This window comes from Caretta caretta, chromosome 9 (assembly GCF_965140235.1).
Source record: "Caretta caretta isolate rCarCar2 chromosome 9, rCarCar1.hap1, whole genome shotgun sequence".
NCBI lineage: Eukaryota > Metazoa > Chordata > Testudines > Cheloniidae > Caretta > Caretta caretta.
Window position 1 is genome coordinate 38892464 of NC_134214.1, and position 72089 is coordinate 38964552.

Sequence of the window (72089 nt, forward strand, 5' to 3'; positions counted from 1 at the left end):
CCAGGGCCCACAAAAAGTCAGAAACGCTGTCAGAGTGCCTTATGAGAGTTGTAATTCAGGTGCCCTATGCCCCTATTCTCCTCAATAGGCCAGGCTACCTGTCTGCACTACATCTCCCATGATGCTCCATAGTCTCCCCTGTTGCAGAGCCACTGCACTGCATCATGGAAGTCCCTGGCTACAGTGCATAATACAAAATGTACTGTAGTTGGAGAACCTGGGAGGAGAATGGCAATACAAGACACCTAAAATATAACTCCCATGAGGTACCTCAGCAACATCTTCCAATCAAAAATTTTCAGGTTTTGGACATTTGATTTTTTTTTTTGCCCCCACAAAAGGTCAATATTTCCATGGAAAGCAGACAACAATTTTATAGTTATACCACCAAATGACCTTCTCAGTCATCTGACCCCTCTAGGACAATAACTCAGCTCTTGTCCTTAAAGGGCCAGAACTCAGAACAGTGATGAGCTGGACATAGGCTTTCTTTTAAAAAGGACAGCACACACTGTTACAGAGACCAAATAAAAATTTGTTTGAGGAAGAAAATTAAGTAGTTTATAAAGGGTAGGTCTTCCAGTCAGAGACCAGTAACTGCCAGGGCTCATAATTCCAGATGGCTGTACATTAGGAAGAAGTGAGGTAATAATTTGCAGGCAATAACATTTTACTGGCCAAGTTTAATCTCATTCTGCTATTGATTTCTCAATTTTTCTAAATTACTCAAATTTATTTCTATCTTGGGTATTTATATGGTACTCATTACCATAGTAATTGAACACCTCAGAATCTTTAATGTGTTTATTCTTACAACATTTTTGTGAGGTAGGGCAGTGCTATGGCCTTTAGTTTACTGATAGGAAACTGAGGCACAGAGTGACTACCTCACTTGCCCAAGATTACACAGGAAATCTGTGAAAGAACAGGAACCTGATCCCACATAACCAAAGTACTAGGCAGTGCCGTAAACACAGGGCTATCCTATCTCTTCCTTTATTTATCATTGCAATTAACATATTTTTTACAATTTTTTAGTTTTAACTTATGGATTGTTTTCAGAAAATATGCTAAAAGTATTCTAGTCTCAATATTCCAAATTCAGTCTCTAATGCTTAGCTATGATTGGCTATATAAGTCACATGATAGTTACAGTCTCTGATCGGCTAACTTTTATAATCAGAGATTTCAAGAAACAACCTGAGCTTTGTGTCTCTCAGAGATACATGATAGTGTAAAGAAAGATAAGCAGGGGAATTTCAGATGTCATTATCCTTTCCCTGCTCCACCACCTTTTAGGGCTACAAAGGCGTCACTCTTAGAAAAATTAGACTCGTATAACTTTTACTGGCATTCAGTGCCTTTACTCGGTACAAAGTTTAAATATATTTTTCTCTTATTTGTGCATAAAGAAAATGCTTGGGCATGTTGTTACAATCATGGGTGAGTTCCCCCTCATGGATGTTCACCAGGTTGCTATACTTAGCTTCAGTGAGTAGTGAGGACATCATAGAAGTGCAGATTGTGGGAAACAACCTTGGTTCAAGTGATCAAGAGTTGATGCATCTAGGAGTACTGGAACAATTTGTATAGTGGGCGTGCTGAGAGCAATTGAACCAAACTGTAAACCCTGTTACTGATAGAAACTACTTCAAACCAGGTGATAGAAACTACTTCAAACCGGCAGCACCTCCAGCACCCCTAGTTCCAGCACCTATGGATGCATCTTAAATTAAATAGAAAGATAATCAAAACCAAGTTGTTAATTATTTTTTTTATTTCAAAGGGGCAGACACTGGGAAATTAAGGGAATTAGTTAGCAAAGCAAACTGGACTGAAGAGCTTAAGGACTTAAAAACAGAGGAATTTCTTTAAGCCCTGGTCTACACTACGGGGTTAGGTCAAATTTAGCCGTGTTAGGTTGATTTTAAAATGGATGCGCCCACACAACCAACCCCATTCTGTTAACTTAAAGGGCTCTTAAAATTGACTTCTGTACTCCTCCCCAGCGAAGGGAGTAGCGCTAAAAACAACCTTGCTGGGTTGAATTTGGGATAGTGTGGACCCAAATTGACAGTATTGGCCTCCGGGAGCTATCCCAGAGTGCTCCTATGTGACCGCTCTGGACAGCACTTTCAACTCCGATGCACTAGCCAGGTATACAGGAAAAGTCCCAGGAACTTTTGAATTTCATTTCCTGTTTGATCAGCATGGCGAACTCAGCAGCACAGGTGACCATGCAGTCCCCCCAGAATTGCAAACAAGCTCCAGCATGGACCAAAAGGGAAACACTGGATCTCTGGGTCAGACCCCCATACATGCAACTTCTTTGATGAGCTGCATGGCATTCTATGGGGGGACCCTACCTCTACCCTGCCACTGTCCGTGGACACCTGCAGGGGGGGAGTCTCACACAACAGGGAGGAAGATTTAGTGTATGAGGAGGAGAAGGAGGAGAAGAATGCGCAGCAGGCAAGCTGTGAATCCGTTCTCTCCGGCAGCCACGACCTTTTCATCACCCTGGACCCAATACCCTCCGAAGGCGGGATCCCAGACCCTAAAGCCAGAGAAGGCAGCTCTGGTGAGTGCACATTTGTAACTACAGTACAGGGTTTAAAAGCAATAGTGTTTAATGTTTGATTTGCCCTGAAGAATTGGGATGCATTTGTGGCCAGTACAGCTACTGGAAAAGTCTGTTCACATGTCTGGGGATGGCGTGGGAATCCTCCAGGGACGTCTCCATGAAGCTCTCCTGGAAGTACTCTGAAAGCCTTTGCAGAAGGTTTCTGGGGAAGGCTGCCTTATTTTGTCCTCCATGGTAGGACACTTTACCACGGCAAGCCAGTAGCAAGTATTCTGGAATAATTGCAGCACAAAGCATGGCAGCGAATGGTCCTGGGTTTTGGTCGCATTCAAGCAACATTCAGTCTATATCTTTCTGTGTTAGCCTCAGGAGAGCGATATCATTCACGGTCACCTGGTTGAAATAGGGGAATTTTTGTAAGGGAACAGTAAAAGGACTCTGTTCATGCTGGGCTGTTTGTGCTTGTCTAAAAGGGATAATCCTGGAGAATAGTCATGCGGTGGGGGGACGGGTGAAGGGATCATCCAAGAGAATAGTCATGCGGTGAGGTCGGGGGAGGTGTGTGCTGCAGCCCCTCCTTTTAAATATGAAACCCAACCGGCATTGCTTGCTATGGGAAAGGAGGGTGCTGCAGTTTGAAACCATTCCCACATGTTATGCGTAAGATGCCAACCCCGCGTACCCTGTGCCTTACCATGGCTGCCTGGAAACCGAATTCTGTTGCCCAGCCATGTGTGACGTGTCACCATACCGGCAGGTGCTCAATATAAAAGGCAAAATGCGACCTTGTACCTAAAGCACATGTGCGGTCTGCTGTGAATTGCTTAATTCACTGTGAAAGAGTCTCCCTTTTGTTCTCAGAAATGTATCATCTTAAATTTTACTCTCCCTTTTTATCTCCCCCCCAGGTGCAAATGTTTCTACACTCCCCCTATCATCTCCAACCCTGAGGTTATGACAGATTAGAAGGCGAAGAAAACGCACTCGTGATGACATGTCTTCCGAGCTCATGAAGTCCTCCCACCCTGATAGAGCACAGCTTAATGCATGGAGGTATTTAGTGTTAGAGGCCAGGAAAGCATTCAGTGAGCAGGAAGAGCAGAAGGCGGAGCACAAAGAGCGGAGGCAGGAGCGTGAAGAGCGAAGGCAGGAGGCAATGCTGAGGCTAATGGGGGAGCAAACGGACAGGATGAAGCATCTGGTGGAGCTGCAAGAAAGCCAACAGGAGCACAGACCCCCACTGCATCCATTGTATAACCGCCTGCCCTCCTCCCCAAGTTCTATATCCTCCTCACCCAGGCGCCAAAGAACACGGGGGTGGGGAGGCACCGGGCACCCAGCCACTGCACTCCAGAGGATGGCCCAAGCAACAGAAGGCTGTCATTCAAACAGTTTGATTTGTAGCGTGGCTACAAAAAGCAATGTGACCTTGTCCTTCCCTCCTCCCCCACCCCACCCCACCTGGGCTACCTTGTCAGTTATCTCACTTTTTTTTTAGTTAATAAAGAAAGAATGCATGGTTTCAAAACAATTGTTACTTTATTTCGAAGGGGGGAAGGAGGGTGATTTGGTTACAGGGAATTAAAATCATCCAAAGGGGATGGGTTTGCATCAAGGAGAAACACACACAACCATCACACCGTAGCCTGGCCAGTCATGAAACCGGTTTTCAAAGCCTCTCTGATGTGTAGTACGCTTAGCTGTGCTCTTCTAATTGCCCGGGTGTCTGGCTGCTCAAAATTGGACACCAGGCAATTTGCCTCAACCTCCCACCCTGCCATAAACATCTCCCCCTTACTCTCACAGATATTATAGAGCGCACAGCAAGCAGCAATAACAATGGGAATGTTGGCTTCATAAGCCATGGGAGCAAGGGATAGATTGGTTCCCCAAGGATAACTATTGACATTTGCAACATCCCCAATGGTAATTTTGTAGTCTGCGAAGTAAGTCCCTTCTTGCAGCTTCTCGAACAGCCTGGAGTTCCTAAATATGCGAGCATCATGCACCTTTCCCGGCCATCCCATGTTGATGTCGGTGAAATGTCCCTTGTGATCCACCAGTGCTTGCAGCACCATTGAGAAGTACCACTTGCGGTTTATGTACTGGTTGGCAAGGTGGGAATATGCATTCCATCTATCGCCCCACCACAGTTAGGGAACCCCATTGCAGCAAAGCCATCCACTATGACCTGCACATTTCCCAGAGTCACTACCCTTGATAACAGAATGTCAATGATTGCATTGGCTACTTAGATCACAGGAGCCCCCACAGTAGACTTGCCGACTCCAAATTGATTCCGAACTGACCGGTAGCAGTCAGGCGTTTCAAATTTCCACAGGACTATCGCCACTCACTTCTCAACTGTCAGGGCAGCTCTCATCTTGGTATTCCTGCGCTTCAGGGTGGGGGAAAGCAAGTCACAGAGTTCCAGGAAAGTGGCCTTATGCATGCGAAAGTTTCACAGCCACTGGGAATCAGCCCATACCTGCAACACTATGTGGTCCCACCAGTCTGTGCTTGTTTGCCTGGCTCAGAATCGGCATTCCACTGTATCAACAAGCCCCACTGCCGCCATGATGTCCCAATTGACACAGCCCATGGTTTCAGAAATGTCTGTGTCCATGTCCTCATCAAAATCCTCCTCGTGCTGGCATCTCTTAGCCCGGTTCTACATATACTCTGGGATAACGCATGGGGTGTTTACAATGCTCACAACAGCAGCAGTGACAGTGAACTGAGCAGGCTCCATGCTTGCCATGGTATGGCATCTCCAGGAGAGCAGAGTTGCAGCGGAAGTGGTGGATGACAACGGTTAGCAGTCCTACTGCACTGTCTGCTGACAGCAACACCCAGGACACAACAGCCATGATGATGGTGAGCTGAGCTGAGCTGAGCGGGCTCGATGCTTGCCATGGTATGACATCTGCATGGAAAAAAGGCATGAAACGATTGTCTGCTGTTACTTTCACGGAGGGAGGGGCGACTAATGATATGTACCCAAAACAACCTGCGACAATATTTTTGCCCCATCAGGCATTGGGAGCTTAACCCAGAATTCCAATGGGGGGTGGAGACTGTGGGATAGCTACCCACAGTGCACCACTCCGTAAGTCGATGCTAGCCATGGTAGTGAGGACGCACTCCGCCGACTTAATGCACTTAGTGTGGACATACGCAATCGACTTTATAAAATTGATTTCTAAAAATCGACTTCTATAGAATTGACCTAATTTCATAGCGTAGACATACCCTGAGTTATATGTTCAAAAACTAACATCAATTTGCATCCAAAGCAAGGGGAAAAAACTTGTAGGAAAAGGCTCCTGATGCAGCCAGATGAATAACAACCTCAAAAATCTTAGTAAGAGCAGAAGTAGGCAGAGAGCCTATAGGGAATGAAAAAAGGGATTCTTCTGCAAAGAAAGCTACATCTTGGGGGTCAGAAAATGCAGGAATAAAATGAGAGTTTTGAACAGTGAAGCTGAGTTAGACCTTGCCAAGGAAATTAAAATAAACAAGAGGTTATTTTAGTTATATCAATTTAAAAAAGAACAAGGAAGAATGAAGCTGGGCTGCTGTGAAGTGTAGAAAGATGATGTAGGTATGGCCCAAAATTTAAATATTTTTGTGATTTTCAATAAGTATGATATTATAGAACATGGGCATAAAGACAGGAAATGACCACATCTGAAACAAAAGAAAAACTTAAAGAGATTAATGTACTCACACAGGGGGAACGGGATAATTTCCATCCCAGAATACTGAAAGAACTGGCACATGAGATTGTTAGTCCAGGAGCAAGGATTTTTAATAACTATCTATTTGGGGGAGGTACCATGTGACTAGAGAATATCTAACATCATACCTATATTTTAAAAATGGAAATAAAAAATGATGCAGGCAACGACAGACCAGTTAGTCTAACTATGGATTATATGCAAGGTTTCAGAACAAATTTTGAATGAATAATTCAATTCATGGAGGTTAATAGAAAGAGGATGTAATGCTACATGGGTTTGCCAAAGGTTGTCCATGCCAGACTAACCTGATTTCCCCTTTTTAAGAAAATCACTGATATTTTAGATAAGGGACAAACAGTAGATCTAATATACTGGGACTTCAGTAAAGCATTGACATGGACCATAGACGGAACTAGCTAAAAGGGAGAAGGCAAAGTATTGTGCTGAAAGGTGGACTTTTGGACTGGCGAAACATTACTACTGGAGTTCTTCAAGTATTGGTCTTGGGACTGATCTTATTTAATATTTTTATTAATGACCTTGGCACAAAAAGTAGGAGTGAGCTCATGAAAACTGATGATAAAATGTTCGGAGGCATTGTCAGTACACAGGAGGATTGGAATATTATACAGGAAAATCTGGATGACCTTGAAGACTAGAGTGAGAGAAATGGAATGAAATTTAATAGTACAAAGTCAGTCACTTACAGTCTAATAATAAGAATTTCTGCAATAGACGAAGGAATTATCATTTAGAACCAACAGAGGAGGAGAGAGACCTGAGTGTATTGGCTATCACAGGATGCTGTGAGCCATCTATGGGATACAGCTGTAAAAAAAGTAAATATAATCCTAGGGTATATCAAGCGAGGCACTTCCAGTAGAGACAGAAAGTATTAATACCATTGTGCAAGGCACTGGTAAGACCTCTTCTGGAATACTGTATACAATTTTGTCATCCATGTTCAAGAAAGATACATTTAAACCAGAACAGGTGAGGAGAAGGGCTATTAGGATAATTGGGAATAGAAGCCTGTCTTAAGAGAGGAAACTAAAGGAGTTTGGCTTGTTTAGCTTAGCGGAATGAAGGATGAGAGGGGCTATGATTACTCTCTATAAATATATCAGGGGTGTAAAGACCAGGGAGGTTGAAGACCTAGTTAAACTAAAGGACAATGTTGGGAGCAGAACAAATGGATATGCCATGAACAAATTCAGATTTTTTTAGAAAAAGGTTTCTAATCATCAGAGGAATAAGATTCTGGAACCACCTCCCAATAGGAGTTGTGGGAGCAAACAACTAAATTAGTTTTAAGAGTGAGCTGGACCAATTTATGAGTGGGATTGTATGACAGGCTTGCTTGTGATAGTAGGGCTTCACATCCCTGAGGGTCCCTTTGGTTTGAGTTTGATGTTCCTAAAATCTCATGCTTCATGGCTTCAGATTGTCATGTGCAGAGGTTAGGAACTGATTTTTCCTCCAGTGTATTCTACTATTTTTGTTGACTTCCTCAGAAGTATCACAGCTGGAGACAGGACACTGAATGGGATGGGCCAGTTCTCTGAGGTGGCGCTGAGCATTTTGCTCTTAGGTGAGTGGCTGTCAGATTCTATCTGACAAGCTCAGCGTCTAACCTATCACCATATTTGGAGTTGGGAAGGAATTCCCCCCCTCCCCAGTCAGATAGGCAGGGACCTTCTTGGTTTTCTGCCTTCATCTTCAGTATGGGGTGCGGGTCACGTGGCAAGTTCATCTGTGTATATCTCACTTAATCAATTTCCTGCCATTGCAGGGGCCTCAGGCATTGGTGTACTTGGGTCCCTTCTATTCTCTGCCTGTGGCACAATAGTTTAGTTTCTTAAGGTTATAATACCTTGGTCTAATGCCAGTTGTTGGGTTTTGTTTGGGGGTGCTGGGTGGTGTCGCTGGCCTGTGATACACACGTCAGACTAGATGATCTGGTGGTCCTTACTGGTCTTAAATTCTATTACTTTAATATAACCACTGGATCCCATGTGCTAGTAAGGTTGGCTGGGGCTGGATACAGTACGCAGACTGTCTCTGGGTTTCTTGGCACTCTCTTCGGGTTGTAGATATTATGTCTAGTGCCCTTTCTCTGCAGACATACTGTCTAGATCTGAAATTAGTGCCAGCTTTTCCAGGCCTCCCTAGTAATTCTTGCATGCTCCAAGAGTTCCGCCAATGCTATGGACCCTCTGAATTACTGCTTTCCCCTTCAGGGACCATGCGACACAGACTTTGCGAAGAAATTTCTAAGCCACTCACACTTTACTCATAGAAAAGAGCCACAAGGAATTAAGAGACCTATGGAAAACAACAAAACACAAAAATCCCTCCCTCTTGTGTCCCAACCACTCCAAGAGCCCTCTGGGTTTTGGTCTGTCCTTTCGGGGTGCCAGGACCCATCTTTCCTCTTTCTCCTCCTGAGCAGTCTTGCTGCCTTATTCTGCCCTCTTCACTCAAAAGGCCAATGAGAAAGCCTTCCTTTTATAACATTCCAGTCCTCTCCCTCGCATGTCAGGTGACTCTCCTGACCTCCTCTCCTCTTCAAATTCCAGTCCAAGATAGAGGTAAAATGGCAGCAAATGAGGCAACAGTGCAGTTTACAGTGGCATTCACAAAACGAAATTGGGTTTATACTTTGCTGTAGACACACACTAATGTGTGACACATGCATGCTCCTGATTCCAAATGGTCAGTTAATTCATTGACCAGGTCAGTTCAGTGACTGTTCCAGGATACTGGCCAGAAATTTTAGAATCCCTGTGCTCCTGCTGTGATAAGCTGTCTTCCATCCCATGTAGAACATACCATTACTGATGCAAATGCTGAAGTATGAAAGCTTCAGATCCATTTTCCATGAGTATTTGTGCAAGCAAAACAACAGCATGCGTGTTTACAGAAAGTGAACACAAAAAGAGAATAAGCATTGACAAAATAAATTAATTTTTAAATGTGAACAAATATATACAGAATATATTTAATCGCCGAGTTGTAGTTATAGCTGCCCCATGACTAGCCACTAAGCCCTTGAATTCAGTGTCTGTTGAACTCTGTAGAATGGACACTAGGTCAGGCACTAACAGGAATTTTCCTTTCGTTCAAGTGACATGAGTCTTGTCCTTCTGGACCATGAGGATCTGAATCTTATCCCTCCTGTAACTGTGAAATGCCAAGTGTCCATACTATGCAGCATAGTGAGAAATGTGTTAAAACAAAACAAAATGAAACAAAAACCAGATCACCTTCCTCCTAACCCTGAGAAATCCTGTATTTACAGCCTGAGTCTTTTAAACAAATGCAGATTCTAGAAGTCAATACATCACATCAATTAAAAAGTCACATATCAAATAGTAAAAAACGAATCTAGACCTCTGAATAAGCCTGCTCTGCCCCAGTTTACATTAATGTTTTTCATATAATAAAACTCTCTTTGAGCAAATAACAGATAAAGTAGTAAACCTGTCAAATGCATAAATTGACTGTTCATGAAGGCTATCTGGCAGTTTGTTCATACAGGGACAGATGCTCTATTATACCACACTTGCTGCAGGAAATGTTTGTCTGTTATACGATAAGAAGGGAAAATAGTGAGCAAAGATTAACTTTGACTTTACAGCAAGCGAAATATTCATAGGAGAAGAAAAGAAAATGTCCTTTAAATTTATCTATATGATGTCTGAAAAAAATGTATACACTAAATTATTTTCATTAGATTTCTACATTATATCCAAATGTTAAGGGGTGTGATTTGACTACATGAATAGCAGTTATTAAAATTGGAATAATAATACTTTGCACTTATTTTATCTACAACATTTCACATTGGTGAAGTCACTTAATGCACTGCTAGAAGGTGCTCATATACTTAGGCGACAAGGGCAGAATAAGAACCTATATAGAACAGAATGTTAAGTGCTCTAAAATATTAAAGAACTACAGTAAGCCCCACAATATCCTTGTTAGATTGGAAAATATTATTGTACCCATTTTACAAATAGTTAAACTCAGGCACAGAAAAGTTAGATGACTTATTAAAAAAATATCACACAGGTCCCAGTCCTGCAAACTCTTCCACACTGGGGGCAGGGGGGGTCTTACACCTGTGTGGAGCCCTACTCAAATCAATGGTGCTTCATACTGTCACAGGCCCTGCATGGAACTGTTCACAGGATCAGCACTTTTGTCAGAGACAGGAACAGAACTAAAAAGTCCTAATGCCTTTTCATCTATGGATGAAAAAATGCTATATAAGAGCTAGGTAGTATAATTATTAACTCCCAGTCCACTGCTCTATTGGAGAGCCCTATATCTCCAAAAAGCCTGTTATATGGCTCACTAAAAGTGCCTTTTAAAAAGTTAGGGTTCATATTTTAAAGAGGCTCCAAATATTAAGAAACATATATGTTATTACATTGGATCTGTTTTACCAAATAACCCTTACAAAAATCAAAAGAAAGAAATCAGAGAGCACTTGCAATCAACTATTTTTTCCACAAAACCCACAGCTATATGTAGCACACAATTGATACAATAATGGAAAAAGTATTGATTGCTTGTGCAGGATATTAAATCACCAGGACAAAAATGTTATTCATTTTGATATTTAATTTCCAGCTATATTCTTCTCCTTGAAATATGTCCTATATTAACTCTTGTGCAGTGAAACTAATCTGGAGAATGATTGTCAGAATGCAGGGTTTGAGAGGAGATTTGATCAAATGAGAAATAATGCAGGCTTTTGGAAGTTTCTCTTATCCCCTCCTCTTTTATATAAAATAGAGGACTATATTAAATCAAAAACCATTAAAAGAAAAGCCAGCACTGAAACAGAGACTAAATTTCTGAGGGCATTTGGATTTCTTAAACCTGAAATGGTGGTTGTAAATTTAGAGACCATTAGGAGTATGGCACCAAAATAAAGAAGGCAGATCTCCACTTTTCAAACTTTAGGGAAGTGAGATTTTTCAAGGGTTTTGAAGTGATAATTCCCGTGGATGACACCAACTATTTGTATAGTTTTGTCCATTTGGAAAAGTCTATTTTCAGCATGGCTGCTCCTGATGTACTATGGATGAATGGGCATCGGAAACACAAAAGGCAAGGCTTTATGAGAGTATGATCCTGATGGAAGATTGTATCCTTAAACATAAGGATCTGTCAGAGAGTCAACAGGAAATAGTTGTGTTGTCAGCAAAAATTAGCAGCGCTGAAATTGATCTTGTGCTGAGTATATGCGTCTTAGATTCTCCCACTCAGAGCTTAGTTCAATGTTTATAAAAAAAGTGTATTTTGCAGGAATTCATGCTGCTAGTCATACACACGCACACCGGTTATACTAATATGTATTATCTTTCACATTAACTGTACCATTTTATATTATTGGAAGTTAAACCCAAAGCAATAATTTCACATGTATTTCTGTAATTTGTCACTTCTAGCTGTAATGAAAAAAAAAAAGAGTCTTACGGATCTTAGGAGTGTCTCAAGTTGTGTTGATGCATGTAAGTGCAGGTTTAAGCTGCCTCTACTATTTCAGCACAATGCTAATAGGTAAATTTGCTAATATTATCTAATTTCTTCTAGTCATTTTGCTTTGGATTCCCACCATATTTCAGTGCAGCTCTTTTAAGCTCTGTCTCTAAGTGATAAGGTCAGCTAGGGATAAAACAACCACTACCCACTAGGCCATTGAGCGAGGCATCAAACTGTTCCAGGCATGATAGCACCAGTTCAGGTGTCAGCCGTAAACAAATGGAGAGCCTGCTACAGCTGCGAGGTCTCCATCACTGCTTGCACCCATGAGAAATGCTGCTAGCATGGTCAAAACACGGGATGAGGGCTCACAATCTGAGTTTTATATGGCTCCTGCTTTGTGCCAGGCTCTCATAGGTTTGGATGAGAGGTGTTACCCTCTTTAAATATCTGTGTCCAATAATGGATGCATAGCTGTTCCTCTCATAGCACTCACAGCAAATAACCTAGATACCCTGTGTCCAATTTTTGCTGGATACAGCAGTGAGAGATGCCAATCAGGGAAATGGTTACAACCCAACACACACGCACGCACGCACACACGAATGGCCCTACTGGGTCAGACCAAAGGTCCATCTAGCCCAGTATCCTGTCTTCCAACAGTGATCAGTGCCAGGTGTCACAGAGGGAAAGAAAAGAACAGGTAATCATCAAGTGATCCATCCCCTGTCGCTCATTCCCAGCTTCTGGCAAACAGAGGTTAGGGACACAATTCCTGCCCATCCTGGCTAATAGCAGCAGAGCAGTATCCACAGGTGTAGGTTTGGGGTCAAAGAGTCTGTTCTTTTTGTGATGTCTGAGTTGAACAAAGGGAGTGGGATGAGGTACAGAATCTGCCCCAATACATCTAATGCATGTTTGGGCAAGTCTGTGACCTCAACTCTCTGGCTTACACAGCAGAAAGAAGATTCACTCAAAATACAAAACATCTGCTATATTTGAAGATCTTATTGGCTCATAACCTGTGTGACGTTGCACCCCATTATGGAAATATGCTTATGAATGTATATATTACATAACTGGAATATGTTTTATGCTACATATGCCATGTAACATATCTCTGTAAAGGTTATGATCTACTGAATACATTCCTCCTATTTGTATGCATGTATCATTTTTGTACTTGAAGTTATGAATATTGGCTGTATACTTGCTTGATTTCTAAGTAAGCTTTGTAAAGCATTTGGTCAGCTTCTTGAGAAAAGAATGTGCAAATTAAGTGCCCAATCAAGAATCACTTAAGAGACAATGGATCTTGGAAAGCTCCAATCCACATAAGAAGTCTACATGAGGACCTTCAAGGTAGCAGGTAAGCAATGGCTGCTGCCTGTAAAAACTGAGTCATGCATGGACATATGACTTGCCCATGTGACTCCAAAACTCCAGCTTGGAGCTGGACTTTGCATAGGAGAGAGAAGGGGGTCTCCACCCACAAGAGAAAGTCTATTTAAGCCCTTGAGAGACCCCTCCATTTTGTCTTCAGCTGGCTAAAGAGATAGCCTCTCCACCCCCAAGGATACCTGAAAGACACTGGAACAAAGGACAGTAACTACAGGAGGTGTGAGTGATTGCTGGACCCAGACTAGAAGGAGACTAGTCTGTAAAAGGAAGCTTACTGGAATTCCTCTAAGGGTGAGGTTTTTATCTGTATTCAGTTTTCTTAGACATAGACTTGCAAGTTCTATTTTATTTTGCTTGGTAATTCACTTTGTTCTGTCAGTTACTACTTGGAACCACTTAAGTCCTACTTTCTGTGTTTAATAAAATCACTTTTTATTTATTAATTAACCCAGAGTATGTATTAATACCTGGGGGGGAGGGGCAAACAGTTGTGAATATCTCTCTATCAGCGTTATAGAGGGCAAACAATTTATGAGTTTACCCTGTATAAGCTTTATACAAGGTAAAATGGATTTATTTGGGGTTTGGACCCCATTGGGAGTTGGGCATCTGAGTGTTAAAGACAGGAACACTTCTTAAGTTGCTTTCAATTAAGTCTGCAGCTCTGGGGCACGTGGTTCAGACCCTGGGTCAGTGATGGAGCAGACTGGAGTGTCTGGCTCAGCAAGACAGGGTGCTGGAGGCCCAAGCTGGCACGGAAAGTAGGGGCAGAAGTAGTCTTGGCACATCAGTTGGCAGCCCCAAGGGGGTATCCATGATCCAACCCGTCACAACCTGTATCCAGATACAGCTATCTCACACAGAAACACTCACCTGCTAAGGGCAGTGGACATACCATAACACTGAAAATAGGTATTCACTGTATTTCATATACAGGAAAAAAACACACAGGGACAGTTTCTCATTTTAGTTACACCAGTGTAAATCAGGAATAACTCCAATCAAGATAATGGAGTTACATGGCATAAAACTATTATTTGAGAGATCAACCCACGGTCTGATTCTTTAGGGGCTTAAAATGTAAGGAGCTGATCCTGAAAACACTGACCTCAATGGTACTACTTATGTGAGTATAGCTAAGCATATGCATAAGTTTTTGCAGAACTGGGGCCTGCATAAGTATGTTGAAATGGTGGGGATGGAAAAAGAAACAACAAGGCTATGACAATATTTTAAACTCAGTAAATAATACCCATCCCATTGATGATGTTGTGATGGGCATGCAAACATGACTAAGGGTTTTCAAGACTGGGCATTGGCTTAGCTATGACATGAGAAGACTCCTGAACAGATGTGAGACAAGACAGAGGAAGGTCTGGAAGAATGCATAAAATAAGGTCTTGAGGTTGCTTATGTTTGCGCTGTATGCACATTTATCATAAATTGTTATTATTGTCTTATGTAATTAGTTTAGAAGGTAAGTGAATTATTTTGATCCAGTTCTTGTTTGAATCATGAATTCTTGATTTCAATGGTCGCAGCACTATCAATATTTCAGACAAAGTGCCCCCATCTTGGTACTTCATAGGTATCAATATCCTGAAGCTCAGGAATTCTGCTTTCTGTAGAATTCTGAATTCTGTAGAATACATCTTCATAATCAATGAACATACAACTGCCTTCTACACCTTAAAAAGGGTTCATGTGACAATTATATTTTAATTGTCCTTCCACATATTTACTTATTTATTTAACTGTTACTATTCTCGCTCTTCTGAGACAAAAATCAGGATTTGGCAGCTACTTATGGAGTATGAGCTCATTCAGAAATACAAAAGTGTTCCTGATTGTGTCCTCCCTTGTTGTTTCTGTATTTTTTGGCTTATAGTACTGTCACCTAGTTTATGATAGTTGGACATGCTTCAGACAGGATTCCATACCTGGTTAGACTGTGAGCCAATAAACACAGATGGGTGACTAAGGGTTGGGAGAGGAATGGTTTCAATTTCCATCTCTCCAATACTAGCCAGGTGTTTTTTCTCCCTGGTGGAACAGAGAATTCTAGTGTTCACTCTCATAGCTAGTGTAAGCCAGTAGATGAATTATTACAATTTGATTACAATGTTTAAAATTATAAACCCCTTTTTCTTTTGAAAGAATCTGAGGCTAAGCAAATATTTATGTAATCTTCAGTGAACACAGTATGAAAGAGCTGTTCCTGACAAATTATTTTAAGAGTTGGGACACAGAAGGGATACATCCAGAACTTATGCATCAACATTCTCCTCTTAATTAATTTTAAGGTCCCAGTTTAGCAGCATGTGAGGAGTCCCATTAACTTCAATGGTACTACTTAATGTGAGCAAAGCTAAGCACGTACATAATTATTTTTCAGGACTGGGGCCCGCATGACTATGTTAAAATTGTGGGGATGGAAAAAGGCTATGGCAGTATTTTATAGATATTGCAACATTCTCTGGCCTTTTTATAAGTCCAATACAAAGTCTGACTTCTGGGTAGCAAAATGTAGTGAAAGTGGAGATGATCACAGTACCTAGAAAATGAATGGCATAAAGGATGTGTTATGCCAGAAATGTAGTAATTATTTTTTCTTGAGGGACCTTTTCTAAAGAGCTAGGGTGAAATCCTGGCTCCATAGAAGTAAACAGAAGTTTTGCCACTGATTTCATCTCTAGTGTATACATACATAGAGTAAAGACACAAGCAAAGCTATATGTTTCTCTTGATCGGAAGCCTCTACATTAAAGAAAACCAGAAACCAGAAAGGAACTTGACAAAAACAAAAACACATATACCTACCCACGGCCCTCAAAAAAGGCAAACTTTGCTGGTTCCAAACCAATCATAAGACTTCAGTATCAAAGGTTTGTATCCCTGAAGCGAGTACAAAGACTCATGTCGCTAAGCTCTCTTGTCTCCCATGGTGTCTCATGTGTCTAGGAATATTGTATCTTAACCGCTGGCATTTCAGCAATGGCTCTCTGCAGGATCGTTTAGGGAACAAACAGAATTCACACAGACGTCTACAGTGACACTATCATTTTAGCTACTTCCATATTTAAATTTTCTCTGAATCAAAGGAAGTACTTGTGTAATCTCACATCATCAGACTGGTCCAGTAAATTGTTAGGCTTTAGCTGTTCCACTGAAATACCTATTGCTTTTTTGTTACTGACTGTGGAACTTGTGCTAAGGTGTCTAACATGTAATGAAAGGGAGTTGAAATGAAGAGAAATTAAACTGATGAGAAAAACAATAATAAAATGAATGGGGTAAATTGAAGTCAATGAAGCTACACTGATTATCATCAGCTGAGGATCTTGTCCCAAAACGTTAATGGTCTATGATCGATTCTTCAAAATATATGACAAAGCTTTAGATAAAAGAGCAGTTTGCCAGTAGAATAGTTAAGTATTGCAACTTCTCCTAATCAGCAAAACAAGACATCAAACAGCTTGCAATTTATAGCATCACAAGCAGTCAACACTTCAAGTCTGTTGTTCTTCACAACCAAATACTCCAAGAATCATCTCTGTAGAGAAGAATTTGCTTTGTTTCACACAGGGCCTGTATTTTATTTAAGGTCTCCAGTTTGACACATAGCAAATAATAATAAATTGCAGGGTATATATTTCCTTTAGATACATTTCACTTTTTTAAGACAACATATAATCAGTGCTTTCATCCTTAACTTAATATTCCATTTCTTTTTAACTGAACCAAGTGGTGATGTCATTAAGGTTATCAATTTACATCAAAATACTGGATGAAGAAATCTATTAATGATGACTGAATAAATAGTTGGAAAAAAATCTCTGTAAAAGAAATAAAATACATAGAGAATATATTCTCCCACAACCACCAAATCTAATAAACAATACCTAGTTTAAGATGGGAAACAAAGCCATGACCATCTACTGTAGAGACTTGATACATTAAAATGGAATACCACAAACCCTCTTCCCTTGCAGCTGCTTCAAGTGCACATCCCATTGTCTGTATCTCAATTAGGAGCTCATCCTTTGTAATTCCATTTCCATCTCTCTGGGAGAATGATTTGATCAAATAACCCATTGTTTAAGAAAAACATTGTTTTACCAAATCAGCCACCCTATTGTTTTGCATTCGTCACTCATTACATTATTATTCATCAATGTGTATGATCCTAATATCGCCAAATGGGAATAGAACCTCAGACAAAGCATTTCAAATTCACTCAGCTAGGAATAGGCTGTATGCAAATGGTGAAAATTTAAAATATATATCTAAAAAGAAAGTGTTGCAGTATTGTGTAGTTAATGACAATGCTGAACAGATGTAAATTAATGTTATTAAACTGATCTGTCTTATTATTGGAGCATTGACAAAAGCTTCCCCCTATCCCTCCATCAGCTATATATCATTATCCTTCTGTGCAGTCCATTCATGTTCTTCTGGTCTGGCCCAAATTTGAGACACATTGGGTAGCAGGATGCCCAGAATAAATTAAGGTGATGAATCAGAATAGGTCCTATGGAATATGAATGGGCTTCACATCACAACTTCATGGAGAATTTCATTGTGAAAAACAGCACAGACTAAAAAAAGTATGTGTCACACAAAGGCCCACTGGCTATTCACTACTCTGTGTCAGCTACTGTTGTCAGGCCTGATATACTCACTACACCTAAAACATTTATCATCATGTATTCCCAAAAGGTGTCATGTAATGTGTCACTGGAAAACTAGTAACTCACTGATCATTAATATTCTTGTGTGATATATGTGCAGTCAACACACAAAAGATTATACAGATGTGCTGGATTACACAGATGTGCCTAAAATGTATTTAAATCAGGCAAGTCATGGGGATTTGATTAACTAGTTTCTTCCAGATAAGGGAAAATTGTTTCCACTTTCTTGAATGTGACCAAAGACAAAGAAAAGCACATTTGCATGCCAGGCAAATAAAGCCATAAGGAGAGCAAGTGGGAAAAAAAATGCTCACTTAACAATCTCAATGGGAGATGGAGAGTGGACTCCCAGGAAGCCTTCCTGCCTTTTGAAGATGAGCTTTGTGAGAGACTGGACTGTAAAGAGAGGGTCAGAGAACCCATAGGTGATCTTTCACCTGAGGAGACAAGGAAAACCATCACCTTGGTCTCTGTGGGGACCCTGACTAAGAGTTAGTCACCCATTGCTGGAAAAGGAAGATTCGTGTGGAGACTATGTTGAAGAACGACTGACGCTTGTTAAGTTAGGACTTAGCCATTAGATGGTGTATTTTTACTTGTTTGTTTGTAATCCTTTATTTTTATTCCTTATACTTGAACTCACTTAAAAACTTCTGACAGAATACATTTATTTTATTTTTAATCTAAACTTCAGTGCTTTGATTGAAATAAAGTGATCGTTAAGTCCAGTCAAGATAACAAATTGCTATTTCTGTCTCTTTAAAGGAGCAGCAAACTTAACTTCTGTGAGTGTTCCAGGAGACAGCTGGGCACTACAAGGAGACAGTTTGGGGAAGTTTGAGACTGGCTGGGTGCTGGGGTCACTCTGCAAACAGTAACTGGTGGTGGAAACCATGGGGTGACCCGCATGCTTGTATGTAGGCTGTGGTGAGCCACAGCAGCATAGCATTGAAGGCACCCGGAGTTGCAGGGCAGGTGGTGACACAATCCCACATTGGTCTGGGTCAAACCCCAAAAGTCACAGTATGAAATCTCATCTAGGTACAATAATATAAAACAAACTATGCCTAACATTTTCAGATGCTCTTTGAGATGAGGTGCCAGCAAAGACTCTTCTGCATCTCCTGGACAGAAAAGAAGATGAACGCATATGTGAGAAATGTTACTGGAGAGAAGTGGACTTTGTTGTTGGAAATCAACAGACACAAAGTTATATACTTTGGTCATATCAAATATAGAGATGGAAATAACACTGAGAAAATTATCGTGAAAGGAATGGTGGCTGGTCATCATAGTAGGTGATGACAAATGAGAAGTTGGATAGACAGTGTGTGGCAGATAACTGGGAGGTCAGCTTCTAAGTGTGAAAAGTTGTCAATGGATAAAGAAGGCTTCCAAAAATTCTGCTATGATGTTATCAGTATTTAGACATGAATAAATGGATGACATGTTACAATATTTTGAGAAATGATTAGTGATTTTGGGTGCTCATCTTAAAATGTCCTGATCATCAGAGGGTGGGTGCTGATCACTTTCTGAAAAATCAGGATCCTTTAAGACATCTCAGGTTGGGCAATCAAAAACTGAGGTACCCAAAATCACTAGTCACTTTTGAAAACCTTGCTCCATATCTTTCATTGTACTTACTATGATCCTGTTCCTGCAACGGGATTCATGTGAGCAGGTACTTTCAGAATTGCCTACATAGAGTCTCAGTAAATTCAGTGAGATTCTGTGTGGGCACAAGGTCCTATCCATGCAGATCCCATTGCAGACTGAGCCAGCGTTTGAGAGAAGAAGTTATAACAGAGTTAGCAAGAATGCGTATGGACGCTCCTTGCACACTCATTTCAATAAAGGAATGTTTGCATTATTTTTAAACATCTATATAAACAGTAGTTTTTGAAAAATACACAGATCTTCTTGTGTTCTGATAATAAGTTTCTAAGGCAATAAGATAGCACAGTGATGGGCAGTGATGAGATAGAGAAAATGTCTGGCTACATAAAACTGAGTGATTCCCATTGTACAGTATGGAGATAACCTTTATTGTTAATTACAGGTCCCATTACTTCAATGCTTTTACAGTTTACATTTTGAACTTGTCAATTACTTCTTTGTTAATTGGTCTTGATTAAGGACTGTCTTGTAATTCTGAAACTGACAGAACTGAAGTACAGATCAGATGCTGAATTTTTCTCTATCAATCCTTCAAACCCACTGTCTTCACATTGTATTCACATCCATGTAACAATAGGGTTGCAAGGGAATAGCAGAGGGCATTATTTTCCAGACAGAATCTTTGTTACTAGTGATGAGGCAAGAGATGAAAAACATGCAGCTTTACAGGAAGAATTCAGAGTGAGCTTGCTGGGGTGACTGTTATCCAATTTTACTTACAAACTGAGCAAATTTGATATGTAAATCAGTGAGGTACAATGAATATAGAACCCCACAATGCAATTTTTTACCAAATTACTTGTTAGGATAGTACCATAAGATAAGGAGTACTTGTGGCACCTTAGAGACTAACCAATTTATTTGAGCATGAGCTTTCGTGAGCCACAGCTCACTTCATCAGATGTGTAGGAACAGCCGTGTTAGTCTGTATTCGCAAAAAGAAAAGGAGTACTTGTGGCACCTTAGAGACTAACCAATTTATTTGAGTGTAGGAACAGCCGTGTTAGTCTGTATTCGCAAAAAGAAAAGGAGTACTTGTGGCACCAACACGGCTGTTCCTACACTCAAATAAATTGGTTAGTCTCTAAGGTGCCACAAGTACTCCTTTTCTTTTTGCGAATACAGACTAACACGGCTGTTCCTACACTCAAATAAATTGGTTAGTCTCTAAGGTGCCACAAGTACTCCTTTTCTTTTTGCGAATACAGACTAACACGGCTGTTCCTACACTCAAATAAATTGGTTAGTCTCTAAGGTGCCACAAGTACTCCTTTTCTTTTTGTGAATACAGACTAACACGGCTGTTCCTACACTCAAATAAATTGGTTAGTCTCTAAGGTGCCACAAGTACTCCTTTTCTTTTTGCGAATACAGACTAACACGGCTGTTCCTACACTCAAATGAATTGGTTAGTCTCTAAGGTGCCACAAGTACTCCTTTTCTTTTTGCGAATACAGACTAACACGGCTGTTCCTACACTCAAATAAATTGGTTAGTCTCTAAGGTGCCACAAGTACTCCTTTTCTTTTTGCGAATACAGACTAACACGGCTGTTCCTACACATCTGATGAAGTGAGCTGTGGCTCACAAAAGCTCATGCTCAAATAAATTGGTTAGTCTCTAAGGTGCCACAAGTACTCCTTTTCTTTTTGCGAATACAGACTAACACGGCTGTTCCTCTGAAACCTACCATAAGATAGACAGTTTGTATATAGATATATAGAGGCTATGAACATCATAGTATCTGATGGGAGGCTAGAAAAAGTAATCAGTAAAAATCAGTAAAAAATTAATCTAATCAGCAGACTGTCACACACTTTAAGATTCGAGTCTGTGGCTGCCATGGTCCCATAAAGACTTTAAGCCTTGTCTGATGTTTGCAATATATTGCTCCTTAAGAGAAACATGAAACAAACACCACACGGAGCATTTGCACTTGGAATAGGTACTCAGTGTCAGCATCTCACACTGCCAACTTGCCTTTCAATATGAGGAAATAGACACTGGCAGCATAAACAGTGATAAAATAGCTGAGGAGAAAGAGGCAAGGCACTCTATGTATGTTAAAGGGTATTTATACATCCAAGGCTGTGCCATGAACCAAAATGGGAAGCATTTCAATGAAAACTGTCAGGATAGGACATTAAATTAATAAAGCCACATTACACCAGTTTGATTAGTTTATCCAGGCAAGGGAATCTGATATTTCCTGTTCTTCACTGCTGAAGCATGTGACTGTCTGACTGTATTCAAGCCATTACTTTCAACCGTGGAATTCAAACCACAATCAAAGTAGGAAAAATCAGCTTCGCATCCTGATCGAGCAGGCAGAGTAATTTCTTTCCCCTCCTCCCCCCCCATTTGCAAATTTAAACTGAAGCCAGGCTAAACAGGTTTGGGAAATGTTGAGGACTTTCAGATTCAGGAGTGAGGATTGTAAGTGGCTTGGAACCAGCTCTTCAGTGGTTAGAACAGGGCGCCTGCAGTTGAGGCTCTTGAATCCTATCCCAAAATTCCATTTTTCATCCTCTCACCGGACACAAAGAGGCTATTCCTTCCAGTATTCTGATCAACTCCAGTGCCTTCAAGTAATGCCATATTCACTGTACAAGCCAGCCACAATGCCTACAGACAGCATAATTCCCCTGCAGAATCTCTGTTGCTGATGATAAGGTCCAAGATGGAAAGGACTGTCCTGTCAGATCCCAGGGTGAGTGTGAAGGGCTGGCAGTGAGAAATACAAAACAAAAAACACTGCTGCATTTGGAAGCTGCATTTGGAAACCATGGAACCACAATGACTATGAAACCCCACAATGCCATATTTACAAACTTATTGTTCAGTGTAGAACCACACTTGAGACCCTGTGCCATAATTTCTAGAGGTATGAGAGCCTTGTAATATTTTATTTTACACAGAATTTAAACAGACCAGGATATATTCTCCCCTATTGGCAAAAGCGTATGTGTGAGACCAGCGCAAAGCATTTTTGGTGCAATGCTGACTGGCTGCAGGTCCCCCCAGGAAAGCAGGGGTGTGGGTCTATGCCCAGTCATAACAACTTTCTGGTAGGTGTTTTGCCACTTGGGCTCCTCCCCACTGGGTTATGCCACCAGAAGGAGGCATAGCCTAGGAATGAACTGAACCCCCTAACTGGAATTTTAAAATCATACAGGGAAAGCAGTGTGTGCAATCCCAGTATTTGTACATAATAGATCTGTTCATTCATAACTGAAGGCAGCAGGAAAGGTGGCATTTTTTATGGAGCATTTGCGCTATAGGTGTTTGGAAAATGCCTAGTTTGGAGATCATTAGACAACCTCATTCTCCACTTTCTATGACTGCTAGCACCTTCACTCAGCAAGAAAGATGACTCGTTGACAGGCAAGGCCTTTCAATATACAGCTTTCTGGTACTTTGTGCTCCCCACCCTGTTTGTCTACTGTAGCCACCTGTTGTCTCCTGTCTCATGCTTAGATTCCAAGTTCTGGGGGGTAGGGACCATCTCTCTGTTATGTGTGCAATGCTTAAGAGAACAAGGTCCCGAATCTCTAACTGGGCCCCCTTGGTGCTACCCAAAATACAAATAAATATTAACAATGAGAATATTTGTGGTATGTTGTCATTGCACCACTAATGCAACATCTGCCATGCTGAGCATTATTTACATTAGAATGTAAGGATTCTGAATGTGTGAACTTTTATATACAAATGCCATTTAGGGAAAATATTTTTCGATGACACATGGCATAGCTTTCATGTCCTATTAGTCTAGGAGGCAATAAATTCTGAGATGTGACCTATGGTGTCCTTGATGAACATTAGTACAGCTGGCTGAATTTTTTTAAAAAGCCAATGAATAAAATATTTGATGAATTTTGTTACTATTCATGCATTTGACAAATAGTATTGGACCAGCTCTAGTCATTAATTATACTCCTTCAAAAAGTCATTTCCGAGTTAGTTTTAAGAACAGAAAAATTTAACACTGATTTCTGAATTTTAAAGAAACTCATTAGGGTTTAGTGCACCAGTTCCCATACAGATATGCTCCCAGTGCTGTGATACTGTGGAGTCTCATTAAGCAGAATACAGGCCAGCTCAGTACTTGGATAGGAGAACTACAAGGATAATGATACAATTGGCATCACTTTCCCCTATCATTAAGTACACAGCCAATGGGCATGGTGCTGCTGGAAGTGCCATGCTTCAAAAAAAAAAAAAATACAAAACCAACATCTCCCAAATGATTGAGGTCATTAGGTATCCCATTTTATTTTTTCTAAGAGTAGAGGTGTGTTAACTCTGGGGTCCAGACCAAGTTCCAATAAGGGTAATATATTCTAGAGACCAAAATTTCCCATGCAGTTTCAAGTGGAAAAGATATTTGTCTTCACTTCTGCCACTAAATTGCTGAGGCTAGATAGTCCTTGCAGCATGCCAGAAGGTCAACAAATTTGAGTTTTCCCTGAGCCAGGGTGGAACAAATTCTAAAGTCAAAAGCCTTCCACTAAACACCTGGACACTAGCTCTCTGACATTTAAATGTAGGGGGCAAGGTGTGTGAGTTAACTTCTTTCATTAGACCAACTTCTGTTGGTGAGAGAGAGAGAAGCTTTGGAGTGACACGGAGCTCTTCTCCAGGTCTGGGAAAGGTACTCACTCTTAGTATCTTTCCCAGACCTGGAGAAGAGCTCTGTGTCATTCAAAAGCTTCTCTCTCTCACCCACAGAAGTTGGTCCAATAAAAAGTATTGCCTCACCTACGTTGTCTCTCTAATATTCTACAACACTACTGTAATTTATTTAAATGAGCATTCCAGCCGATCTTCACTATCAATGTAAAGCACTTTCTTTAAGGGTATATCTGTACTGCAGCTGGAGGTGTGTAATTTCTAGCTTGCATAGACTTACATATGCAAGCTTTGACTGAGCTAGTGAGCTAAAAATAGAAGGGTAGCTACACCGGCACAAGCAGCAGCTTGGTCTAGCCACCTCAAATCTCAAACAAGATTGTACTCAGGCACCTAGTCCAAGCCACCACCCCTGCCACAGTCACACTGCTGTTTTTAAGTGTACTAGCTCGATCAAAGTTAGCATGTGTATGTCTACATGAGCGAGAAATTATACCTCCAGCTGCAGTGTAGACATATTCTAAGATACACAGGATCTGAACCATAAAGGGAGTTAGAGGTCATACCCAACTTCCTGAATAGCTCCCAGAAATTAAAAGGAAGTCAGTGAAATCTCCAGAACATGAGTAAAATATGTTCCCTGAATAAAAATAAACAAGCAGTGTCAATATGGTTTTTTGGGATAGGGCCAAAACAATTGTACTAGCTGAATTTCCTGAACAGTTTTTCACATAGGGTCTGCATTGTTATAATCCAAGCCGGAGATGGCAAAAGCATGCTGAGCAGAGCTAGTCAAAATGTATTTTAAAAAATGACAGGTTATTTTGAAATTTCAAAGTTGTTTCAGTTTCACAGGGTTTGAAATGCATTTTTATTTTTTTTTCTTTTGAAATTGTTTTTAATCAACTTTTTTATTGAATATAATAGAAACCATTACTGAAACAGTTATCAAAATGGTTCATTTACTGAAAAAGGGGCTTTGGTAAACAAAAAAAATAAACAATTTTAAATAATGTTTTAACAACATTTTTGGTCAATGTGTCAATAAATGTAATGAAACTTTACATTAAAAAAAGTAGAGAAGTAAGTTTTCCCAACATTTTAAATTAAAAAAGTCATTTTCTGACTATTTTCAGAGGAACAGCCGTGTTAGTCTGTATTCGCAAAAAGAAAAGGAGTACTTGTGGCACCTTAGAGACTAACCAATTTATTTGAGCATGAGCTTTCGTGAGCTATCTGATGAAGTGAGCTGTAGCTCACGAAAGCTCATGCTCAAATAAATTGGTTAGTCTCTAAGGTGCCACAAGTACTCCTTTTATTTTCTGACTATAAAAGTGAGGTTCTCATGAGCCAGGAACGGTAGTAAGTACAGCTGCATGGGAAGCATTTTTTCCATCCTAGGAAAAAAGTTTTGAGATTTGGAAAGAATTTTCTATCTTCTATTCAGACAACAGCATGAAACCATTAAAATTTCCATAAATTGAAAATCTGGAAAAAAAATCACCAGTTTGGCTTAATCATTGTTTTAGTAATTTCAAAAGGTTTCATTTATATTTTTATACAATAAAATAACTTACATTTCTAAACAAAATATCATTTCCATCAAAAAAATTGAACTTTTTCATTTCAAAAATGAAAACATGGGATGTCCAACAATTTCAAAACTTTTTTCAAAGTTTTGTTTAACACAGGAAAATAATCTAAATCAGTGCGTTCTCACAAAGACCTTTGGTCTTGGTGAATTAGCATTTTTTAACAAGAAAGTGTTTTATTGAAAAATTCCCAAACAGCTCTAGTAATAATCTCTTCACCAAGAGAAGAAGATGGGAAAAATCTCTGCCAGCTATTGTTACTCTTAGAATATGGAGGAGCAGCTCAAAGTACAATTAAGACTGTAGGGGCCGATTCTGTTCCCCAACCCCAGGTCCTGTACAGGGCCCACAAAGGAGCTACAAGGAATTAGGGTGGTATTCCTGTACAGCATGAACAGCTGGAGCTAATGCAAGGTAAGGAAGATGGGAGACAGAAGGTGAGGGAGGCCCACTCAGTGAAGTGCAGCCCATAGACAGCCATGGAAAAGCTGCCATTTTGCCTTCCCCAGTAACCCAAAATCTGAGAGACATAAAGGTGGTTTAAAGCAACCCTTGACATCTTCCATCCTCTGAACTGCGCTTCTTGAGCTCCATCTTACAGGAGTTCACAGCTCAGAATCTGCCCTTAGGCTTTTATAATTCTATATGCACAACTCATTTTCTCTTATGTTTTTGTTTCATGTCCATAAAGGTACCACAGGACTTTAAAACTACCACAATATTCAAACACAATATTAAAAGTCATCTTTAAAGTTTAGCCACTAAATCAGTCACACTACCAATATACTTCCATGGTAAACTACTGATCTGAGAGTATTCACTCATACCATTAATCTGAAATACAGCAACACATTGCAATAAGATTCCCTACCCCAACTAGATAGGTTACAGATGTGTGGGGTTACAGACAAGGTGGGTGAATAGAAAGTGACTGTGACTGTGTTCTTGGGTCTGGCGCTGCTATGGCCAGCTAAAGCAGTGGCTCTCAAACTTTCCAGACTACTGTACCCCCCCGCACCCTCCCTTCAGGACTCTGATTTATCTTGTGTACTCCCAAGTTCCACCTCACTTAAAATCTACTTACAAAATCAGAAATAAAAATACAAAAGTGACACAGCACACTATTAGTGAAAAATTGCTTACTTTCTCATTGTTACCATATAATTATAAAATAAATCAATTGGAATATTAATATTGTACTTGCATTTCAGTATATAGGGTAGTGTAAACAAGTCATTGAATGAAATTTTAGCTTCTACTGACTTCACTAGTATGTAGCCTGTTTTAAAAGTAGGCAACTATCTGGATGAGTTGATGTACCCCCGGAAGACCTCCATGTTTCCCCGGGGTACACACACCTGGTTGAGAACCACCGAGTTAAAGGAAAAGCACGCCCCTCTCTGTGAAGGTCAGATAAAGTGGGATCGCTTTTTTCATTCAGATATTTCCGATAAGGCACTCTCTAGTTTTACCTCACTATACTTTCACTGGTTTGATACAGTGGCTGATAACTTTCCATGCATCTGACAGACAACTGAGGAAGGCGAAGTGGGAACAGAATCAATTTCAGTTGTTGACTGTTGAGCAAAGAACATAATAGAAGCTATGAGATCAATTAAACTGTTTCTTGAATGAGTGTTTAAAATATTCCGCCTCCAGAGACAAAGCAGCTCAGAAAATTGATTATGGGATGTGGAGCTTTTTGTCTTTTGGTTATTGGTTATAAACCCTACCAGGTTAGTAGTATATGTAATTCATTTCCATGCTGATCTGTAGTATATGTGAAATGAATAAGGGGTCTTGGTCCAGTTTCTGGAGAAGAAGTGTCCACACATCAAAAAAATCGTCAGAGTTGATGAGTTTATTGACTTAGTGGGAAGACCAAGACTGAACATGGAAGCTGAACAAAGCTCTCACAACTAGCTATGGCCCAGCCAAGTCAGAACACATTGATAGCACAACACATTTATTTAGCATGTGCATAGTCATCTAGCCAAGCGATGGTATCTTCAGTGGCGTGATGCAGTCCTTCTAGGCCACTGCTGAACCTAGTCAACAGGCATTCATCGACAATGTGTGTCATCGTCTGTGTTGCACCGCAGCTGCACAACGGGCTGTCATGAAGGGCCCAGCGATACTGGCTAGCTGCACAGAGACCTTGCACAGATTGGAACCTGTTCAACAGGGACCATTGGTGACAGAGCAGGTCAAACCCAGGCAGGCAAATTATAGGGGGCAATGGATCAGTGTCCTTGTCGTGCCACCCACCAGTACCTGACAGCAGTCAGGGAAGTGAATGATCCAACTAGCAAGCCGAATTCCATGAGCACTAGCTCAACAAACCCCAGCACTGCAGGCCAGTGCAGGCCAACATGCAGGCCCATGACTTTATGTCATAGGTCCAGCTCTACTCATGTTAGAACTCAACATAGAGGGTTTGTTGGCTGCTGAGTGTGATTTACTCGGTGTTACTGTACAACACAAGGAAGCCACCTCTGTTCTGGGCATAGAGGATTGCAATCTCCAGTGCTGTCTGTTTGATACTTTTCCAGGGACACTAAAAAGACACTTAAACCCCCTCACAGATATTGGAAATGGCGGGAAAACACTTATTCAACCGTCCAGTCCCATTCCCAATGAATGCAGGTTTGTTCCTTACTCTACATTTTCTGCTGATTTGTTGACAGAGAATATACAAACTTTCTTCCTCACCTAATATATAGAAATTGTGTTTTAAAATGTTAATCCCTAACTTGAGGTGCTTTCTGAGATTTTAAAAAAGAGCTGTAGAAAGTTACACATCAGAATTTCCTTATCTGACTCCATTGCATGTGCCAGAGGTGGGGAACCTTTTTTCTATCAGGGGCCACTGACCCACAGAAAAAAAAATCAGTCACAGGCCACACACAGCCCTGCAGGGGTGTGTGTGGGGGGGAAAAGAGGCTCAGGGTTTCTCCTAGGCTATGGGGTGGGGCCAGAAATGAGGGGTTCGGGGTGCTGGAGGGGGCTCCAGGCTGGGGCAGAGGATTGGGGTGTGAGAGGAGGTGAGGACCCCAGCTCGGGTGCAGGCTCTGGTGTGGGGGGCTTGGGGTGAAGGAGAGGGCTCCTGGCTGGGGCAAAGGGGTTTGGAGTGCGGGAGTTGGCTCAGGGCTGGGGCATGGGGTTGGGGTGTGTGGGAGGAGGTTCGGGGTACGAGGGGAGGTTCAGGGTATGAGCTCCGGGAGGGAGTTTGGGTGCGGGAGGGGGGCTCAGTACTGGGGCAGAGGGTTGAGGTGTGAGAGAGAAGGTTCGGGATGTGGGCTCTGACTGCTTACCTCAGGCAGCTCCCAGTTGATGGCAGAGAGAGGCTAAGGCAGGGTCACTGGTTGCCGGGACTCCACGCTGCTCCCAGAAGCAGTCACTATGTCTGGCCGCTACCAGGGGCCAGGGAGCTCTGAACTGTGCATGCTGCCCACGCTTGCAGGCTGTCATAAATATAAAGGGAAGGGTAAACCCCTTTGAAATCCCTCCTGGCCAGGGGAAAGCTCCTCTCACCTGTAAAGGGTTAAGAAGCTAAAGGTAACCTCGCTGGCACCTGACCAAAATGACCAATGAGGAGACAAGATACTTTCAAAAGCTGGGAGGAGGGAGAGAAACAAAGGGTCTGTGTCTGTCTATATGCTGGTCTTTACCGGGGATAGACCAGGAATGGAGTCTTAGAACTTTTAGTAAGTAATCTAGCTAGGTATGTGTTAGATTATGATTTCTTTAAATGGCTGAGAAAAGAATTGTGCTGAATAGAATAACTATTTCTGTCTGTGTATCTTTTTTGTAACTTAAGGTTTTGCCTAGAGGGGTTCTCTATGTTTTTTTGAATCTAATTACCCTGTAAGATATCTACCATCCTGATTTTACAGGGGGGATTTCTTTATTTCTATTTACTTCTATTTTTATTAAAAGTCTTCTTGTAAGAAAACTGAATGCTTTTTCATTGTTCTCAGATCCAAGGGTTTGGGTCTGTGGTCACCTATGCAAATTGGTGAGGCTTTTTATCCAACATTTCCCAGGAAAGGGGGGGGTGCAAGTGTTGGGAGGATTGTTCATTGTTCTTAAGATCCAAGGGTCTGGGTCTGTAGTCACCTAGGCAAATTGGTGAGGCTTTTTACCAAACCTTGTCCAGGAAGTGGGGTGCAAGGTTTTGGGAAGTATTTTGGGGGGAAAGACGCGTCCAAACAGCTCTTCCCCAGTAACCAGTATTAGTTTGGTGGTGGTAGTGGCCAGTCCAAGGACAACGGGTGGAATATTTTGTACCTTGGGGAAATTTTGACCTAAGCTGGTAAAGATAAGCTTAGGAGGTTTTTCATGCAGGTCCCCACATCTGTACCCTAGAGTTCAGAGTGGGGGAGGAACCTTGACACAGGCGCTGCCCCGAAGCTCCCATTGGCCATGGTTCCTGGCCAACGGGAGCTGCAGAGCCGGTGCTGGGGGCAAGGGCAGCACACTGAGCTTCTCTGATCGCCCCAGCGCATAGGGGCCAGACATGCCGGTCACTGGTGGGATCTGTGCAGAGCCAGCCGTTCTTCTGGCAACCCGGTGAGCTGGCGATCATGGCTCCAGACCCATGGTGGGGAGCCAAGGCTCGGGACGTCTGGCCAGCAGAGTGTAGACTTGCCACGGGCCAGATGAAATGAAGCAGTGGCTGTAGGTTCCCCACCCCTGGAATATGCCAATATGTTAAAACAAAGAGGGAACAGGAGACTATTCTTTTTCATGCTAGAGTGCAACTTAACCTTATTTCAGATAACTAATGTCCCTCGACATTTATTATTACACTGAATCCTCCCTTGATTATCCAAACATACCATATTCAGCATCCCTCCTGACATTCAGAGAATCAAGACTTTGTTGTGTTTCATAGTGGAAAAAAATTGAGTTTGTCATCTTATTACTAATTAGAAACTGCTCTTACTAGTAAATCCTACTTGCTCAAGTAATCACCTTAATCAGAGCTGACCTGAAAGAAGGCAGGAGGGATTCAGAAGTCTGGATCCCACTTCTGAAAACTACAGGGCCTCTGAAATATCCATTGTTCTGGTGGGTCCATTAGTACATTGTGGCCCCCATTCAGGAAAACACTTAAGCACATGCTAAAGTCCCATTTTTTGAATAAGGATGGGCACAAGCATGTGCTTGTGCTTTCCTGAATTGGCACCCTGGTGCAGAAGGCACGTGGCTTGAATGTTGTGTGAAGGTGCATCTGGAAAATGGAGATGTGAAAGTGCAGGCTAGGGATGCAAATAGAGACAATCCAAGGAGAATGACAGGGCAGTGTACAGGTGGGAAGGGGAAAGATAATTGAAGGGGCTGACTGACAAAAGAGGAAGGGGAGGGTGGAGTGACAACGTCGAAGGAAATGAGTCGTAGGGAGAAGAAAAACAGAAGGAACAAAAGAACAAAATAGGAGCGAAAACCCAAACCAAAACAAAAACAGGAATAAAAGAGAAGAGAGACGTAGAGCAAAAATCCATCCCACCAGGAGCAGTATCTCTCCTTAGGCAAAAAGAGAAAGACCAGATTCTAAAAACACTGACTCAGAGGGATGGAAATAGAAGGTGAAGTAATGAAAAAAGTCCCTCTTTCCTGAGTGTGATAAATAAATAAATAAGAGTGTGAAAAGCAAACTGAAAATAAAAGGACAAGTGGAAGGAGAGAGGGCAGGCTGCCATGTTCTTTTTGTCATTAAAATACTTACAAGCTTCTACTTACTTTCAAAAGGGTCTGGCAGGAGGAATTCTCTAGACCTGCCTGACCATTTGTGAGTCAAAGCCCTCAGCAAATCCAGTTTCTCTCTCTCTTCTCACACTCTGTTTCAATCAGCTGGGGGATTAATATCTAATTTCTGTCTGCCTGTGAAAACCTGCCCTAAATTCACTCACTTTCAGAAGGTTCTGTGCAGTTTGTACTGGAATTCATAAATTTGGATCATTTCAGAATTCCCCTATTCGTTATGCTCGCCCTAAGATTATCTTGTTCAGCCTTCTGGCCATGGTCTAAGTATAGAATAGAATATGCATTAATTAGCTGCAATTCTCAGGCTGAGGAGGCAAACCTCAGTCAAGTGACCTATAAATATTCCTACAGTCCAGTTAGTAGAAAACTAAGTCCAGCCAACACATCACACATATTGTTAGTTTTACTGAGTTACCAGGTGTAGCTCCATGAACTTAGCTAAGGTTATTCTTTTGTCCTCATCCTTTTCTCAATAATCATCCCATGCACCCTGATTGAAAGCCTAGCATATTTTTGTTGCTCTGATTTATAGGCATGTCATACATTAACAACAAAAGAAAAAAAAGAAAGAAAGAATTACTGATCCACTGAAACCATCCAAAAGATCTTTTTTTGGAAGGAGGGATGCAGTCACTCTAGGTCTCAAGGCTGCTTTGACCCTTGTTTGATTGAAAGCAACATCTGTTTTTCTGGTTTCCAGCTGGTTTTCTGCTATCTAGAGGTAGCCAATTGCAGACAGATGTGACATTTCCTCAGTATATTGTGCTGACATCATTGAAATATACCTTATTAGAACAATGGGCAACAAAGCTTCTCAACACCCTTAAATCTCAAGTAGTTCCATCCTAGGAAAGCTGAAGACATATCTGTTGTTTCTCTTCCCTTGGAGGTGTGCTGAACTCATACAAAGTAATCACGTATTAGCCACTGTTTCAGAACTCCAGATGCAGAGGCCCAGATTGACAAAAGCTGGAACATGGACATGTAAATTACACCACCCTGTACCAGTGATGGACGCACTATACAGCTTAGAATGGAATTCACCATTGTGTAAGGCAGCCTACCCACAGTCACGTCCAATTAGGTTCTCTTCCTGGGGACAGTTAATATCCAGTACAACAGGAATAAAAAAGAAAACACAAATTCAATGAGACGGCAAACGTCCCATATATTCCCAGTCCCTGGGAGATTCCACAGGAGCAGCACACTGATTCATAGTTGTGAATCCACAGAATTTGGAACAATAAAGAGTTAAAAGATTAGTACAATACAATCAGCTGTGTGGTTCCTTATAATAAATTATTTTAAAATCAATGCAGTACTTTGTTTTACAGACCACCAACAGAGCTGTTTCTAAACAGGAGAAATGTGAAAGTCTCCTTTTCTTAAGCAGCCTCATCACAGCCCCATTCATGATGCGAGATCTTACCAGGCAGGCCAGCAAATAAAGAATGACAATAGCTTGTAATTTTGTAGTGAAAAAATGTGTTATTTTAAGATTAGTGATGAGTGAATCTCAGACATCTGGTTCTCCCTATCCTGTCCATCTACAGCTGCAGCCTCTAAAGTCACCACTAGCTAGCTGGCTCTCTCCCAGGATCACAATAGTTGAATAGCAGCAGCATGCACTTGCCATTATTAACAATGGCCACTATCACATTAACATAGTGTGTGAAATTCACCCCTCCTGCAGAAGCCCAATTATTTGGGCTTTGTATGGAGTACTACTCATGGGCCAGGAGGATGAATTTCACCTATCCCTGGGTTTAATTCCTTTACTATACATATATGTATTCTCTGGTTTAAGAGGTATACCTCACTGCATTCCCCCTCCAGGCAGAAAAGATACCAGCCCAGCCCACCCCAAAAGAAAGGAGAAAGAAAGGAGAAAACCTGGCAAAATAACTATCAGGCCACATTTAAGAAACTTGGTTGAAAAACCTTAGCAAAATGAAAATGTAACAAAAACAAGAGAGTTCTGAATTGATAATATTCATCTCACTCTCCTGGACAGGCAAATACAACAACTATCTGATCAGATTCTAGCAGTTCATCCAATGTTTGGAAAGAAACATATAATCTAGGCACAACCTGCAGTGAGGAGGAAACATGAAACTAATATGCAAAAACCAGCTCTATTAGAGAGACTTGTTCAGCCAGAAGGAACATGTGTGCTTCACGCCAATGTAAATCCTTCATCTACACTATACTACAGTGAGTCATAATGCCAGAATCTTTAGGTCAGATTGTCAGCTGGGGTAAAACAGCCTTGTTCCATTAAAGTCACGGGAGGCATGCTGATTTTTTCCAGCTGAGGATCTGGCTCAATATTTCCTTCAGTCGCTAAGGAATATCTGCTGGCAAAGCAAAACCCTCCTTTTATTTTCCACCCACAATACACTATATTTCTCCTGGTTGATAATGGACCAAAAATTTCTGGATAAAGATCCATTATATGGAATGATGTGGCAAAAGTCCTAACCCCAAACTCTCAAGCTTAGTTTAGGGTAAACCACAAAGATTTGTGGTTGTGGAACAAATGTTTGTGGAGTGCCCAGGCAAGCATGTACTAATATGTTAGTTAACTTGAGTTAATTGGAAATGAAATTTAAAATAACTTTAATGTGGTCATAGTATGACTTTAGTATGAGGCTTTAAGTGCCTCAACCCATCCATTTAGATAATCAGATACTTCTGAGATTGCAGAACAGCCAGGCAGGAATAATGGAAGATATCTGATTTTTAAAAATAAGCATGTAAAGCACTGGGAATTCAGTTTACTCATGTGTATCTCATTCTTCACCCTGAAAAGGGCTCCTTCTTGTGTACTTGATTCATACCTTTCCACTGATTTCACTGGTGTAGCACCAGCAAAGATTTTATCCCCATCTCTTTACTAATGGAGATAAATATCTATATAGCCTGCTACTAAGTGTTGAATCACTATCAATAATACAAAAAGCCTGGTCTGTATTAAAACATTGATAGGTCACCATGATTTAGCCCTATCAAATGCTCTGGACTGGTTTAAAACCAAATCAGAGCTAGATCAGGAGGTGGCATCCCTTACCTAGCTCTGAGGTCTGAATAATAAATAATCAAAGAGGGCAACTAAAACTGTGCATAGAAATTAAAAAAATGGAATTGAATAAAGTAATGGAATAAATATGACCCTCTAAGCCATTTGAATTGTACAGATGTGTTAAATTTTGGGCTGCTATTCCCAACAACAAAGTCATGATTTTCACAACGCTCACGTTATCTGTTAGCTTTACACCTTGCATCCAATTTTTAGCCTCCAAATAGTTCCCATCTTCCCAAATAATTTATTATAGTGCTTCATAGTAAGTTGTCCAAGCTCTAAAGTGTGTCTAAGTTTCTGAGACATGTAGCAATAGAGTGCTGGTATTTGGAAAGTCAGAACTTCCTTTAGCTGTGCATATGCCTATCAGAGCATCCAAGTGCATAATTCAGATTTCTTATTAAGACCTACATGTTTGAAAGTTGGGCCATGTATATCTCATTTTCTTTTTCCACTTATATTCATTTCTTAACTTTCCATCACTTACCTCCATTTAACCCTCACAATGGATCACCTGAGTCACACAACCAGGTCCAAATGCCAAACAAGCAGAACTCTGTATTCACTCTTTTCATTTGGAGAGAAGCTTTAAAACATTATTTGTACTTATCTCCACAGTACAAACTAATCAAAGATTTCCTGCCATTTATCAGCCCCTAAAATCCCAAATGATCATTATTCCAACGTGTTGGTAGGTAAAATTTGACAGTTTCTATGAGGACTAGATGTTGATAGGCCAGGAATACACTCCTGAAAGATATTCCTACTTATTACATTATTGTTACCTAGGGTATATTCCAGAATTTAAACTCCCAAAAACTGCTTTTTGATTTTTTTTTCCTGGTGAAATTTCCAGTCACCCTTTTAGGACCATAGGTCTCACTGAAGGAGAAATACTTCAGTCAATCTTCTAGCATTTTCAAAGTCTGCATTAAAATTAAACAGCATGCCCAGCCGCACACTCTGCAGTCCCAACTGATGCACTTACGTCTTTCACCCATCAGTTCAGAGAGTGAAGCCTGTGTCTTCAATTTGAAATACTATATTTATGATACTTTAAAGTATTTAGTAAAATATATATACAGGCACATTTTTCACTTATATTGGAAATGTATTGCTCTTGGGTTGTAAAAGTAGCTTGTGGCGTTCGGTATTATATACTACAGTTGGTCGATTTCTCAACCTGCCAGGCAATACCTTTATATCATAAACTTCAAAATATTGTGCCTTTCTACTCAGAAACCTGTTTCCTTGTCTTTAATTTTTTTTTTTTTTAAGATGCTAAAATAGGAATGAGATCAATGTAATCTCAGCCAGGTACAGTTAAAATAAAATATTGAAATCATGACTTTTTTTAAAATGTTGTAAATATTTTTGGTTGGAGGAATATTTTTTATAAAGCATAGTGACTATTTAAAAGATCAAGCTTTGCTTGGGCAGCTTTTGATTTCAGTAGGGCTCTATGTTGGTATAAAGGTTTCCTTGCTTGGAGCTGCTTGCAGGATCAAGGTCTTAGACTTCATTTAGGGGAAATCACAAGGGAACAAACAATCAGAAGAAACACTTACCTGAGGAAAATGCCAAACTTGCTAGTGTTCTTTGCTGCTTGCAGAGAAGTCAGTTATCTGAATTGTGGTTAGCTGAAACTCTTTAGTTAGCCATAGTTCACAAGAGTTGCTACTTATGCCAACTAACAAAAGAGGAAGCAAGGAAGTGCTACAGTGGCCGGCTTTCTCAAAGCAGGCCAGTTTTGAAGAGGGGAGAGAAGACAGAAGTCTTGATATACAGCAATGCCTCTACTAGATAAACCCATGATTAGCCAAAGTTGTTTGTTGTCCAGAAGACTTTTGGGTAATCAAAGTTCTTTTGTTTTATCTATTAAAAGTTGGTTCAATAATAAAAAATACAAATTCCAAATAATTTATTCTTTGAGATGTATAGCCATGCTTAATTCACTAGACCACAGTGCCTTCAAGGCAAGCTCTTAATCTCACTGTCTTTTTCTCCCCATTGGTAAAACAGATACTAATATTTAGTTAATTTATGTGAGTACTCACCATGTGGTTCTCTTGCTCAGTGGAAAACTGGCACTTGATTTAACATGATTTCCATTTAAATTGGGGAGATATTGGGAAAACTAGTTCAACACACCTTTGATTTGTGGAAGAGTTGTATGCAGTGTTGTAGCCATGTCGGTCCCAAGATATTAGAGAGACAACATGGGTAAGGTAATATCTTTTATTGGACTGACTTCCACTGGTGAGAGAGACAAGCTTCTGAGCTACACAGAGCTCTTTCCCAGGCCTGGGAAAAGTACTGAGAGCATCACAGCTCTGAGCTGGAAGGGGTTTTAATTCTTTATTGGAGCAGGTTCTCTCAGGGTATTTGCGTGGTCCATTCCGTGATACACACTACTTCTCTGGAGTGTCCTTTGATGGTGGTTTTGAGTGTGTTAAGGTATATATCCCAGACTTTCTCCTTGGAGTGTATCCTATGGTATTTGAGTTCCTGGCTGAAGATAACAGATTTCTTGGTGTATTTGGGGTGGTTACGAGATCTATGAAAATAGGTGTGGTGATCCTGCTTCAATACAGAAATTGACCTCTGACCCCACACCCCTCATTGTCACCTACTGCCCCATACTAGAATCCATGTGGGGCATCATCAAATTTTAACTCATACTCAAAGGGGACCCCATCCTGAAAAAAAATCTTTCCTGAACCCCCTCTTCTGTCCTTCAAACAACCCTCCAACCTCATAATCAGAAACAAGCTCCCCACAGACCAGGGCACACCAGCTGAAAGTGGCACCAGACCCTGCCAGAATAACAGATGCAAAACGTGCAGACTTATCTCCATTGCTACAGTGATCAACACCCTACACTACACACCTTCCAAAATCCATGGCCTACCATGGTTATCAAAACACAGGGTGTACCTCATCCAGTGCATTAAATGCCCCAATATCAACTATGTGGATGAAACCAGACAATCACTGTGCCTTCATAGGAAAATGATAAAAGACAAAAAACACCGGATCACAAAGCAATCACACTCTATCAGTCCTCATCTCAAAGGAAACCTGAAGTACACTTCCAAAAGACAAGCCTGAGAGTTTATATTCATAACTTTGCTAGATGCTAAAAATCATGGTTTTAATAAAGACAGTGGATTTATGGTTTATTACAACAATCTGTAGCCTGCTAATCTCCCTCTTTTGTCCTATGACTACAGGGATGTTAATGGCCCCTTAGAATATGTGCTAACTACCTATACTAAACTATCCGTTCCATCTTGTATTTGACACTCTAAGAGCTTAGATTAGAGATTAAAACTGAGCAAGAGCTCTGTGTAGTTCTAAATTTGTCCCTCTCATCAACAGAAGTTGGTCCAGAAAAAAAAATATTACCTCACCAACCTTGTAGAAGAGTGTCAGACCACTGACACTATGGGCCAAATTTTGCCTTAATTTACACTGTGTAAACTTCTCTGCAGGGAGAATTTGGCTCTTCGTGTGGGTCACTTTTCATGGAGGAAACTTGTGCAGAAAAAGGTGTTTCTGTCCTCCAGTCGCATGTAGCATTCAGAATATGCAATTTCCATAAGTACTGCATACTTCATAATCTGTTGCTTAGTCTGAGTGATGGGGTAGGGGGATAGATGATCAGCTTCTCTACCTGGATTTTCTGCCTCAGATACTTGTGCCCATGTGTGGTGTAGTGTTACCTCCTTTTGGGCAGTCAAAAACTGAGTAAATTCTATCCTTTACGCATTTTATAGACCTGATCAAACTTCCTAAAACAAAGATTTTCACTGAAATTGGCCTTTAAAAAAATGAAAATTTCCTGACATCAAAATCTTTTGGGGTTTTTTTTTTTCATAAAAAAAGTGCTTTTTTTAAAAAAAAAATGAAAACATTTCCAGAGAGACTAGCTAAATGGTTCCTGAAATTTCTCATTTACCAAAAAACAGGTTTTTCGGAACTGAATGTTTTTGATAACATTTTTATACAAATTTTTAAACATCAGGAAAAATATCACAAAAATATATTTGTTTTAAACATTTCAAAATGAAAACATCAACAATTCAAAACTTTTTCTGAATTTAGGTGTTTATTTCGCAATCAGCTCTACATCAGAGTCTTTCCTATTAATAGTTGTACACCTTTGTCGAGCCAGGTCATTTTTTATGGCCTGGGCTTAATACCCTACTGATTTTTCTGTGGAAGGCAGGTGAGTTAGGATATGAAAAGGGTGTGGCAGAATGAAGGATGTTGGCTGTCCTCTGTGCAATGTTACTCTCTAGCTTCTCTAAAACGTAGGGGACATCTAGTTGTTTTAATAACATATGTGGAGCTTTATGCTTTCAAAGCCCTGTACAAACCTTCCTTCAACCTCACAGCCACTCTCAGTTTACTCGTCTGTAAAATGGACAAAGGGTTGATCAACATTTTCAAACCTGGTGGTCCAAAGTTAGTTACCTAACTCTTTATTTAGGCTCCTAAATAAAAATGATCTGATTTTCAGAGGTGTTAAGAACACAAAACTCCCACTGAATTAAATAGTATTTATTTTAAGCACCAAAGTTGGTCAATCACTTTAAGTGATTTGCTAGGGGGCAGAAGTTACTGTGATCTGGTAAATTATTAAACATGGTGTAATAGGGTGCTCACATCACACTGGAGTAGAACAGGTTAATGGAGACCTCATGGGCCTGCCACACCCCCTCCCAAAAAGGAGCAGTGGAGGTGAGTCCTCAAAGCAAACTAGAGAGCCTGCACACAAAGCAGCCAATCAGGGCCCAGTGGACTGGTACAAAAGGAGCTGAAGGGCAGAGTATGGTCTGTTGCTGCAGAGAGTTCAAGGAGTGAATTGTGTTACTAGCAGGTGGCAGGCAAGGGTAGCACCTTGGACAGAACAGTTGCTGGCAGGGACCAGGGGAGCAAGAGGGAGCTGCTGGCTGGCTGCTGGGACTTGATGGCTGAATGCCTTGAGAAGACGGTGAGGAAGGTGTTTGGGCGGCAGGGAAGTGGCCCAGGGAACTGAAGCAGCATTGAAGGAAGTTAAGGAGATGCAGAAGGCTGTTATCTACAGGGTCCCTGGATCGGGACCTGGAGTAATGGATGCGCTGGGTCTTCCCCATGAGCTACTGGGGAAGTGGCCAGAATAAGGGAATGAACCCCGGAAAGGGGAAAATACTGATGGTGACTCAGCTGGAGGGCGGAGTCATGAAGAGGATGCTCGACTACTTGGACTGAGGTGGACTTTCAGGTGGAGAAGAGGAGAGGCACTGGCAGCAGAGCTAATCCCTGTGATGGCCAGCAGGAGGTGCTGCTGTGGTGAGTGGATCCCGTCACACATGGATATTGAAATTAGGAGACATACCTTCTAATCCTAGTTCTGACATGGATTTAATATGTGAACATATAACTCACTTAATTTATTTGAGTCTGTTTCTCCAGGAGTAAAATGTGAATAACGATATATAGCTACCTCACTGGAGTGTTGTGAGGCTTAACTAAACAATATTTGTAAACAAATGCAAGGGACTCAGGCCAGCCCTTTGCTGCATAGGTGGAGATAGAACAGAGGAGATCCTGGCTCCCCATCCTGTGCTAACTCCTTGCTATGGAAAGCAGGCATTAGCTGTTTCAGCAGCTCTGTGGAGTTTCATGACTTAAAAACAGGTAAATTGTCTTTCTGTAATATTGGTTGAAAAGAATTTTGAACGTTCCAACGGTGCAATCCGACTACATATAATTTGTTCCTTGTTGTTGGCTTTGTACATTACATTATAAAGGTGAAATGCTTTCCCATTTGAATCCTCTTTTTAGGTTGTTATGCTAATGAGGAGGGATGTATTCTTTTGCCTCATAAGTCTTTGTGTTCCTTTAAACAAATTGGGTGGTTAATCTTTTAGTTGCCTGTTGGGAGATTCTAGCATACAGAGTCAATTTTCATCTTTTAAACTACACATTTTGAAGGTCACTGCAATGAAATATAATGGCCCCTGCCTTTTTATTTAAAAAAACAAAACAAAACAAAACAAAAAAACCCTGAGGCACGGAGTAAAAAAAACTTGATGTAGAGGGAGCTGTTGTATGGAGTGAATCAGCATTGCCCATCCCAAGCATTGAGAGACCTTCAATCAGACCCATGTCCCCCTGCAAAACAAACAAAATAAAAATAAGAAATGTTTTATTTTTTATTTGGCTTCAGTTTATTGAATTGAGCCTTTCGGGTCAACAGCTGCAAGCTTTTCTCTGCAGCTATGAGGGCTAGAAACTTTAAGTAAATCTGAGCTACATATAGGAGATAGGACTTTAAAAAACATCAAATATGTGATTAAATTGAGAGAGTTGGCAACACTGAAGTTTAGTGATGGGTTACAGGAAGAAGATGGAAGTTATGGTGGCTATACTTGTAGTACCAAAGGGAATCATAAAGCTACATGATTCCCTCCTCCCATCCCTCCCAGGAAAGGAAAAAAGTAGCAAAATGGGCAGTTCTGCTTCATGGGTATTTACTCTCAATGAGCTTTTGTACACTGTTAGAGACCGGATACTAGATTCGATTTACAACTGGCCCAATCCAGTGTGGCATTTCCTATGTTTATAACTACACTCTCCCATCATGTATTCTGTATGTGCCTTATGCTTTAGAGAAGAAAAATCAGAAATATTGTAGAGAAGTCTTTTAAAATAATTGGTGGTATTATTATATTCCTCCTATAAAGCCAGATGCCAAAATACCAGGAACCCAATGCAAGAGGTTTTGGAGTGAAAGAAAAATTATAATTAACATATTCCTGAAATTTCTAAAATAGTTATTGTAAGCATTATAATGATTTTAAGGGACAAAACTTGTGATTTACTGCAAAGCAGTGGCCTTTAAACCTGCCATTGGTCCAAGACAGAATATTGTCTATGGGCTTCAGGCCAATGTAATTTAGGAAGAGAAACTTTTTTTGTTTTGGGGGATGGGGAAGGAGAAAATACTGCTTGTGGTACAATCAATTTATTTAAAAGTGGTGTCTGCTTGTAGCTGCTCCAAGGTTTGGAATTATGGCTAGAGATTCAGGGAAATGAATTAGTGAACAGAGTTCAGGTTAGGTGATCCCACTACAGGTGAGACAGTCACAGGTCCATGATAAATGCAATTTATTACAACACTCTGCAATTTATCCCTGTCACAGATGATCTGGTTTGTCAATAATTCATTTTTTTATGGAGGAATGATAATTCCATAGATAAATCGGGGTCCATGTTGCACTTAAAGCAGGAATTTGTTTTTTTTTTGAAGCTTAAACCTTGGATTTACAGCACTTAATTTATTGGTTAAAGATTTGATTTTATGAGGATTTTCAAATAAATCCACTAATTTGAGTTATAATTGTAAATGGACCCAAAACTTAAGATTTTGAATCATGCATCTGACGAAGTGGGTATTCACCCATGAAAGCTTATGCTCCAATACGTCTGTTAGTCTATAAGGTACCACACGACTCTTTGCCACTTTTACAGATCCAGACTAACATGGCTACCCCTCTGATATTTTGAATCTTGATATTTTCGGCTTCCCTAAAAAGCCAGAAATTTGTGCTCAATAAGGTTTGATGTATCTATTTTTTCTATTAATTTATTAAACTGTGTAGATACACACAGCCACCTGCATTTTTGTCATGACTGAAAAATTGTATGTAATGCGTATCAATTAATAAGATATTATCCATTACCTATTCCAATTCTCTGATGCAGCATTTGGAAGATTTCCAAATAGAAAAAAAAGTCAGGATTTTTTAAATGTTCATTTTTTACACTTTATGAAAATGCCTACCATCTGACTAAACACACCAATAAAAATTGATAGTCATTAGGGATACCAGCCTCCCAGTACCTCTTTCCCCAATCCATATGGGTTTCCAGAACCATGCAGAGAGGATAATAGAGTGGGAGGGCGTGGGGGCAGGAAGTCACGTTTGTTGGTGAAGGGAAATTGGGAAAGGGCATGCTGGAAGTCTGGCATCCCTACCTGGGCAGAGTTAAGGTTGAGATACCTTGTCTGTGGTGTATGATGGTGGCTGTGATGGCCATGTGCGTCTCATGAGTAGAAAACATGTCCCTTAGATGACTTTTTATTTCCAAGGCTTTGCATGTGTCACTTGATTGTCACACAATGTAATGATTTTGTATGAATGCAAAGTAGAGCTATATAAAAGTATTAGGCAACCTAAATATAGGGTTCAGAGTAGCAGCCATGTTAGTCTGTATCCGCAAAAAGAAAAAGAGTACTTGTAGCACCTTAGACGAACAAATGTATTTGAGCATAAGCTTTTGTGAGTTACAACTCACTTCATCGGATGCATTCAGTGGAAAAAATATATAGGGGTCATTACTGTATCTCTCTTAAAAAGACAGTACTCTGGAAAATCCTTGAGGTAATCCATGAGAAATATCTAATGTATCAAAAAGAGGAGGAAAATATTTTTCTTATCAATCAATCTTATCCATACTTTGTATGTGGATACTACATGTTCTACATGTCAATTGGGCACAAACAGGTGGTTTCACATACAGTTATTTTGCCTTGATAATAATTTGATGAATAACTTTCCTTGCCATGACCTTTATGATGCCCCCTCAGCAATAAATCTCAGTTCCCTTACATGTTCCCTTTCCATTTTTTCCTCTCATTTGCTCTGTGTATTAAAATTACATCCTTATTTACTGTAGGGAAGTGACCAGCTGTGTAGAAATTCACTCACATTTAAAAAGAAATATATCACCAAGAGGATATTTATTGCATAGTGACCCATGCTACAAATATTCCATTGATGACTATTAATGAATTAGCAATCAGGGACTGAGTCAAACAATATAATATTTCTCAGCCAGAACTGGCTGTGGGCTCTCAAGGACAATATATAGTGAGAATTCAGACCAGAACCATAAAACTTTACTATGGAGCTCAGCTAATTTAACCCGATTTCCAAAAACTTGTATAACTTTTCCAAAGGCACACAAGAGTGGAAGGGTAGTCCAATGTCTAGAGTGCTAGCCTGGGACTTGGGAGACCTAGGTTTGATTCCCTGCTCTGCTGCAGGCTTCCTGTGTGATGTTGGTAAAGTCACTTAGTGCCTCTGCTATTCAGTTCCTCAACTGTATCATCACTTCCTACACCGGGGTGCCTGGCTTTGTCACACTGCTCTACAGAGCCTTCTGTGATCTGTTGGAGTTGCTTTATAATATACAGCAGGGGTGGACAAACCTTTTGGCCCAAGGGCCACATCTGGGAATACAAATCGTATGGCGGGCCATGAATGCTCACAAAATTGGGGTTGGGCTGCAGGAGGGGATGAGGGCTCTGGCTGTGGGGGCAGGCTCCAGGGTAGGGCCAGAAATGAGTTCAGGGTGCAGGAGTGGTTTGGGGGTGAGGGCTCTGGCTGGGGGGGCAGGCTCCAGGGTGGGGCCAGAAATGAGTTCAGGGCGCAGGAGGTGGATCAGGGCTAGGGCAGGGGGTTAAGGAGCAGGGAGAGGCTTAGGGATGCAGGCTCCAGGAGGCGCTTACCTCAAGCAGCTCCTGGAAGCAGCGGTATGTCCCTTCTCCGGCTCCTATGTGTAGGCGCAGCCAGGCGGCACTGCAAGTTGCCCTGTCCACAGGCACTGCCCCTGCAGTGCCCATTGGCTACAGTTCCCAGACAATGGCAGCTACAGGGGAGACACTTGGGGCGGGGGCAGCTTGCAGAGAGGAGGCCCCTGGCGGCCCCTATGCGTAGGAGTTGAAGGAGGGCCATGCCGCTGCTTCCGGGAGCTCCGTGGAACGGCCCCCGATCCTGCTCCCTGGCTGGAGCAGTAGAGCAGGGCCATGCGGCTGTTTCTGGGAGCCTCATGTAGTGGCCCCGACACTGCTCTGTGGCTGGAGCGCCAGTCGGAGCAAGGCCCAGACCGAGCTCTCAGCGGGAGTTTGAGGGATGGATTAAAATGGCTGGCAGGACGGATGTGGCCCATGGACCATAGTTTGCCCACCCCTAATATACAGGGACACCACATTTTTACATCTAAGGACAAAGGGATAATAAGATTCATCTGTAACTCTACAATTCCTGACTCTTGAGTGCTTGATTTCTTAACCATAGTATTGCATTGACATTGGGGAGGGAGAGGTGTTCTATGATATTTCCTAAGAAAGAAAAACACTTGGCTAATGTACTTAAAAGTTTCATCATCTAAACTATCTGGCTGCTTCCTGATATAGTGCAAGGCTGTTAGAGGGGGCTGAAATTTTTCCAACAGCATAGTTTTGTTGGAAAATGCTGATTGGCTGAAATCAAAATAGCTATTTTTATCAAAAATGTTAATGAAAAATTATCAAAGCACTTAATTCCAATCAGACTGAAGCACTTTGTTTTGATTTGATCAGAGTGTCTTGTTAGGACACAGTGTGGTAGGTTAGACTTGCCAGCAGTGAAGGAGCCAAGATAATGCCCTTCTCTTTACAGTAGCCATCAGGACTGGCCACACATGATGGGAAGTAGTACAGTGACCCCAGAGGTTCTTTCTTGGAGGTGCTCAGACACCATGGTGATAGAAATGCTATGAGAACCTAAATATATGGAACAGAATATATTAGAATAAGTTTATCTTTGGCACTGTGTACATGTGATATTACGTCTTCAGCACATTACACATTACATAACATTGCTTGAGAGGACACATCATTTAAAAAAAATCACATACAGGTGGCTGAATCCTGATAATTCTTCTCTGCTCATAATAATAGTATAGACCGTAGCAAAGTGAACCAGAAAGCAGTTGGGTTCCCTGAGTAGTGAAATTTATAGTCATATTAATATGTCTCTAAGGTGACATTTATTGTTTTGGATTAAATCCTAACCATTCCATGTGGTATTTGGATAGTTATTCAATCACTCGACACCATGATTGTGATTATGTGAGGCTAAGTGTTTACTCTGTACATGTTAAATAGGAATACTCAGGTTCTGCAGATCTGTTATCTAAAGTGCCCGAGATCCTACTTTCTATGTATACTGCGAGCCCCAGTAAAAATACTTTGCCACCATCCAAGCCCTTGAAAACAAAATGAACGTGAACACTATAATCCCCTCCAAGTCTTTGTGAACAATTCTGTTTTGTGTTCTGTCCCAAATTTCTCCTGTGTAAGTTTGCATTCATTGTATATTTCCCCTTTCTAGACCATTAATTTTAATGTAAGTTATTTATAATTACAAACATTCATCTTGGCTAACTGACAAATCTCATTGGAAATTTTGTTCCTAGAGTTATCGTTCACCAATACTCTCAACAGTAAAGCAATCCATGTGTGCTGCCTAATTTCTTGAAATTTCCCCTTTGAAGTTATACATCAGCTAAACATTTGCATTCAGAAAGTTTCCCTCCCTGAATCACAATCTGATGCTTTAAGATTCTATTGTTTTTTCAGATTTTTTTAAATTTATTGTATAGAACAGGAGTAGATATGAAGCTGGCAGAAAAGCCATAATTCATAGGTGATCCCCCTGAAGCTTTCTTTCTTACAGGATGAGTATATAGCGACTGAAGGAATATTTAACCCCTTTCCACCCCTGCTAACTAGGCTAGGGGCTGCTTCAGTGGGCATGCTGGAATTCAACACACTTCAAATGAGATGTTAGGGGCAGGGAGGATATAGAATCATGGCCAGTCTACGGACTGTTAGACAGAGTGTCCTAGCTGATCTCAGGATGATGCACAGTGAGAGGCAATCTCTAGGCCTCCCTAGGATGCAAAATATTTATGTTTTATCTCTTTAAAAAGCCTAAGTGGATAAGAGTATTTTTATGCAATGTGAAGTTAAAAGAAACAAGCATCAACTGAGAAAAGGATCAAAGGAGAACTGTTCAGCAGCCAATCAGAATTTCAATTTGAATATTCCTCCATCTGAATATGGAGAGTGAATCCAGAGTTTGGGGTTAAGAAGGATGTTGGGATCCAGGAATTAGGGAATTCTCGAACTTCAGGATTCAGGAATTGGAGGACTACAAAGGCAATTCAGATAGGAGTTTAAGTAGAGGGAGTCTAGAAAAAAAGTAATACAAAAAACAAGCAACTACATGGAGGGTTTAAGAGTTACATAGGCCATCCTCATTGTGCCTTGGTGGATAAGATCACTCACTTTGACTACCTTTCACAAGTGTACACAGCAGTAAGTGGGTCTAAGAGAGAGATGCTTTGCAGATCCCTTTTAATTTGGTATGTGGACTAGAAAGGTTTAGGAGTCCAAGAAATTGGAGAAGAAGATTGAAAATACAGCCACACTAGACCACTGAGAACATTAAGAGACAAACCGATCCGGGAATTAAAGGAACATAGGCTGAGCTGTGTCCTGATTTAACTTGAATTAAGAGCTGATCCTGATCTAAAACTTGGAGAATGGAATTCTCAGAACTGTTGCAGAAGGACTGGTATATTCTCACTGTAAAATATTTTGGCCTGTAACATTCCAACTTTAACTGATTCACTTTACTGCTATCTATTTTCCAATGTTTTAATTCAAGCTGTAAGTTCAGTTTGGATATTTGCTTTCTATAACAAAAGAATAGACTGGACTCTCCTAACAAATGTTAAAAAGATTATCAACTCTGTTATTTTTTTTAAAGAGGCGCGATACTTTTTAGCTCCTATGTGTCAATAAGATTTTATTCAGATTGTCTGATAAGAGGAATCACTCTAGAATACAGTCAGACTGAATACTGTGATCATAGCTAATAATTTACAACAGACACACAGTATGAATGTAAAATCCTGCAAGTTTATTGAGGCGGAAGATCAGAGCAATAAGACCAGTGTGACCTTAGAGTGAATCTCCCTTTCTCAGCATGAGAATTCCCACTCCTACCAGGACAGTGGCCAGCCTCCCCCCTTCCCATGTTTTCTTTCCTGTTGACTTGCTCTGCTTGCTCCTGAATATTTAATATCAATCAGCTCTCTCCCTTACTCTGGAATTTCTGCCAAACACCTCACATCAGCTATTCATAGAATCATAGAAGATTAGGGTTGGAAGAGACCTCAGGAGGTCATCTAGTCCAACCTCCTGCTCAAAGCCAGACCAACCCAACTAAATCATCCCAGTCAGGGCTTTGTCAAGCCAGACCTTAAAAACCTCTCAGGATGGAGGTTCCACCACCTCCCTAGGTAACCCATTCCAGTGCTTCACCACCCTCCTAACAAAGTGGTTTTTCCTAATATCCAACCTAGACCTCCCGGTCACGGTGCAAGACTCACCCCTGCGGCACCTCCTGCTGGTCTCTCAGGGAATTAGCTCTTCCAGCCTCTAGAGGGCCCTCTGCAGGCCAGAGTCCCTCCTGGACCCCAGTGCACCTTTCAGGTTGGTGTGCTGCCCCCTGGCAGTACCCCCACAGGTCTCTGGATCTCCCCTACCCAGGGAACCCCCACCCACTATACCCACCTCACCTTAGTATAGGTCTACTGCCCAGTCACCATCTAGCCCCCGTTCACTGGGGCAGACTGCAGTATATAAGCCACACATCACAGACAAGGGGGGTTTGGACCTGCTGCCTCTGCCTACATGGGCTGCCCCCTGTAACCGCAGTACCCTGTCTTAGGCCATCTGCCAGGCCTGCAGCCTGGGGCTTTTCCAGTCTGGAGCATCCCAGCTCCTCTGGCCTTCCCTAGCCCTGCTCCACCTCAGGTACCCAGATATGCTTTCTCCTCCACACCCCAAAGCAGCCAGGCCCTTCTCCCTCTGAAGGCAGAGAGAGTGTCTGCTCCTAGCCCACTGCCCTCTTATAAGGGCCAGCTGAGCTGTGATTGGGGTGTGGCCACAGCTGAGCCTGCTTCCCCAGTCAGCCTGGGAACTGCTTGCTCCCAGCCACGGTGCTCTCCTGGGCTGTTTAAAGTCCTTCAGGGTAGGAACGGGTGACCACCCTGCTACACTCCCCAACTGCAATTTAAGACCATTGCTCCTTGTTCTGTCATCTGCCACCACTGAGAACAGCCGAGCTCCATCCTCTTTGGAACCCCCCTTCAGGTAGTTGAAGGCTATCAAATCCCCGCCTCACTCTTCTTTTCTGCAGACTAAATAAGCCCAGTTCCTTCAGCCTCTCCTCATAAGTCATATGCCCCAGCCCCCTAATCATTTTCATTGTCCTTCACTGCACTCTCTCCAATCTGTCCACATCCTTTCTATAGTGGGGGGCCCAAAACTGGATGCAATACTCCAGATGTGGCCTCACCAGTGCCAAATAGAGGGGAATAATCACTTCTTTCGATCTGCTGGCAATGCTCCTACTAATGCAGCCCAATATGCCATTAGCCTTCTTGGCAACAAGGACACACTATTGACTCATATCCAGCTTCTCATCCACTGTAATCCCCAGGTCCTCTTCTACTGAAGTGCTAAACTAATCCTATTGAAGGATTAGAGATATTTTGTCTCTGTGGAAGATGATTTTTCAGCCTCTGTCGCTCCCTGGCATCTAACTTAAAAGGGCTGCTTTCCAGTTCCTAGCCTGGGGACAAATCACCCCCCTCTTGCCGCAAACTCCAAGGGAAGACAGCCAGAGTGGGGCAGACAATTTCATTGATCAGTGTTGAATTTTCTAATGAGCATTCCCTCAAAGAAGGAGGATTTGGGATGGGGGCCCTCATCCATACACATGCAGAGAATTCACAAAAAAGGATCACCACCTGGTCTATAGAAAAAAGAAAAGGAGTACTTGTGGCACCTTAGAGGCTAACAAATGCATCTGATGAAGTGAGCTGTAGCTCACGAAAGCTTATGCTTAAATAAATTGGTTAGTCTCTAAGGTGCCACAAGTACTCCTTTTCTTTTTGCAAATACAGACTAACACGGCTGCTACTCTGAAACCTGTCACCTGGTCTATGTAGATTGCAGCCATCCTTCATGGAAAACAACTTCTCCATGTTGCCTTCCTGCCCCAGCCTCCCATTGGCAACACATCTCTTGCAAAAGCCATCCTGTTGTACTGCCCTGCGGTAAATCTTCTTTCAGCTTTTTGGTAACATTCATCTAGTTACCCTGGCAGCACAGTCCCAGCAGGGGTTGTGTCGCCATTGGCAATATGGCTGAAGAACACCCTAGGTTCCTCAGTAATTTAATACCATCTAGAATATGTGCTCAGATGCTGGCAGTTCCCCCTCCCACCTCAAATCTCCAATGAATTTCATTGGGGCACATCAAGGTGAAATACTATGGTCTGGGGCGGTGATGTTCTACCCCTTCCACATGGTCAGGAAGAGCTGAGCCCAAACAAGCTCCTCTATTCACAAAAATGGAGGGAATGCTTCAGCTCAGGGGATCAGGACATTCAAGTCCTAACTAGAATTTCCAGTCATTCGGTCAATGGGAGGAGTATGCTACAGAGCATCTGGCATAAAAGCATTGGCTCTAAGCCACAACTTCTAGAAAGGAAATATTACAGCCTCTGCCAAAGCACTGAGTCACTAAGCTGGCCCACAAGTTCAGGTATTTGAAAGTTTGGACAGCTCTAATTTTAATTAAATGCCTTGATGTGCAGCTGCTATATTCTGCCTGCTATATTCTGTATCTTGCCTCCTAAATGCAGTAAACTCTATTTCTGTATGCTTATGCGCAGTCTTAAGTAATACTTTTTGTAACCAGGAGATCAGGCATACAGCCTTAAGGGGAATAAGTCTACCTATTTCCCACCCTCATTTTAGGTGCTGTAGCAACTGTGCATGTGAATAAATTGAAATTGAAGTGTTAGCTCTCATAATTGTTTTCATTATTTGTCCAAGGACGGTAGTTTACAAGTTAATGGCAACTGTACAGGATCAGATCCTATTTGCACTTGGTAAGGAGGGTATGTTAGAGGCATGGCCAGAGTGTAGCGTTCTTTGGTGATCACAATTACCTGTTGCAACTTAAAGCAACACTGAGGCTGCTCTCAGCTGAAGCAGAAGGCAAACCATCTCCTGTCTGACCACAGTACTTGGAGGCTGTCAATACTGGGAATAAAGCCACCTGCACTCAGCTCAGCACTGGTGGGTACAACTGAAGATATTGCCTTAGATTACAGCTCAGTGTTTAGGTGTTATAGCATATTTCAAACCCTGGTAAATCAGTGCAGGATACTGTTCCATAAAACAGGCTCCAAGAGGCCCTATTTTTTTCTCTTCTTGGTAGTTCCAAATATTACATACTAAAAACATTGACACAGACTCATAGGACTGTAAGGGACCTCGAGACCATCTTGACCACCTTGACCATCCTTGACGGGTTTGTCTAACATACTCTAAAAGTCACCAATGATGAAGATTCCACAATCTCCCTAGGCAATTTATTCCAGTGCTTAACTACCCTGACAGTTAGGAAGCTTTTCTAATGTCCAACCTAAACGACCCTTGCTGCAATGCAAGCCCATTGCTTCTTGTCCTATCCTCAGAGGTTAAGGAGAACAATTTTTTTCTCTGCTCCTTGTAGCAACAGTTTTCAAGTACATAAAAAGTTGTCAGGTCTCTCTCAGTCTTCTCATTTCCTGACTAAACAAACACATTTTTTTTCAGTCTTCCCTCATAGATCATGTTTTCTAGACCTTTAATCTTTTGTTGCTCTTCTCTGGACTTTCTCCAATCTGTCCACATCTTTCCAGAAATGTGGTGCCCAGAACTGGACACAGTATTCCAGTTGAGGCTTAATCAGTGTGGAATTTCTTATCAGAGCAGAAGAATTTCTTATGTCTTGCTTACATACATACATTCCAGAATGAGGTTTGTGTGTGCACGCATGCAACAGTGTTACACCATTGACTCATATTTAGTTTATGATCCACTATGACCCCCAGATCCCTTTCTGCAGTATTCCTTCCTAGGCAGTCCTTTCCTATTTTGTATGTGTGCAACTGATTGTTCCTTCCTAAATGGAGTACTTTGCATTTGTACTTATTCAATTTCATTCTATTTATGTCAAACCATGACTCTAGTTTGTCCAAATCATTCTGAATTTTAATCCTATCCTTCAAAGCTTGGTATCGCCGTAAACTTTCTAAGTGTACTCTCTATGCCATTATCTAAATCATAGCTGAAGATATTGAACAGAGTCGGACCCAGAATTGATCCATGCAGGACCCCATTTGATATGCCTTTCCAGACTGACTGTGAACCACTGATAACTACTCTCTGGGAATGGTTTTCCAATCAGTTATGCATTCACCTTATAGTTGCTCCATCTAGGTTGTATTTCCCTAGTTTGTTTATGAGAAGGTGTATGTGAGACAGTATCAAAAGCCTTACTAAAGTCAAGATATACCACGTCTACCACTTGCCCCCTCTTCACAAAGCTTGTCAAAGAAAGCTATCAGATTGTGTTCATTATTTCTTTTGTTCTTGCTTTAAAAATTTGGTTACTAGATATTTGAGTCTAGGAATGCTGGTGCTGTTCCCGTATTATCAAAGTAGTATATACTTTTGGAAAACTGTGTATGCCAGATCTCAATTCCAGCATCCAAGTATGGGCTCTTGACTATTTCTTCACTCTTAAACTTCCTGCTCCTCTCTTGTAGCACCATGATGCTTATGCCCAGTTCATTTAGCATGTCTGCAGTGTTGGCTATAACTCCATAGTTTGGCCAGCCAAAGAGCCCTAACGAGATCTTAGAGCCCTCAGTCCTCCACGTACAAATCAATGTGCCACCTCCATGGTGTATTTGGTTTTCCCCAGTGAGGGAGAAAAGGAATACAGAATTTGCTTTCTAATCCTGGTTTCCAGTAGGACACTAGGATGGGATCACACTTGGTGGCAGCCCCAAAGGATAATGTAAAATTATAGCAGCTTCCTGTTTGCAGCTAGGCTGATCTCAGTGTTCTTCAGGCCAGACAGAGATAGGACCCTCCAACTTATTCTTGTTAATCATACAAGGCATACTGATCCAGTGATTCTTCTGTTGCGTCATAGAATAGGAAAATCTGGGGATGTACATAGAAGTCTTCATTCTAGGCATGAGCTGAACAATCAGCCCTTCCATATCAATTCATGTTTGCACATTAATTGCACTTGAATTTTTGCACAGCTTTCTTTTAGTCCAGAAGGCAGGAGGTGGGGGGAGTATGTCTAGTGTCTGGAGCAGATGATTGATAGACAAGGGTAGAGTTGGCTGAACAACACAAACAACAGCCCTCACAATTTAAGAGCAGTGGAACCAGGCAATAATTCCACTATTATCGTGTATTCTGGGACACATCCGGTCCAGAATAAGGACAATGGCTTTTCAATGGATATGGGTGATGGTGGAATTGGAACTGACAGAACAATGACTTTGGATTTCATAACCTGTGTATGCATAATGCTGCATAGTTGTATGCAGCTAGTCTTCTCATTTGCTTCTATTGTTAATTATTATTTATATGACAGTAGTGCTTAGAAGCCATGATCAGGGCCCCTTTGCACTACATCCGTATAACAAAATTACAATCTCTGCCCCTTAGAATGTACAGGGCTTGACTGTCCTGTGTATCAAGGCCCTTATGTACACTGTCACAGCATACAGGTGCCTTGAAGTCAGTCTAAATTATACTTGCACCAACTTTAAGGTCCTTTTACACTATCCTGGTGGTATAAAGTGGCCTCAGTGTAAATGAGAATAGGCCCTCGATGTATATTAAGAATAGAGGGAGAAAAAGAGAAGTGCTGGTATGTTCATTCATCAGGATACAGTTAAAATCTGGAGGATTATGGGCTGTATTTAGAAAGTCAGGTTTACCTAGAGAGCTTGTGCAGCAAGAAATGTAATACACAGGGCCAGATCCCAAGCTGCTCTAAATTGAAGTAGCTCCACTGAAGTCAATTTACAGCAGCTGAGGATCTGGCCCAGATTTGTTTCACTCATTGATAATGTCTTTATTACCTATCCACTCCCATGTTGTACCTAAATCTGGGGGGTGGGTGAAGGGAGAGATAGAAACATTTTGTTCCAGTTTAACTTAAAAAATATGGCTGTTTGAAGTTGCTCATAATAATAGCTCTTACATAGCACTTTCCATCAGTAGATCTCAAAGTGATTTACAAAGGAGGAATCATTGTCTCCATTTTACGTATGGGGAAACTGAGGCACAGAGAGGGTCTGTGACTTGCCCAAGCTCACCTAGCAGGCCAGTGGCAGAGCTGGGAATAGAACCCTTGTCTCCAGTGTCCTACGTCAGTACTCTATCCACTGTATGACACTGCATGGCCTGTGATTGGAAAGAGTTCTTGGGAGTTGACTTATTGAGCAGAGGCCAGGCACAATGGTCCAAGATGTGTTTATACATTTATTCCTCACACAGTTATAAAATATGTAACATGGTTCCATATTTTTTGCATGGCCCTTCAGTTTATTATTTTCTGAAGAAATTAGAACCAATTCTGCTCCCATTTATTATGTATTTATCTAACTCAATTGACTTCAGTCTGGCTACGATTTGACTTAAAATGGTGCAAGGGCCTGATCCAAAAACCAATGTAATAAATAGGAGTTTTTCCATGGGACTTCACTAGGCTTTGGCTCAGTCTCTAAGTAAAAGAAAAATAAGCTTCATTGTGCCAGTGTAAAACAATTTTCTGGGGGTTTATGGCATCTTGCTCCCTTCCTGTCTAACAAAGGTACACACAGCATATTTGATCAGATTAGAAGAGTTGCCAACCTGAGGCATCATGCCTTTCCCCCCATCCCCCTCCACAATAGGTCCTGGGGAGCTGTGACCATCCTGCCCTTCCATATTGCTAAATTGGAGGGGGAGCCCAAATAGGTCCCAGCTAGATGAAAGAAAGGCTACAGTGTAGAAAAGACTGAACTCCTTGGTTGGAAGATAGATTTACTGGGCCCAGCAATGCTCTCTGTTTCACTTCAACCCCACACTGAATTCAATGGTATTATTCTGGTTTTACAGAGTTACTGAGGGAAAAGTTTTGTCCTCCTTGCAGTGGTTTTTTTGGGGGGGTCTCAGATGGGCAGTGGCACATGGCATGGCATGTTGTGATACACATGCATGACTTTACAAAGGGTAAGATAATGAAATTAACAGCAGCATTACCCTGGAAATTATATAGAAGATTTGTGTTTCTTGCAGATTGGGAGGGATTAAAGAGGTCTCACCGCTAACATACTTGTTCTGCCCACAGGCTGGCTGCTATTCTTGTCCAACTATGTGAGTGAAATTGAGCATTTAATAAAGTACTAATTAAAGTAAATACTGTAAAAGCATTAACGTCCATAAGGTGTTTAAATTGAATTCCTGGGTACTTTGGCACATTTCCAATTTTAAATAAGTTCCGATCTAACCGTATCAGATCACCAATTCAAAGGGCCTGATTTTAGTTTATGGAATATTCCTGTTAATAATGATACCTTAGACATCCATTAAGTCTGGAACATTAATTTTATGGAAAACTTCCAATACAACTCCATTAGATTTTTTTTTAGCTAAATTAGCAATATAGGCTTTTAACAAATGTCATAAATAGCTATATTTAATGGGAAGATTACCCAAATTAAAGCCAGACCAAAATAGAAAATACAGCTTCCTCTGTTTAAGTCATGACCTTCAGAATCCATTTAAAAGTTACAACTGAAATGAAGCCACAAGTGATTCAAACTCCTTGTTGTTTTATTGTAAGAGTGGAGGGAGTGATTTATGAGTCATTGAGGGTCACATTTTCTATAAGGAGACCCTTTTGCACATACAAATTGCACACTTACTTTTTCATATGCATTTATCTTAATTGTGTGTGCAAATTGAGTAATGCAAGTGGCTATTTAGATTTGCATAAGGACCACCCAAGAAGTCCGTGACAGAGCCAGGCATATAACAGATCTCCCAGCTCTCATTTTTATGCTTAGACTATCCTTATTCCTTCCAACTCTGAACTTTGGAGCACACAGCACTGATTTGGAAAGACTATTCTAAACTAAAGCCCTCCAATCTGCCCCTTCAACAGTCTAAACCAGTGTATGTTAAGCCGACCTTTAAAACAACAAATAAATAAATAATAACAGGTCAACTTACCAAACTTCAATATTTATATCTTTAAAAATTCCTCCAAACTTGGTTTCTTTAGTAAACCTGAATGAGATTTAAAAATCAAGCCAAGTCTGAGCATGAGTGTAGGTATTTTATTATATGTAAGGCTGTATAAGAAATTCTAGCGTGCATGATGAATATAACCTGAATAAACTGTCAACTAATTTATAATTATATGAACACATCATATTTTAAAATATAAAGAAGTAGCATTAACATTGACCTTTACTACCTTCCCAAGTGTGTGCATCCTTAGCTTCGATGGTTGCATTCCTTGGTTTTTGTATGCTTCATTTCTCAGCCTTAACCTTCCAATGGTGCTAAATATATATGGAGTACTTTATTCTTTCTCATAACAAATATTTATTGGTATTCTGTAGTGTGGTCTTTTTTTTTTATTCAGACTCACTTAATGATCCTTTCTTATCAGAAGGTTGTGCTCCCTTTCTGTTACAGTTTGACACTTAGAAAGAGCCAAGTATTGCACTTGCTGTCTTCTTCTGACTTAGAGGTATGCACCCCTATGTGTCCTATTAGGAGATATGGAGCCACTGCCACGTTAACGCACAAAACAAAACCATCAGTTGGTACCACTGGGCCCTGGGGAGAACTAAAGCACTTTATCTGTCATGAGTACAAGAATAGGCTATAATATCCCCCTACTGAGCCGATGTGCTCCATGTTTCTCCAAACCAACACCAATGATACACCTTTAAGAGAGAGAATTTTTAAGGAACAATGGTCCAGTTTTGAAATCTGGCATGTGGGGGCATTTGTTTTTTGCTGGAATACAGCTTTCGTAATGGGACACAACTTCCTCCATCTAGAGCTCCCTTTTAAGAGAAGCCAAATATTATTGACGTGACGTGTATCTACTTCTGAGATACAGAAAGCTAAGCAGTCTGTGGCTCCATAGTATAGCTGAAGAAAATCTAATAGGAAATTGTTCATCACGGACACTGTAGTCCAACTTGTCCTAGGTTAGCTTTGTGGCTTAGCTTTTGAATGCTCAGCTCCCACCCTACTGGATGTCAAGTCATCCCTAGGGGCTCAGTTGTGCCTTGGAGTCACACTGGCTGAGGGATCTTCCAGGCATACCATTACTATACCCTTTATGGGCTGTAGCTTACTTCCCCCATACAACAGGTCATCTTCACTAGTTGGTGCATGGAAGGGAGAGGAACAAGCCATAGCCTCACCTGCTTCCCAGTTCTTCTTCCCCTCTTTAGGGTGTCATGCACCCCAGGGGAATAGAGATGGGACTGAATTCTGGTGCCAATGGACAGGAAGCTCTTTATACCTTCTGCACATTATTAGTCCATAATAGGGCTAGGTAGAAGCTGTTTGTTTTGCATAGCTTAAGGTTTTAAGCTCTTGGATCTATAGTGACTTGTGTTAGGACAGACAATCGTAGTCAATATTAAATAATCATATTTAATATTTATAGATATTCACAAACAATTGTATATAAGAAATACAAGGGGAACCAAAGCTAGTAATTTAAAAAAAAAATCTAAGGCACTTGCAACATTTCAGTCTAGATCTTTCTTGACAACATTTCAGTCTTGACTTTCTTGATCAGTGACACTTACCTAGAGACCAGGTGCCTGACTCTGCTTTCACTTATGGTGGCCTAAACCAAGAGTAACTCCAGTGAAGTAAATGGAATTGCATCAATGTGTGTATGTACATGCGTCAGAGTTTAATGTCAGAAGGAATCACTAGATCATCTGTTTGAATCTCCTGCCTATCACAGGCTACCAATGCCACCCTGCACCCACATCCTAAACCCAGCAACCATCAGTGTGTGTATATGAGGTCAGATTTAGGGTCCTTGTATTAGAACCAGAAAGAGACTTCATACATGCATGTAGTCTGTTAAATCCCGAGCTACTTCTGACCCATTTCAATCGGAAAGGTAAATGTGTTGCCCTCAGGGCTGGCTCTATCCTGTTTGGCTGTTAAAAAATACACTGGGACAACTTTTTTCCCTTTAGAATTTGCCTGTATCTGCCCAAGCTGTTGTGCTAATGATAATTGTTCTTTGCTATCCGGCCTACCAGTGTTAACTATTGTCTCTTCAGTCTGATGAAAGGCAAAATAGATATGTTTGGAATAAACACGCAGTCTATGCAAAACCAGTATTCCTTTTCAGGTTTGCCTATCACTAGCAGTGAATCATCTTATGAACAAATGTGAGAAGTAGTAGGATATACCACTGGACCTCCAATCTTTCTAGCTTTGACATATCTAACTTATATGGCCCCCATTACTATAGCAACTGAGCACCTTGCAGTCATTAATGTATTTCACCTTACAACATCTGTGTGAGGTAGGGAAATGCAATTAATCCCATTTAACAATTGGGAAACTGAAGCACAGAAAGACTAAATGATTTACCTAAGGCAGGAAGTCTGTAGCAGACCAGGGAAGTGAACCCAGGCTCCTATCCTAGCCCCTGGACCATCCTGCCTCAGATAATCTGCTTTTGTGAATATACCCTGTTTAATTTTCATAAAGTAGAAGCTTACAGAGCTGCTCTGAACAAATCCTGGGCAAAGTAAAATTAAGTTTCCAATGTTTGTTCTGTGAATAGACAACTATTTTGATCCAAGAATGAAACATTAATCACAAACCGGATTAAAGCACTAGACTACACTTCTACATATACCAGCAATGGGTCATTAATAAGAAACCCTAGTGGCAATAATAACTTGCTAACTTGATGATGACTTGCTCTCTTTTCAACAGAAAATACTCATTCTACCTTGCATGAAACTTAATAGCACCCTGTGAGGGGGTCTGTGCACATGTGCACCCCAAACAATCCCTGAATGGATTAATGTAGATCTGGGAAGTTCCCTGGCTGCACTTGGATGGAGAACCAGGCTTATCTGGAGAGGAAGTTGCAGCTGGCTGGTGTACGTGTGTGTTGGCAGAAGAGAAACAGAACCGGGGGGGGGGGGAGAGGAGAGGAGGGACCCCAAGGGAGGATATGTCCTGGGATCCTAGTTGGAATACAGAAGGCTGGCAAGCAGACCCTGAGGTGGATCGGGCCCTGGTGGTATGCCCTGAAAGAAGGGCAGGGTTTGGATTGCCAGGGAGAAAGAGCCCGGGGAGGTGACCTCTGGAGAAACAGAATAAGAGGTGCTTAAAAGGGCAAACCTGAGAGAGGCTGGGTAGGAAGGAGCCCAGGGAAACATAAGCAAGGAGTGGAACTGCACAGACCTTGGCTGCTGGTTTCCTTGTGCGGGAAACTGGTGTAGTGATAGCACCTGTGTTCCCCTACCAACCACTGGCAAGGCGGCATAAGTCTGTGCCTGGAGAAGGGAACAAGGCCATTAGAAAGCCCAAAGGTAAGGTGAGGACCACGGCCCAGAGCTGGGGGCAAAGACCCTCTTGTGAGGATGTTGGACTGTTTTATGGTGGGCTTTGTTACTCTGGAAGGGGTGGGCTAAATAGCGAGTTACAACATGCCTAGACCCAAGGAGGTGATTCTGAAATCAGTGAACCCCTTCATACACCCATAAAAGCTAGAGAAGCTGCAGCTTTTCCTAAGGAGCTCTGAGCATCTAATTACCTCTGAGCATGGCGTGTGTCTTGTCTGCTGAGAAGCATTCAGCTTCAACTTTGATAGGATTTATTTTTTCTGTAGGTGTGAATGCCCAGGTCCCTTGAGCTCAAGATTGGCTAAAGATATCTCTTTGCTGCTCATTTCTTTGAGGGATAATCACACAATTTTTTTTATTCCACTCTGCACTGATCTGTCATTACTGCCTCACTTTTTCCTAATGTAACCCTTCTGCCCATCATAGTTGGCAGCAACAAGGGCCGGGTTCAGTATCTAGGGGTTCCATTCCAATAACACAATACAAAACCAGCTCGGGCCCCCACCCAGTGACCTGGGACAAATATATACCACCCCCGCTGGGTGCCTCCAAGAGGCAATACTTCCCCTCTCGCAAGCACAGAGTCTGAGTGTAGCAAAAGCCTTTTAATAACAGAGAGAGACAATGTGGCATTGTGTTGGGAAACACCACCAACAGGATTCATAATACAACCCAGGAGCAAAAAACCCACCACAAGCAAATTGGGGTGTGTCCTTTCCCTTTGGTTCTTGAGTCCAGCAACCCCAAATCACCCAAAGTCCCAAAAGTCCAACAACCCAAAAGTCTCTGCCCCTGGTCAGTGCAGCCCCAGAGTTCAAAAATTTATCTGCAGAGTTTTTCCTCCCAACTTGGGTGGAGATGGGGTGGAGGGTGTTAAGGGGCACCTTACATGATCCAAAACCAATCGCCCCACCTCTCCATGGGGCTCCGCTCCACCAGCCATCCCACAAATCGCTCTGCTCTGCCAGCCGCCCCCATGAGCTGCTCCAGGCATCCCACAAACTGTTCCACTCTACCAGCCACTCTGCTCTGCCAGCCATCCCATGAGCTGCTCCAGCCGCCCCGCAAACTGCTCTGCTCCAAGAGCTGCTCTGCTCTGCCAGCAGCCCCTGCAAACTGCTCCACACTATATCTTCAGGCTCCCCCACTACTTAACACAACACTCAGTGATTTTAGCTTTTAGTAAGTTTAGCTCTTTTGTGATTTCAGCTTGTGGTAGGGGAGTCTCAGTGCTGGTGTGCCATTGGCCCAAAGTGAATTCAGCTCAGCAGCCTGTAACCAGACTCCTAATCGAATCAAAATTAGCTCTGATATTCCATAGTGGAGAGAGAAGGAAATGCAATTAGCATGTAAGGATCTTACCAGGAGATTAATACCCATCTCCAGCCTTTTTCTATTCACTGGGTTTTGGAACCCATGACCCTAGTCTAGAGATTGCTGCTTAGTTGATGGTGAGTCCCTCCATAACAACAAAAGGCCAAGTACAGTTCCACTGTCCTTGATTCACATAATCAGGATAATAACAGTCTATTTCTGCACTAGTAACAGAGAAACTGGGGCTCCTACAGCAGCCAAAGTGACCATCTAGGCAGTGTGGGTGTGTCTATGCAAATGAGATCAGCCCCTGAAGTTCTTTTCCACAACACACCATGACTCGCCACCAGATGTCAGGGTAGACTCATCCTGACTCTGCTTACACTAATATAATTGCCTAGACAAACTAAATTACAAAACAGAAACTACAGAATTCTTTTCTTGCCAGCTCTCGAAATCTGGTCCACAGTCTTGTGGTGGTGAGTATTTTTTTTTAAATTTCCTTTCAGACACCCATTGCTTTTTGGCAAACTCAGATTCATAAACCGATACCTTCTGTGCCTCAATACCAAAAATGTTGGCTAGTTAATGGCACTTAGATTACTTAGTACTGCTTCAAGTTTCCTGTTCCTGATTTGTTTTGTGTGAGTGTCTTTCATGTCTCTCTTGGGCTATCATTATGGAAAATACCACACTGTAGCTTTTGTATATTAGCAGGTATGCATGGAGTGAAGTCACAGGATTAAGATTAATCCAGGGCCTACACTGTCTAACGTACATATAATCCATTTATTTAGATGTGGATAAAAGCAGTAATTATCCAGTAACTTTAGTAAGGACAAGGAACACATTCTAAAGCCAGGAAAGGTTCACTGAGATAACAGACTATAAAGCAATAGAGGTATCCCAATGGCTTTCAGAAAGCAGCCAATGGTTAATCTTGTTAAAATGACAGATTTTTATCTCTGTTGTTCAGTGAAAGGATTTCTGAGGCAAGCAGGCAGATAAGAATTGGGATTATTCCAAATATTAGCAAAATTCCTTTTCCATTTGCATTATGTTTTATGCCTAAAATGAGAAATTAGTTTCACTAATTGAAATGAGTGTACCATTCAATTTACCATGTAGGTAAAGTATAGCTGAAATGTAATATGGCCTATTTTGAAATCTCCAGGTTTGTAGGATTAACTCCATTTAAGTCAATGGAATCATACATTTGGATAACAGGTGTGAGTGGAGACTCAGACCAATGCTGTTTGAAAATCTGAAATTAAAATAAGTTAGCATAGCTAGTCAGGAAGCTTTCAGTTAAACATTTTTCACCAGAAACTGCGGATTAATTGAAATCAAAACTGTTCATGGGAAAGGGTCAGTTTTGTCAAACTTCCCGTTTAGGGGAAGGAGAGGAATAGTTAAACACTTTCTAAATGCAAAAAAGTTCTTTATTCTGTTTGAAACAACTTTTCATTTTGAAATGTAAGGTTTTTTTTTAAAATAGTAAAAGTAAAATTTTGAAAGGCTGAAATGAGAACAAAATGTTTCTATTGACCTGATGCAAAACTTTTGGGGGACTTTTAGTTTGTGAAAACTTTTGAGATTTTTTTATTTGGTCCCAAGTCAGGATGTGGGAAGGGATTTCAAAACCTCAAAATCTCAGAACAGGAAATCTGTTTCCCACCCAGCTCTAGGTAATAGCTTTATTTTTTTTTTCTTGAAATTTTGGATGGAATATAAACAAAAGTTCCTTCTGCCCCTATCTGGTGGCTGTCAAAGTGAAAGGTAAAGGTTCCATGTCAATTGCCAGAAAGAGGAGGGAATAAAGCTGTTGTCCTTGCCAAAATTCTGCCTTTAGGAAAAACTGTTTCTAATGACCAGTGTATGGAACGCATGAGCAGTTTGAGTGAATAATGGCTGCCTTGCTTGCCCGTACAGTCACTGTGCTGCTAGTAACTAACTCATTATTTTATAAAGCAGTTTGAGAGATATGAAGTATGAAAAGTGCCACAGAAAGCCAAATTCTATACTATTACGCATCTTTAAAAGCTTCTACAAATGAATAGAAATGCAGGGTTAGATCTGTCACTCTGTCCTTGATTCAAACCATTGTTCAGTTTTTTTGGGACTGTAAGATGGAGATAAATACGTAGAAATGATTACAAAATGAAAACTTAAGTTGGCTACTTTTTTCTGCCGAAGCGTTTTGGTTTTTAATTTTTATTTTATTGAGAATAGAGTGGATAGAGGGGAAAAGCCATTGGCAGCAACCTGGGAAAAAAGAGACCCAAGTGTATGTGTGTGTTTGTGTTTTGGGGAGTAAGTGGTGAATGGAGGAAGAAAATATTTGCAGCTCTTACAATATATTTATATCTCTTCAAAGGAAAAAAAATCTCCATTTTTCTACAATGAGTGGATATTAAATAGCTGTCATGTGACAATAATACAAATAGCAACAAATATTTTCTTCTAACACTGAACCAGAAACTTTGTTAGAATATGGTAAATACATACTGGGACTCACAGGCAACATTTTATTAAACTTTTTTGAGCTTTTATTCATGTATCCTTTCCAATATATGATTCTGAACTTTGAGTCTAAAATATGATTTCCATGCTATAAGTAATCCCTATCTAATAGTGGTACAATAAAATATCACATCAGAGGTAAAACTTCAGAAAGTACCTATGTTCATTTTCAAAAGTGAGTAAGGCCTCTTTAGTCTTCTGAACTTTCATTTAAATTAGGTTTCAAACAAAGTGACCAAAAGCCTGATGAGGTAATAGCTCTCCCATACATAACAAAGTATGGTTCATATCTATAGAACTAGTCCTCAGAGGTGCTTATGATATATACAGGTTTCAGAGTAGTATTCCTTTTCTTTTTATGATATATACAGAAGATGCTTAAATAAAACCAAGGTGGATACTGGCTCTTTGTTTCTTGAGGACTTCCTGAATACTAACCTTAGTGCCTGTGTGATGTCTGAAGTAATAAATGCCCATTCAGTCAGTCTCTGACAATGGAAAAAACATGAGGAGCAGTGCAAACACAACCTCTAGGTGAAAGACACACTTCAACAGACAGCCAAAAGGTCATTGAAGAACCACATGCAGGCTTCCTGAGTCTGCCAAACCCCACAAGTCACTCACTGAAAAAGGTATCCCTACATATTATTGCAAGTCACTTATCCTACCTTGTTCTCAGCATCACATCTTTGTTGTCATTGTCATGCTTAAATACAAACTGAAATGACCAGGTGATAGGCTCACAAAGGAAGTGTTTTGTCTTAAATAATTAAAAGTCTCTCCTCTGCTTCACTCTATTGTTCATTTGCATAAAGGGAGTGTTAACATATAGTGCTACTTGCTAGCTAAACAATAAAGGGGAAATATGGTACAGAGAAGCAGCTCACAGTCATGCCCATAAGTAATATATCTTCCCACCATGTTTGGGAAACCTCAGTTAAAATATTCCTAAACATAGAGCCCCTTTATTATTTGTGCCTTTGGGCTACATACTTTATCTTTATAGTGCTAAGAGACTGTCCTCAGACATGAGCTATGATTTTAGAGCAATGTAAGTTTCTGAGAGTTTCCTACTGAATGTTTAATACAGAAATCAGTGGCTTTCTTGGGCCATTGTGGAGCAGAATGCATCTAGGAAGAGCTCTGTAAATGTAATTGACGCAACTGGCAAGACTAATAAAAATGGAATTATGCAGATGCTCAGGAGGTGTGGCAAACTGTAGTGCATAACATTAACACTGGGTCTGATTTTTAAGTAACAGCAGGTATTTTTACGGCCTGAAGGCAAAACTGTTTCACTGAATGTAATATTAATACCTTGGAGCCTTTACTGCAACCTTTTTAAAAGTTTGTAAAATGTACAAATTAGAGCACACAAATGTTTAGAGCAACTAAACATAGTAGCAGCCTTTTCCATGGGTTACAGTGAGATCAATACTGAATAAGACAGCCATAAATTAGAGCTATAAGGTACAGAACCTTGTAGGTCAATGATCCACTAACCCACTCATGTTTTCCTGACTATATTATCTATACCTGACTCTGCACTGCTTCATAGGATAGTCATCTACAGGTATGACAGCTCTTAAATTATTCCAGCCCCCTGGCATCTCCAGGGAATGAAGGAACTCAAAGATTGCTTAAAAATTACTTTGCCTCCACCTGTCCTCAGCTGCCTTGTCTCTGCCCCACCCATTTTCAGTGTAGGGCATTCAGGTTCTTGATGATAGCATTGGGGAGGCAGTAGAGTACCCACTTTGCAGGGGTGTGGGATCTTCAGACTCAAGGGTTCAGTTTGAAGCTTTTCAGAGCATGGACTAACTTTTGTGCTTTGGGAAGTGCCCACCATGATTTAGGCGCTACTGCAACACAAGTAATAATCGTATGTGACAAGATACTAAGCAACATGACTAGCATGTTTCTGAAAGGGGTTCAGGCACCATATATAGATATCGTGTAAGAACATGAATAGAATAAAGTTGTAACAAATTGGCCCAAAGAACTCGTCTGCTTGAGCTGCAATGGAGCTCAACTCGAGATTGTGGTGAGGAGAGGAAGGTACCCCATCTGAATGATGAAATCCCCCTCCACAACAGCAACAGAAGGGACCTGGAAGCACTGACTGTACAATCAGGGCCCAGTTCTATTGGTGAGTAGTCCTTTGCAAGAATCATCCTCAAGGCAACTGAGTGCTCACCAAGGTGAGAAGAGGATTCAACAATTGGTCCCTCAGGGTACACAACACTCTCCTATACCACCATGAGGTCAGGAAAAGGGGCCCCTAACTACAATTTTTTTAAAGATTAAACAAATACTGTCTCCTCAGACCTGTGGTGGAGAAGCCCAGTGGAGTTAGTACAGGCCTGTGGCTGAAGAAACTCCCTCCCTTCCCCAGTGTGGGGAGGTGGAGTGGACTAAACAAACAATGGAGAAGGTGGGGCAGATTCTCAACTGTGTAAATTGCCATAGCTTCATAGATTTCAATAGCTTACACCTGCTAAACATCTAGTGCTGAGGCAATTTGGCCTAGTGGATGGTGCACTGAACTGTGACTTGAGTCCTGGGTTCTATTCTCAGTTCTGCTTCTGACCTGCTGGGTGACCTCACTTCCCCTCTCTAAGCCTCAGTTTCCCCATTTGTAAAGTGGGGCTAATGATACTGACCTTCTTTGTAGATCACATTGAGATCTACGGATGAGAAGTGCTGTATAAGATATTATCTTCCCCTGGGATTGGTCAGGGCAAGAACTCCTTTACATACACTTCTCAACCTTTAAACAGCTCTGCCACTCCCACATTTCCAAGAGGTGGCGTTCCCCTCCACCCTTCAACTTTGCCCCAAACAGGTCAGCTGAATGTATAACCAACTGTCAGTCTTCAAAGGTTATGTTCTCTCACGGCCTCACAACTGCTTTAAAAACTGTTCAGGAACCTGGCAGAAAAACTACACAAACCAAGCCTCATCTACACAGAAAACAATTAAGGTGAAGTCTCCATGAGCTCTGACATTTGCAGTGAGAAATATTGTACACTATTGCTGCATTAGTCCAGTTTCACCCAACAATTTGGTTGTTCTATGTAGAGGAAGTACAGATGGCGACTCCTGGCAGGCAACATTATTGGAAGACATTATGCTGCATGTGTTCAGGTTGTTAAGCTGACAGCATAGACTGCAGTAATTTTTTTTAATCACAATTACTGATTGCAAGTTAGAGGTCAGCTGTTTTCCTAGGAGGCTTAAAATTGTACTGGTATGACAATGGAGCCGTATGTTCCTTGCTGGTTTTTTTGCCTTGAAATTACAGAAGTGAGAATGAAAAGTCAGTTGTCCATATCTCATTGCAATCTGATTACAACAGACATACTGCTTGTGAGCTGTGAGATATACAGACTGTAGTGTGCAATGGAAACCATTCCAAATCTAATCTGAACAATATAGGAGGAAGACAGTGAACTTTACAACCACGCATGATGTACCTTGGTACTATAATGAGGGAATTAGCTGGGCATGGCCTCAGTCAGTAACTGAAATTGATCACAATAAGCATTGAAGAGTCTAGTGGGGTACCACAAGGACTGGTGTTAAATCTGGTTTTATGATTTGGAAGAAGGAGTAACCAGTACTTTAATGGCATTTTCCAACCATAGTAAATTTAAAGGAATTACAGATTCCAGTGAGGGCAGAGCAGAAATGCAAAAGGTCCAGGAGAAATTGAAAATGTGAGCAAAAAATAGCAAACTAAGACTTAGCTTGGAAAAACGGAACCTAAAGTAATGCAGGTCGGGGGAAAATAATCTGTAACCCAGAGATTCTATTGGAAGGAACCTGGAAACTAGTAAGACCAGAAAGACCTACAGATGGTGGATAAAGGAGTATGCAATACCTTAGGATAGTAAAATAGGCCAATGTTTCAGTCAAATAAATAAATAAATAAATAAGGTTTTTTTGTAAATACTAAATATTCTAAATAAAGTTTAGAACATTTTCTAAATAAAATGTTCCCATTTTTTTATTTGACCACCTTTCATTTAAAATTTTTCTTTAATTTTATTTTCAAAAAATTAAAGACATAAAATGCATTGACATTGAAATACAACACTTAAGGTTTGTCTACATGGGGAGGTTAGTGAGGGTAATCTAGGGCATGAATTTAAAGCACAGTAGCTACTCCACACTAAAGCTGTACCTATATTACAAGTTAGGAGCACGAGTTCCCTCCTCCCCCTGCCCCTTGATGTCTCAGTGAAAGCTAGTATGAGAATAAATAAAGTGTAACCGCAATAGCAGCGGCACCATGGCTGAGCTGTGCTGAGTACAAATTTGCCTGGAAATGGTGAGAACCTTCCTGGCATGGCTCAACCTTGCCTCCACTACTGCCATCTGTGCTACCACAGCTACGCTGCTATTTATAATTACACTAGCTCTCATCGAGCTACTTCAAGTATGTGTATGCAAGCAGGGGGGAAAAACACACCCTGGCTCATAGTGTAGATGTAGCCTAAGAGTGCCCTCATGCATCTTAGCTTAGTGCACTTCCAAAGTGCCTTAAGCCAATGTGCACAAAAATTCTTAATGCACAGTAAGTTTCCACACGGGTAGTTAGTGCAGAGTAGTGAGTGCACACCAGCTATTGCAAGATTTATCCCTGTGTAGACAAGTCCCGTGTTTCAGGCTGAACAAAATGTTTTGTTTGACCTGAAACAACTTTTTTCAACTTTGATTTGCTGAAAATATTCAAAATATTTGGTTTCCTTGACCTGAAACAATTTTTAAACAACTTTTGGAATTGCCAGCAAGCCTAAAAAAAACAGCTATTCACCCAACTCTACTTGCTAATCCATCCTGCTACTACTACCTGTATAACTGAGTGCAGAATTGGGCCTTTAATATTTATTGACCTCTTGCTATTGTCTTTATGATCTATGTTTTAAATGGCCAAGTGATGGGTTTTGGAAACCAAACTGCTAGGCACAATCTGAATTTGGTGCATCTCTGTACACTGAGTTACATAGCAACTTCATTGAAAGCTGGCCACATAAAATAGTTAATTATTTTCCTTCCACCTATCAGAGGAAAGAACCTCAGATGCATTTAAAATATTCATTATACGGCTATCAGCACGTTCCCTGTGTCCTAAATGCTTTGAAAATTGGTTGGAAACAACCTATTAACAAAGCAGCCTCTCATTTATTCTACTTCAGATAACTTTAAAAAAGCCATTGCTTTTATAAACCATTTAATACAGTTTATGATAGCAATAATCCCCTTGAAATTGGTTATATTACTGTAGTTTGTTATAGTGTTAACTGCCCTTGTCTTCTGCTTGGTCCATTAACTGAAAATCCAGCCATTAACTGACAATGGGATGATTTCTTTGAGATTATCACCTGATTCTTAGTTTGCAGAAGATTAATATTCTTGAAGGAGAGAGAAACTCAGTGACAAAATGTAATGAAAGGTTTCCCAATTTGGCTTTTGTTAAATAGTGATCTAAGGCTTGTGGTGGTGGACGAGTTATTTATTTGAATTACAATAGCAACTAGACGCTCCAGTAGTGGACCTGCTAGTCACTCTACAAACAGAAAGACCATCTCTGTCCCAAAAGGTTTACAATCTTCATTGATGGGGTAGGATGGCTATTTGCCCAATCATCAGATGGCAGAGCTTGGTCCTGCACCATTCAAGTCAATGGGATCAAGCCCATAAAGACAGGATTGTAGAAATAATGGAGGAGAAAATTTTGTTTCTCTTTTAACATGTTCAGTGTGGGGTGAAACAGGTGAAATATGACAAGACTAGTTCAGTCAGCACATTCTGAGCCAAAAAATGTTTTTTTCTTGGATGACTGTGCTAATGGGGTGGAAGGCTCAAGAAACCTTTTCCCACAACAATACTGCATGTAAGACTTCCAAAATTTGGTTGTTTATTTCCTGAAAGCAAAAAGGAAAGGCTGGCCAGGGCTGCTGGCAGCGTGCACTGTCTCAGGGGAAGTACGGATGGGCTGCATACCCCACAATTATGCCGATTTGTGGTTGTGGCACCATGCTGGGGGACAGCAGTCAAAACTTGTACAAGAAGCGGGTAGCAGTCAAGTGGATACGCTATGGACAATGGGAAATGAGGATTATACCTCAGATGGTTTTGTTAGATTCTGTCTGAAGTGGCCAAAAATTCACAGGTATTATACCTGGCTTGTTGGATCAGGGAAAGGAGTGATTTCCAAAAGCAAGCATTAAGAAGGTCCCGTGAGTAGTTTCTTCCAGTTAATAACAAAAGATCTTTCGACCTAAAGCATTCTGCTGGTCTCCACAATGGCAGGGGAAGAGAGGCGGGCTCTCAGATAGCTGGATCCCAAAAGTCAATCAAATGTTTTCAGACCACCACCACCACCACTACCAAAAAAAAAAAGAAAAAGAAAAGAAAAAAGGATGTTCATTGACGGGATCTAGATCAATTCCTAGTTTATTTTTATTTTACTTAACCAGTTCATACAGACCTACTTTTTACATGAGAATGTGTTTCTTTTCACCTTGCACTGTAATTTGTACAAGGCCTTCTGAAAGGATTCTAAAGAGGTGTGAGTGTGTGGGGTGGGGAAGAACCTCCTCCCTCCCACCACTGATCACACAGTATATCCCATTGAAGTCACTGGGAAAGATTTCCATTGACTTCAATGCTCAGTGCATAAGGCCCATAGTATCTTTGCTTACTACTCAGGCTCAGATCACTCTATTTTTGCGGGGAGTGGGTCAAATCAACTAAGAGAAATCTAGTCTTCTGCAACGTTAGATGTAGATTTAATCTAACTTCCTGTGTATGAACTAGATGTCTTAAAATTGTTACATAGGCTTTGCCATTTGTACAAGGCCATACTAGCCACTCTTTCGCAAATGTTATTGGCCACATCTGACTGAGCAACATGTATGCTAATATTTTAAAGAGGAAATCCAGTTCATTTCTTAAAGGGTATGCAGTTGATTTTCATCCAGCAAATCCGCACCTGTAGTCTACAGGGAGATTTTCCACCTGTTTTCCTTTGTTACTTGAGGAAAATTCAGAGAAAACTACCTGACATTTAAAGACTGGTTTGCTTAGACTTTTGTAAAGTTCTAAAATAAACAAGTGACATTCAGTAGTTTAAAGGTACAGTATAAAAGTTTTGGAAATAAAATTTGAAAAATGTTTCCAATGAAAAAACAAAAGGAAAAATGTGTGGGTAAGTGTGAAAATTACAAAGGTTATTTATCTTAAAACACTAATATTGCACAATTAGTTTCTTGAACTCAGGTTTTGGAAGGATAAGTAAATGCTGAAATAAATTTGCAGAAGTTGTACCATTCTTATCCTGATGTAATTCCACTGACTTCTGTGGAGTCAGACCACAGCTGGATCTATTGCATTTTGTTTCCATACATATTTAATTTGCAAGTTTTAAATTGTTTTATTCATTTGGAATCTTATTTTTTTTCTACAGCATTTCATTTTACTCTGAAGGGATTTAATTTGAATAAACTTATCATTTAAATTGCATATGGGTTTGCATTTACTAGCCCTCCGATATTCTATTTTTGTTTTTTGTTTCATCTTTTTTGTCATTGAAGGGGTTCCTCCTGGGATACTGCATTTCTTAAGGAGTTGCTTCACAAGAGAGAGAGACTTAGCATGTGTCTACACAGTATTTGCAGCTTGTGTAGGCATACCCAGCTTGTTTATCCTAATGCACCATCCGTCCCTGAGTGCCCCTTGGCTCACCCTTTACTCAGGTCCCTGTATTTGGAACTACAGTTCCATACTTCTGGCCATCTGTGCTCATTTGGCTTTAACTTAGCTCCTGGTGGTCAACAGCCTATGTGATAAAAACATCACACATTATTTGCCCTAATTCCCTCTCTCTTCTCAGGAGAGCTATATTGGAGCTTGACGCACTTACTTTCTTCTAAAGGCAGGTGCGAACCAAATTGGAGGTATAAGGTAAAAAAAAAAGACAATGGTGGAAGTGAGATTTTGTGATGGGTACTCTTTCTGGCTCATAGTTAAATAAAAAGTACTTAAGTATCTCACTGTCAGTATTACAGTTTACCAGGACAAGTGGAAAACAAGACCTGAAAGTTGCTACTCCAGGAAAAACACTTTCACACAAAATTGATATTTTAAGTGTTTGATTTTATTGTGGCCAAAAAAATAAGTTGTTTCCTTAGTATAGCCTGTTGGGCTTTATTTTTATTTTCATTTGCTACAGGCTGCAGAAGATTGCTGGACCATATTAGGCAACAAAAAGTGTGTGTGTGTTGACATGTCCACTCAAAGTGGATGGCAATTTTGTTACTTAAATCTACTGTTGTCAAGAGACTGTGCTTATGATCTCAGCAACCGAATAGTCTGCAAGTATATTACCTATCCAAGTTACAAGCAGTAAGTCCTATATTTTATCTCAGCATCTTATATGTCAGGCAAGAGTCTCCCAAGGGAATAGTTGTCTAATTGTCTGGAAGCACAGATGAAGGGGGATTATATTACATACTGTAGCATATTACATTAAGCTCTGTCCTGAGCCAGTACCAATCTTTGTTTGTTCAATGATTCTTGTTCACTTAGAACTCTTTGAGTTTTCTTTCTCCTGGGAAATAATTGCAAATAAAAGACTGTCTTGAAAAAATGTTTAGAATATTTACCTTTTATTTTTTTTAAAAAAAAGGTGTATAGGAGAGTGTATAAACAGTCTTCTTGGTTTAATTCTCAACTCCTTGCTCATAATTATTACACAGCTACCTCTGACTTCATACCTGGAGTGTAGAGTATGGTATCAGGGTTAGAATGGAAGAGCTGGGAACTTGGCATCTGTTCTTGAGCAGCTGAATGTATACAATGTGATGCTCCAGCTGCACACACCAACAGCCTGGGAGCCTCTGAAGTCCTCACATGACTTAATTATCCAAACTGGCTGAACATCCTGCCACTTGAATAAGTCAGCCAGGAACCAATAAATCTATTAGACAAGTTTTAGCCCTTTAGTCAAATTAATAGTTGATAGACACCTCATGTTCACTTCTATACATAGTCTGTATGCATATTTGACTGCCTCTACTTATAATGAAAGCTTGTTTGTCACAAAGAGAATGGATGGCAATGTAATATTAGT